This window comes from Megalopta genalis, chromosome 3 (assembly GCF_051020955.1).
Source record: "Megalopta genalis isolate 19385.01 chromosome 3, iyMegGena1_principal, whole genome shotgun sequence".
Lineage (NCBI taxonomy): Eukaryota > Metazoa > Arthropoda > Insecta > Hymenoptera > Halictidae > Megalopta > Megalopta genalis.
The window spans coordinates 3,434,023-3,506,111 of record NC_135015.1 but is presented as its reverse complement, the minus strand read 5'-3'; the positions used below and the strand labels follow the sequence as shown (position 1 = coordinate 3,506,111).

Here is a 72,089-nt window from a genome sequence, read left to right as displayed (position 1 = left end):
TATAACAAATGCATTACAAAGTATCGTAATGTATTACAAAGATCATTATTAACCTTTTGCACTCGAAGCTGTTTAACTTTAACGATACATACATTTCTTTCTAATATTGTCATTTTATGGTTGATAAACAGTATTCAGGCATTGAAAGTTCGAATAACAGCGAATCTAAATCTCTGCTCTATTTTATCCAGAGCAGAAGAACTTCTAAAGAGAACATCTATCTAGATATTTGATTATCCAGACAAGATAATGTTCCGTAAATGTTTCGCGTTTCTGATGATCGTGGAGCATCGAATCCCAAGTAATTCGTTTAGTATAAAAAATATCTTGCGGCCAAAATGGGTGGAGTAAGCGTCTGAATATTTTGTTAGAATGGATTGATTAAAAGGTGACGGTGTAATTTTTTCGCTGGAGATGTAAGCTAATCGGCCGTGCACACCACGAGTGGTTCACCACTTTAAATCGCATTAAACTTGACCGGTGGACGCATCAGCTCCAAAATTGCCAGAAGCGAAATACTTCGGAGAGGAGTCGAGCGAGTTTTCGAGTACCTTGGCTGAGTGAAGCGATTAATAAAGCGATGGTGCAATTTGTTCCATTGAAGACGTGGACCCTGACCCATCTTGAGAGAATTCGTGAGCGACTATACTGCTCGAAACTGAACCGATTCACGGTTTCGATGAAATTGCAGCAATGCGTTTTCACTTATCCATTCTACGTACAACATAAATTACTAACAGATTTTTATGTATTGCTTACTCTCTGTGGGCGTGCAATGTGAGCTTCCAACTTAATTTTGTGACACATGTCACAGGTGTCTTTTTCTTTGCTAAAACAAATTCTCGCAGGAATCAAAGGATTCTGATTGTTCTCTCGTGTTAATATTATATTCATATTTAATTTCTCCTATTTTGTACATAAAATATGAGCTCCAAAATTAATTGTGTGACACACATGCATAGCGAAGAAGTGTCTCTTTTGCGTAAACAAATTTGGATAAGGATTGCTTTGTTCCCTTTTTCATTGAAATTAAGGAGTTCCGATTTTAAATACGACTGAAGATTAACCCATGTTTATAGATAGCAACATGGCTGCAGTTAAGCTAATGCCCCAATTATCTTTTCACTCGGGACACTGTTCCAAAAGGAGCGATGCTTCAAATGCACACCGATTACGCGGACACAATGCGAGGGCTGAGGTTAGTATAGCTTTGGAATTCTTTGTCGAGCTTAGCATCCTCGGAATACATTGTAACCAGCGGAGATGATTTGCTCGTGCACCTAATTTGAAGATGTTCGGATCCATCGTCTCGGATCTCTCTTCAGCGGAACATTTAGATCGCACGAAATTAATAAAGTACCTATGCGTGATGGACGCGTAACACGTCCTGGACAAGCAAAACGTTCACGTGGAACGGAGGCGAACGTCGGGGCTTCTTCTTTACACGTTCGTTCCTTTTTAGTTTATTACACGCACGGCTGAAGCCGGGAAATGAACGAAATCCGTCGCTGCACGCACGGCTACAAAGTGGAGAGCAACATCCTGTGTTAAACGTTCTCCCGCAGCTCCCCCCCTTCCCCCAACCATCAGTTCGGTTGCATGCATGCTTTTTTTACACTGTGGACAGACTAGTTCAATTACTCGGTACGGTACAGGAGTGCCTGTACGTTCTTGCATGCAACCTTTCTTAGTCTTTAATTGTTCGTATTCGGTCCGATTTTCTTGTATATGTGTACCGGTGATAATAGACCAGAAAAATCGGTTCGACCGTTAAATGCATCCGGTGAACATCTTCTATTTTTAAGGTGGGATCATGTATAGGGTGTTTGTTGATACATTAGAAGGTACATTTTAGATACATTTTAAGAGGTGTGATTTGTTGTTTAGAAAGTCCTGTTACACTCTTTGTTTACTTTTACGTTATTTTACTAGAGAAGCCACAGCGATCTATGAAATAATTAGTTATCGTAGGTTCATCCTGAGCCGAAAACTGCATCTTTGAGTAAATAGCAAAACTAGCTATCTATAAAGGGTGAGAGTAAATGTTCACTTGTGATTTTATTCATTTGAATCCTAGCCAAACTTTAGAGTCTGCGCACTAACACCGTCAGCTCTATATAACTATTAGATCATTAAGTATAAAATTAGGTATAAAATATTATGAAATATGTATTTCATACTTAATGGCCTAATACCAAGATTTGTCACGATAATGATACTGCTTTAAATAGAAACTGATTAACTTTGAATCGTGCCTACTACTTTGTCAACGAAGACTTCTATTTCATGAAAAGGGTCTTCTTCTCGATCATCAGTTTATGAAGATTGCTGAATATTTCTCATAAAACAGCTGATATTTTGAACACTTCTGCATCGAACTATGAACGTGAACGTATTTACTTCATTTCTTCTAGCCGATATTATTTGAAACATTTTTTACTCGTAATTCAACCATCACTGAACGTAACCAGAGAACAAGACACTCGAGTAAAACCACTCGATTCCGAAGCTTCGGCATGCTTCGAGGACCTATCACTCGTCACCGCCTACTATTGAACTCTAACTCACCCCCGCTTCAAGCACCGCACCTCCGTCGCCTGGTTTATTTAACATACTTTTTTTCCTCTTGGCGTGTGCCACCGAAAATCTACGATTTCCCGAGTGCATCTGCATCTGGGAGCAGCTGGCTCTCCACCCCCTTCACGGATCCTCTTTCCGTAAAAGAAGCGTGATACACAAACGAGAAAATTTCCATCTGGCAAGGGAAATGGCTGCTTAACGGAAAGCCACGTTGGTGGAACGTGGGTGGGGCGGGCGTCAAGCGTTTCCGAAAAGGGAAGCCAGGTAGTCGGACTAGAAAGAGTTGGTTGACCGGCATTAACGAAAATCTGGAAAGATCGAGGGTGGACGAGGGGGATCGAGGATTCGGGAGGGTGGACAAACGCGCTCGTGGCACCGAGCTCATCGAGCCGAATGGATCGTGTTCCCTCGTAAAAGCGCCCACGCGATGGATTCTGTTTGTTTGGCCGGCTCGTCGCGGCGGACGTGCACGTGGAAAGCCAGCTTTGTTTTCTTACGCGCGCCCCGGGATACCTGAGCGCACAGGTGACCGCGAACACGTCCACCTTTGTTCCTCACGGCCCCTCTCACCGCCACCACCCACGCTTCCTCCCTGCTTTTATCTAAGATTCGCCGGGGTTTCGATTACACATTACACACTTCCGACCCGCTTCTGGGGATGCGAAGCGTGTCTCAAGTTGGGAATCTGAACAGGAAGCGGACTCTCTAATGTAGTCGACCCAAGACTTTCAATGAATTAATTATTCCAGACTAGAACCTTCAAAAAATCGATTTTTTCTCATTTTCTGAATGTACATATGTACATTCGGAAAAATTTCTATCAAAGGAAATTTGTTGGATTCGAGAAATTGATGAAGTTATTCGTAGTTGTGTTTGAACGGTCCAACCGGATCGTTAGCTGTAGAATACGTTAGGACATAAAAAGGGATCAAAACACATCCTGATCCATAGAGATCGACAGAGGAAGAGGAAATTCAGGTTTCTTATTTTAACAAGAGCAAGGTTCTCTTTATAGTCACGGGCTGGCAGATTAGCTGTAAGTATGATTTTTATCGAAATGATATAAAAAAAAAACTTCAAACGTATTTTTCGAGAAACTGTGCTTTTTAAATCGCTTGCCATGTCTCAAAGTCTACTTGACCGATTTCATTCACATTTGGTGTAAACCTTCAGTACATGTGTCGCTATACAGTAAATTCTCCCTAATTGACGCTCAGATTGTGCACAAAAATGGACAATTTGGGAAGAGGAGAAACGATTATTAGAGATTTGCGGCTCGTTTCTATAGTTGTTGACACGGTAACTATAAAAATGAGCTGCAAGGTTCTAATAATCGTATCTCCTCTTCGCAAATTGTTCATTTTTGTGCGCAATCTGAGCTTCAATTAGGGAGAATTTACTGCAGTCTTGTTAGTTGAGGGAACTCTGAATCGCTGGGAACGGAATATTTCTTCGCATAGTTGTCGGAAGAACGTAAATTTTGTGTACGGAGCTGTTCTGGAACCTCGGTATAAAGTGCACAAATCAAGCCACTACTTAATAATCTACGCCAAATCAGGATTAAATATTTTTATAAAAGATGGCAGAACGCGTACACGGATCCATAGCACTGAAAGGGTAATTAAAAATTAAAATTTAACTTTTGTCGTAATGAAACTTGGAGTTTGTTGGAAACTTGAAACGTGGAGTTTGTAGAGATTTTGCAGACTATAGGAGACATTATAGAAATTTAAGACCGTCGATTCAGTAGTTTTCATTTATCCAGAAGCTGCAGGAGGACTACGAACAGGGATAAACAGAATAGTAGTAGAATAATCTTTTTATGAAGTTATCGTAAGCGTCAAGGAACCCAAAGTTTGCCGCGGCTCAGGCCGTCACAGATCCTGCGGAGGACCGCCAGACCGTCCTGGTCAGTAATAATCCGATTGTTATCGGTGGTTGCACATTAAGCGACGCCGCCGCTTTGAAGTCGAAACGATGCCGATCGGTGTACGTTACCAATCCGGCGAACTCGAGCAGAGGACTCGTCTCTTCTTGACCAGGAAGCATTCGCGATGAGAAGAAGAAAAGAACAACCGACGCGGCGTGGCGTATACTTCGGGGGCAAACCGAAGCGCCGTTTCTTTCTTTCGCTTCGTCCGGAGCATATGCTGCCAGCTGCTCGGTCTGCCGGCCAAAGGGTTCGCCTCTCTCAAATTTTCGAATTCCATTCTTGCTCATTTCCATCCGCGATCTTTCTGTTTCTTTCATTCTCTTCGACCGTTGAACATCCCTCGTAACGTTTTGTACACTATCTTTTATACACTTTTATACATTGTGCTGACGCACAGTAATTCGTGTTTAAGAGATGCGTTTCTTGTTTTTGAAGGGATTCGAGTTCCTAGGGACGAGTTTGAGAGCCAAATGAATTTTCAAAAAAGAGAATGATAGAACTTCTGATTATGAAATAGCGACGATTACAGAAACTTGTAATGTGAAAATTGTATGTCCCTCGGCTTGCAAACAAAAATGGACAATTTGGGAGCAGGAGATACGATTATTCGTGCCTCGGGACTCAATTTTACAGTTGCCGATTGTTAACAACTATAAACGCGAGCCATAAGGCTCGAATAATCGTATATTCTCTTCCTAAGTTGTCCATTATTGTTGTCAATTGGAGAGGATTTACTGTGTTTTGATGTCTTTGAAGATAGACTTTTTGATCACCATGGATTAACTGCTCTCGGTTGGAGTATGGCTCAATTACTCCACAGAGCAATCAATATCTATACATTTAGATCTTGTAGGTGGTTGAATAATGGTTATAAGACAAAAGTACCTTTCATGAAACACCGCTAAAATGTGGCCACTTCTTGAGACAGTAGTACATAAAGTACAGAAAAAGGTAAATAAAGCATATAAAAATGGATGTAAAAATACTATCCATATTTTGGAACGTTCCTCTTTATAAATTCAGTCACACAAACACTGTTATCTGACAACCAGCTGTAAAGAGAAAGTTTCTAAACAAGAATACACTGTTCTATATTGTGGACATGAATGTTTTCATTGTCTCAATTTATGGAACACGGGGATATGGTACGAAAACGATGTTCCATATTAGATACACGCTAGTACTTTACTAGTTTACTCGAATTATTTTTTATTTATATCAAATAAATATTTCAAAGTACATTATGTTATCTAGAAATTTCAATCTTCCAAACAGTAGTATAAATATTCAACAATAACACTTTTTAGTTCTAATAAAATCGATGATAATCTTATACCCACTCAAAAACAGTTTCATAATAGATACTTTTACCCTAATGTGCTCTAAATCTTACAAATTCAACATCCAAGGCGATAAAAGCCTGTTTATCTTCGCTCCTTGCAAAGAGCGCTCCCAGTGGGTGTTGTTTAGCTTCTCCTAAAGGAACCACATAGCACTGCGGCACTGGTCTAGGCAGCAATCAGTGCTGGTGCGATGTGCAAACGGTCAAAATCTTACTGAACGGTTCGTAAATTTCGTTCGTTGGTCAATTAGCAGCTCGAGCGACCACGTTATCTGTTGCGGAGCCCAGAACCGTGGAAAATGATCGAGCCGGTAATCGTTTCGAGTTAGAGTCGCGGGTATTAACTACATCCTGACACCGAACCCCTGCGGATCGGTTTCTCTCTAATTTTGGACGATGCGCTGACGTCACCTTGTTCCCCGTGCCTGTTCCGGTCTGGGTGCTCGGGACCGGAAACAACGAACTCGTTGGGGAGCAAGCGGGACCTTCGAACTGAAAATCCCCCACGGATGTATCGATGTTGCCGCGTTTAAACGGGGCCCCTAGGAGGAAGTCGCTGTATTCCCCCGAGGAGACAACGGTCGCCCTTGACGGCGGGGGTGGAGCGAAATCTGAAAGCCGTCTCTGATGTCCCGTTTAACACCTTCCTCTAGCAAAGAATATATGTCCACAAATTACGCGGGCAACAGATGTTCGAAGACGTTCAACAATCTTCGAGATTTCTCGGATATAATTTTTCTGTTTTGTGGAACTACGTGACGATGGCGGCTGGAGAAGGGTCAGAATGTCCACAGAAAATCTGTAAAAACAATCATAAACCTCGGCAATAATCGTTACGCCAGCTGACCATCGTGGTCACGACGTTCACCTGTCCATGGTCCCACACAGAACAGAGGTTCGTGCACGTGCACGATCCACACACCTTCGTCTGCCCGCATGATCCACGCTGCACGGTGTTTTTCAGCTCGCTTTCTGTAACGGTCGAATTTACCCCCATCGCTCTAGAACCGAGATACAAGCAGCAAGGTCCGAGTCCTTGGGCCCAGATCGATCTACGAAATTGTGCGCCCTTTTTTTGGCAGTCTGCTCGAAATTACAACAGCATAGCACCTTGATTACCGACGCGATAACAGCCGACGTACTTTGTAACGAATTGTTCCCGATACCTTGCTCGTCTGGCGGAATATTTTACCACAGTTAATTTCAACGTAAATTTATGGGGACTGCCGCGATGTTGGGAAACACTGTGAGACACGTGTTCCATGCTACAAAGATTTAAAGATCCCTATCTGATCGCGTTATTCAGTATTCTAGTTTGAAAGATCTTTTTGAAGATTGCGGTCAAATTGGATCTCTTCAGTGCAGGTGAATCTCGGGGAATGTTCAGATTTGCAAACAATGAGAGAATGTTCACCAAAAGTATTAACATGTTTTACTTAGCATCGTCACAGGGAATTTGCTAATTTGCTAATTTACTTTCGAATCGAACAAATTACCGGGTCCGAGGCGTAAATAAAAATTCGGTTTTCGTTGGGCACGAATCGAAGAACAATGGCTTGCAGTAGCTGTGGAGAAATGAGATCACGACCTTGGCAGATTTTCCTGACACAGACAAAGCGGCGTAGAAAACCGGAGCCCCTATCGCGAGATGCAAGCTCGGCCGACATTACGAGCTCGCGCAAGAACAGGATTCGCGCGCTAAAAACGAAAATTGCGCGGTTCGTTCGAAGAACCGCACAGTGGCGTCTCGCCGGAACAAAGCAATCTTGCGATCATTGTTGCAAAAATACCGGTAGCTGGCTGGGACGTCGGGGAAAAAGAAGAAGAATCGCAATGACGCGATGGTCAATTTTCAGCGCGAAACTCGTTCCTACGTCGACCCACCTCCCTCTTTTTCTGTCTGGTCCACCTGCTCCTGGACGATCGTTTCTTCTGCTTTTTTTCTCTCTTTCTCTTTTTCTTCCTTTCTCTCTCTCTCTTCTTCTCTCCCGCTTCCTCTCTCGTTCTCTACACCATGGCCGCTGAACGCCGGGCGTCCCGCGAAAACACGTACCAGCCGCGTATCCACGACAATCGAATCAACCCCTCGGCCTTTCGAAGTCAGTAATTCTGAATGATTGGGACGCTTTAGCATCTGTAACCTGACGAGTTCTTTCTTTCCAAGTGCAACCTTTTTTTCCCTTCTGCACCCTCTCGGGGAACCGCGACAGTAGACTCGTGATGCAAACGACGCTAAATAAACAGTTCCTCGTTGTACAATAATACGTACAGATCTCTTCTTGTATCCGCTGCAAGAAACAGAAGTTTAGTAGAGACGTAGTTACCCTTCTGATAAGTTCGACAAGTTAACCTTTTTTTTTTATTTTTATTTAGGTCTATAAGTCCTTAAGACAGATTCATCGAGAATACTACTTTGTTCCTCTCACATACATTTTCATTGTTGCCTTGTTTCTTCTAATTGGTGTGCATGATATTTAGCTTTCGTAAAAATGTACAATCTATTTAATACTGTAATCAAGTTTCATGAAAAAATTAAAATCTTGCCTGGTTTAATTCTAGGCAATTTTAATGAGAAGCAACAAACGCTTTCCAATACCGTATGCACATTTCTCTGTCAATCTATTCACCTTCCTACATCTCAATCATTTCCTCATCAATAATAAAATTAACAAGCTACGCAGTAAATGTACAAGACAAGAACACAAATACGAGCGCTCTATCTCATGAATAATAGAAAATCGCAATATCGCAAGGGCAAGATTCAGCGGGTACCGACTATTAAAACTTAATCCAGGATCATATCACATCTGAATGCATCAAGCTGCAATCAATCTTCAGAAAAAAAATGCACAATGGCAGTTTAAGGAAGTCATTCCGAAACGTTACAGGAGCGTACAAGTCGCTTCAAAAGAGTTATTCGTCTCGCAAAGAACGAAACGTATCAAACGAAGTTTCCCCTCTGAAAGAAGAAAAATCTGCCACTTCATTTTCTTTTGTCATCGTGCTAAACAAATGTTTGTCGCAGGAATACCAATATGAACATGTCCCGCGAAAGTAGTGCTGTCTTTTGTTTCATGGTCGCCACTCTGGCGTCACGCGGTTTCCCTAACGACGCGGTCATTAGGGAATGAAAGAAACTTTCGAAGGGGGGCTGAAACGTTGTCGGGGAACCAAACTGATTCATTGCACAAGAAATTATTCCATTAACCTTGGGGCCCTGCATTTCGAATGCGTTTGAAATGCATTTGAATTGGACGTTTCAAGTAACTATTGAAAGAATAAAACTATTGAGAAAATAGTAAAACATGGAGACCGAGTGAATGTTAGACTTACGGAGAACTAAAAATGATTAATCAACGTTGTTTTATGTACATCATAAAATCGTAAGATTTTTAGCGATCTATGATCAATGTAGACAATATGAGTTCACAATGATAAAATAAATATATTTGGGAAACAGTGGACCATTAAAAAAAAAGATGGTTGCATAATTTATAGATTACATATACGTATGTACGTCACGTTGCACAGCAATGTTAAGAAAAGAATTCTTACATACGAGCCGTTTATTTTGAAAGTGGCATAAGTCACTTTACCGTAATGAAAAGTGGTGATTTTTTAATGTTTATACGAAATTATTTATACTGAGAAAAATATCAGTATCCTGAGATAACAAATACAAGTAAATCTTCTCGAAAGTTAGCATTCATATTTTTAAACGTGTTAAGACGCAAACCCTTAAATATATCGACTTAAAAACAAAGTGACTTATGCCACTTTCAAAATAAACGGCTCATATGTAAAAATTGCTTGAATAATTCGCCATAGCTGTAACTCAGCAATCTGAACGACCGTAAATCACAAAATTTGGAGCCCACCGTTTCGGAAACGTCACCCGCGGGGTCAAGGAGACGAGAAAGGCCCCGCGAACAGAGGTCAACGTGTCCCGAATTTCGCCGAGCGTTTTGGAGCAGCTTGTAAAATCGAAAGTGATCGCGGGAACGATCGGTTTCCGAAGCGGCCGTACAAAGTGAGGGCAGGATAGAGAAACGAGAAAGAGAGAACGGCCGCGAGAGGAAGGGCCCAGGGAGCATGTCTTCGCGGCGAGGAAGAAGAGTGCGCGATCGTGATCGCTCTATACGCGGTGCTACTTAGAAAAAAATAAAAGGTAGGCTTTATGGCGCGAGCCTCTTCTTCCCTACCCTGACCAAAATCGCTTAGCATAATCCGTTGGACTGTGGATCGAGGCAGAGGGACCGAGAAAAGACGAAGAGAAAATCAAGTCGCGCGGGCTAGAAAGAGCCAGGCTGCACGAGTGGAAGCGAGACGAGGCTTGAGCCAGAGTGCGCGCCATTTTTACTGCGCATTCATGGCGGCGCACCAATCAGATTTGAATTCTGGAGCCCGGTGGTAGGGTCGCGGCGGACCTCGTGGCTTCGGCGAGGCCGCGGCGACGGAAACGAAGCCTCGCTGCCTCGAGCATCCAGCTAGAAGGAGTCTGGCCGTCGAGCGGTGAAGACCAGAGAGTCTCCGGTTCGTCTAGTGGGATTACTGGTGACTACGTGACCGATTCCCGAGGAATCTTGACAGAAAACTTGCCGGCAATTAATCGAAACTTCGAGGGACTTGCTCGCCGAGAATCGACGGACCAGGAGCAATAAAGAAATCGGAGCAGCTCGGCCTCCAGGAAAAACAATTCCGTGAAGAGAGTTCGCAGACGCGACTTCGCGATTTCGCGACGGCTTTCCATTGTTCCACGTTGCACGCTCGCGATCCGTCGATACAGCGAAACTGATTCGAGATGCTGGTTGCATCGATCTGCCGCGAGGTTCACTTCACGGTGTTGTCCAGCAAAAGTATGACCACGCGAGTTCCACGCTGTCTCTTTGGCAAGCCTAACTCCCGGGAAACCGTGGAGATGCTCCAGGAAGCCCTGGACCTCGAACGGAGCAGATTCGCCAAGCGATGGGGCGTCGATCCCTGTTCCGAGGACAAGGAGAACAGCTATCAGAGGCAAAAATTCCCCGAGAAGCAGCCCTTGTCCAAGAAACGATGCAATCCGTACACCAGGCAAACGAATATACACGGTGAGTACTATACACGCGTTTACGATCCGTCGCGTTCCCGCGGTGCACGCCGGCAAAGCATACCAGAACGTCCGTAAGAACTCGTGGCTTCTCGTCAATCATTAATCTGCGGAAATCTTCTCGAGTTTCTGAGTCGTAAATTTTTATCGGCGGTTTATCTCGTTTTATCGAGCGATAGTCGTGGAGTCAGAGAAAATAGTACGCACCAAAATTTTTCTTGTATAGAGCATTTTGGGCGAGAGTACGGGCGAGGTTGTGTCGCGCGAGTAAATTTGATAAGCGCGGCGTCGAGGAGGGACGGCATCGCTGGTTTTTGGCGGGAAACCCAACAGACTACCTCGGAGAAAGGGAAGGTGAGAGGCGCAGGCGCAGCCAGGCCGGTCGCGTGGCTCCGACCTGTTTTCATAGTCTAGCCTCGCTTCTCCGCGCCTCTTCCGCCTTCCCCTTTCGCTCCTCACCGATCCCCCTTTCGACCTCATCTTCGTTCCCGGCTGCCGGTCTTACGCGACCGTCTAGAAACTTTCGGTCAGGTCCACCCTGGCTAGAGCCGACCACTATCGCTTTCCAAAATTACAATCCCAATACGGTAGTTGACCCACACGGTCCTCGGACGCTTCTCTCTTCCCTCTCCGCCGCCTCACCCCCCTCTCCATCATCCTTCGACAATTTGATTGCCACGTGATCGCGTTATTGATCGACGCGAGCTCGCCAATTTAGGCGTTTTTCGCCGGGGTTCGACTGTCCTGTGGCCTTCGGCGATGCTGAGATCGGATGAACGTTGGATGTATCATTAGGGTGGGACTGGGGGTGGGGGTGGAGGTGGAGGTGAGATTGGGCTTTGGACCAGGTTTGAAAGAGATTTTGGAAAAGACTGCCTTTTGGACCTGTTTTAGGAGGGACATTGCCCAAGACTATCTTTTCGATCAGTTCTCGATTGCATTTTTCAAAGGACTACTCTTTCCATCTGTTGCGGATTACATTTTTAAAAAGGCTGATCTCTTGGTCAATTTTGAGACAGATTTCTTCAAGGGCTACCATTTGGATCAATTTTAGAATAGGTTTTTCCAAAGGTTACCCGCTAGGTAAGTTTTGACATGTACTTTTTGAAAGACTATCCTTGAGGTCAGCTCTGAGTTGAATTTTTCTAAACTGTTCCCTTTAGGTCAATTCGGAGTTAAATTTTTCAAAATTGTACCCTTTAGATCGATTCTAGGTTGAATTTTTCAAAATTGTATCTTTTAGATCAATTCGAAGCTAGAGAATTTTAGTTAGCAACAATGCACCGTTAGAGGCAGACGAGAGTTGTTCGGAAGACTGTCTTTTGGATCAGTATGGAGCTAAAAAATTTTCATTGGCATTTGCAAAAGAGGTATGCAAAGGGTAATAATTTTTAATTGATCAAGAATAGAACTAATGACTGCATCTTTCATTCATGAAGTCTTTGAAAGAACGCAAATGTGTATTTCGGCGCTTGCGTCAGACATTGTGCTGTAGGGAGACGAGATGGCTAGCGAGTCGGTGAGGAGGGAAAATGCTTTTGCTCAATTTACTGGATACTAAATTTGTAAGCATGAAATTATTTACCGGATGCTTCAGCATTTCCAGTAAACGTGCATCCAATTTCACGACTAACTACACGTTGCGCGAACGATCGACCGCTATCTCTCTCGCACTTGTCCAAATCAAAGATTAGGATTGAGGTCTGAAACGTAGGAAGCCTGGCTAACCCTATGGTTACGAATCGGGAAAGAACGCGTCTATCTATACATATAGGAACCTGGGCCCACTGTAAATACCGCGGTGAATGCGCAATGGAAGGGCCTGGAAAGTATCCTCCGGGATGAATCACGACAGGATGACTCACGCGTGCTCTCGGACGGAATACCTGAAGGGTCCCCTGACTCATCGAAGTGCCCACTTTTCAAGCAGTAAGACGAAGTTGCGATCGCATTCCTTAAATTCCGACTGACCCGTTTCGTTTGCGTACCCGTGAAACCCGACGGTCCCATACCGCACAATGGATATCATAGACTGTTGACCAAGTGTAGTTGTGTGCGACCGTCCGCGAAACTGCAATTTGAGGCATGTCTTCTCATTCGTTAGCAGAGTCTCGTCAAGGTAGCAACGAGGTTCAATTTCATTCGTCTACTTCCCCCGCTATATCTGTAACTTCCGTTGTCTCGTCACGGTCAATTCACTTTAGTTTGCGAAATAGGAAACGTAGATTTGAAAAAAAAGTTGCCTCAATGCACTGCACCTGTAATCACGACTCTTTAACAGATAAGAGAAAGAGGCAACGAAAGCAATGACAAATCATCGTATCCGCAGAGGAGGTAGTGTATTTTGGAGCTATTCTAGCATCGATAACACTAAATTCACTATTTTAACAGCGCACACAACTTTACCCAGTACTCCCTTCGGCAGTTTCGCTCGGTCGGTGCAATCGGAGCAGGAATTCCCACGTAGCAGATTTTCTTGCGTAAAAAGCAGTTCCTCTAAACAGCGGCATTTCTTCTTCTTCGAGTTATTCCACCGTGAAATAACGGCGGAACGAAAAAAGACAGTTCACGTACGGAGTACTGGATCTTTGGGCTATTAGTCTAAGGGCGCGAGAAAATCGCCGGCGAATCCTGGTCTAGCGCCTCGCAGCTGCAAAAACCGAGCCGTTTACACAACTATTCGTTCTGCGATTTACTCTGATAACAAGCTCGCCGATGATTCCTCGGCCCCGAAGAAGCCCGTGAAGAGCCAACAGAGCGAGACATCCCAACGAGCCCTTTTCCACGGACACACCTGTTCACCCCCGCCACAGAACTGCCATTAGCTTTCAACTGTCTTTTTCCCACGATTAAATCGGACTTCGCGAACACACGCGATACTGGTCACGGGACCTTCCGAAGGCCGTGTGCCACCTGTCGCGATAGCCGGCTTCTTACTCTTCATTTACATTTACACCTAGCCCCGCGACACCTTCTAACCCTATTGCACTGTCGGTTCTTCCGATTGAACGCATGTCGCCGACCGCAAGCTCGTTCGAGCGTACCTGTTAGTATGTTCCTCGGTGGCAGCCCGCATGTTCTGTCAGAAGAAAGCGCGGACATTTCCATAAGACCTATGGCAATAATGGCATAAGTAATGGTCTTCCTTGATGCAATTTCTATCTAGAAAATCCGTTCTTGTATTCGGTCTTTCAATGGTTCTGGTCTTCTGTAGTCGTTGAATAGCTTCTTCTATTTTTGGATTTGCGGAAGTCTCGAGTTCGACGATAATTTCAAGAGTTCATTATCACTGTCTGCGACTTTCGAGGTTGCCGGCGGTGTTTTTTTGCGATACCGCGTTATCTGGCGGAGCGGAACTTCTTTGCGGCTAGATGATAATGGTCCTTTCTCGTTTTGTACTGCATCGAATCTTGCACCGTATGGTGGCATTATCGTATCAACAGTTCTGGCCTGATAAAAGAGATCGACGACATTGAACGTCCAATTTCGAGATTATTGAGAGTTTCGGAAATGATCATTTTATCAATAGATCGTCTGTACAAATTCTTGCTACTACTGCAGTCAAAATAGAGAAGAATTTGCTTGTATGGAGTTCGGTAAAAATGGTAAGAATGTCCCATTAATTTTCGTCGATACGATTTCATGTAACAGCTTCGCTTACAATTGAAAACTAACATTCAACAACTGCATCAATTGACTACCGAGTTACCAATCAAGGCACCCTATTGCACCAAAACCCTAATCACCAGATCCTCGCAGCAGGACGATTGATGGCATGCAATTTAAACGAACCTAGCAAGTCATCCCGTCTTCATCTCGCCAAGACTGCGCTCTCGGGCGAGAAAGACGCGGGAAAGGAACAAAAATAGAAAAATCCGATCGTTTCAATCCGCTCGAGGAGCCTCGAAGAATCCTGCATCCTCCTTCGGAAGCTCACGCGTTCGAAATAGAACAGCGAGGGGACCATTTTAGGTTCCTCGCGTGTGTACCCGAAAGAATCGAAAAGAAACTGACCTCCTTTCAAGGAGCTGGTTGGGTGAAAATCCCCGGGTTTGATTGAAAAACGCTCGAGGGGGGGAGGGTCTTTGGGGTTCACGATGCTGTTCGGACAAAAGCGATCTCTCCATCTTTGTGCCTGGATCTCTCCGGATCGAAGCATATGGATAGGTAGACACGTCTACCACTTCACCAGGCGCTACGCGGTGTCTAGGATAGTTTCTTGCGCGGTTCTAGGCGGGATAACAGATGTTAACAGACGGACTCCTTCGCGAGAACCTGCGAAAAAACCAGAGGACTCGTTAAGAAAGCATGGTTTCGCGCGCCATATGGCGAACTAGCGCGAAAAGGATCCTGAGAGAGGGATCAACGTGTCCTCGACATATGGCCGTTCCGCTTCGTCGTCCCACGGATTTGTTTAAAGTTCAGACGCACTTGTTCTTCATCCAGATCCCGGGATTTCTAAGTTCCAAGATGATTATTTTATGCAAAGGTTTGTTTTCTTTATTGGATCGTGATGTTCTAGGGGCTTTGTAATTCGTCTTTGAAAATTTCACCACCTTTAGAATCGAATTTTAGGCAAAGTCTTTTGGTGTACAATAGCGTCTAAGACACCAGATTTGTCCTAAATGAAATACTAGGTATTTTGGTCCGTATCTAGGTGTAAAGCACAGTGTAGGAAGGAGAGGTAAACCGACTTCATAGCTACTCCTGTGATCTTGAAGGTTTAATTTTGATACAGTCACTACAATAACACTACCATAGTAGTAGTATCACACTTGTACAAATATAATTTAAAAAGGTAATGTATCGGTGAGCACCGATATGTTATAGCACCTCTCCTTCTTACACCGGGATTTAAAGGCCGTTATTATACAATATTATTACTATATATATATTAGATTTATTATATTACACTACAAGGTAATCCATTGCGTTTCTTTGACTATAATTTTTGTTACAAGGAGCTAGTGAAATCAATTTAATGGTTTTCAATATCTTCAACTGTCCACCAAGATAGCGATTCCTCTTCGAAAAAGCTGGTCCCTTTAAAATCGTTAAATTAAAGCCAGAAATATAATATAAATACCAATGTTCATACAAATTCTATCGATGAGATATGCTATCGAACAGAAATGACTATTTTATGTGTTAAGGCAAACGCGCACTCATCCAGCGATTTCAATTAAAATTCTTTTGTCACGTATTCGTAAGCACAAATTTTAAAATAACTATAGAAGAACTTGACGAGAGAAACTGCATACAGTGGAATCGATAAAATCAATACGAAGTTGATGTTAAAAATTGGTTGGTGCAGTTGATAATTCAACTCCTAACCGGATTAAAAAAGTCGTTATTAATATACGTTAATATAATTATTTAAAAATTCATGTAATCCTCTACTAACTCATCAAGTTTGCTATGTTGCAACGTAAATCTACTTGTACCTACTAATTTGGAAATGTGCAACATTTATTGAAACAATAACTGGCAGTAATTGGCATTCCGGTTAAGGGTTAAGGAAGGTTTCTCGCATTTGATACTTTTCTCTCGTTGATAAGGCGCTTTTCATTGTGAATCTCTGATATTTCATATTTGGGGATAGCAACTTTCGATCTTGCGCAAAAATCAGACAATGTAAACAAGAACTTGTCAGCGTGCTACCACTAACGCGGGATCGCACCTGCCTGGCGGGTAGATCGAGTAAAAAGGAAAGCAGCAAGGGCGCTTATGGGTGGCTACCTGATCGAAAATAGGGTGTCCACAAGATGTTTTGTTCGTCAGGCTGCTTTGTTGTGGAAATTTCATGTTTCGCGCTTCCCCATACAGGTTAAAACCGCGTGTCGCAATCAGCCGAGCGCGCTCTCTCAATGGAAACTATAAGACTGCGCGAACAATGATCACACAACGGTTTTCCCCCGCATCTTCTCCTTTATTTCATGTTTTTCTTTTTGCTCCTTTCCCACAACTAAGCAGAAGTGAGTCTACCGATGCCGAATCGCGCGCGGGGGAATCCAACTTTCGAATTCGCGATTCGACGAAGGCGCGGTCGTTGCGGTTTCAATTCTAATTGACTACCGAATGTGCATACTAATCTAAAACTTGGCCTGTTTCTCGTTGCAGATTACTGGCAAGCCCGTAAGGCGTGCGAGGTGAATAAGAAGCCGCTTGCATCATCGCTGGACGCGGCGAAACAGCAGAACGAGGCGTCGAAAACGGCGAAGACGACGATCGTTAAATCATCGAAAAAATAATCGATGCAGAACTGACGAAGCCAGTCAAGAGAGAAAGAGAGAGGGAGAAAGTTCTCTCGCTGCCAATCGACTACTGTATATTTATTTGGTCGCCCTTCTTCCGTGATAGTCGTCGCCGAGACGGCGAGCAACGAACGTCCTACATAGCGTTAGTCGCGAATTGTTGAATGTATTATTATTCCTGTAAATACTTGCGTCCCGTGATTTATGGAGGTTTGGACGGGCTTACTGATCGCGTCTCTCCAAAGGAGAGGAACGAGGACGGAAAACTGGGAACGTGTCGACTTCGACGAGACAGAAAATCCTTTCGTCGCAGTCGAAACTTCAAGGCTGCCGGTTAAAGAGCTCGAACGTACAACGTCCTTCGGAAACAGTGAGCCCGAGTCGAAAAGCCTGATTCGGTTGGTTCCTCCAACAAATGCAGCGCCTCCAAAGAGTTATCCAATACGACGACGAAAGTCCGAGATGTGTCTCCTTTGGTCTTTGCGTCGAGACGCTGGAGAAAGTCCTATTATACTGTGAAAGTAAATCTACCGAACTTAGGATTACGGAAAATCTCTAGTCATCTAGTTGTTTAAGCGAAATAAAAATCGTTCTTTTATACGCAGTGTTTATCTTTTAATCGTGCCCCCTCCTTCGTTTAGCGATAGTCAACGTAGATAAGTCATGATTAATATAGTCCAAGACATTTTTTGAATGCACTTGTCAGCTTGGAGTGAGTGGAATTGGTTGTACAGCTATTCGGACCCACTGATTCAGCTCTCTTATTGTTATTATTATTATTATTATTATTATTATTATTATTAGGAAGAACCATTTCTAACGTTAAAAGTATATATAGCTGTTTAGTATTTATAATTATTGAAATCATACATATGTGTAGCTCTTTTGTCGGAAATTTTCAAATAGAATTATTTGTTTAAACACATGTCACAATAGAAACTTTGTAAAATTTTAGTGGGGTAACTCTGAGAATTATTGTGGTACATTATACAAGTCAGTTAGTTTGATACTTTCAGAAAACTGAGATAACTCATTTTTTAAAGAATAAAACTGAAGATTATTATAATTACGAATTGACTGAAGAAATTTATAATAAACAATTTCTTGAACCAGAAACAAAAATTAGAGACACACTGGATTCCGAGACCTCAATTATTGCTCATGTAGAAATACTTAAAAAAATGCACATACTATATAAGTACAGTATGTAACTACGGCCTGTTTTTTGAAGAAGACAACTGTGACGTGCCAATAGCGACAGTAACTGTTCAGGTTTCTGCTACAACGCACATGTTGCGAATGCTGAGTAACAGGAGCCGATATGTCAACTATGTATTACTAACCGTTATCTGACAATGAGTTCTATTTTTCGAAGAGCATATAGAAAGTCGAACATTAGCAAATGAAACAAGTATTATTATCATTCAGATAAATATTTAAGTTAAAGATAAATCAGTTTACTTTTTAGTTCGATAAGAATTGCAATTTATTTTGAGAGGTCGCTTGGTAAATTGATAATGGCAGAGGTTCAAAGTAAATTAGATTGCTAGAATGAGGTAAATCGTCAGGCAGATAATGGTTTAGACAGTTGACCCTGCTAATTCTGCAACAGGGTCTAAATCTGTCGGTCGTTCAGGAAGGCTTGACGAGAATTAGCCAGCTGAGGAATATGGACGCTATTTTGTAACGAACATTTTGTAATATCCACCTGGACGGAGCCATGGTGGCCTGCGGCACACGTGTGGGGTAAACTATACGGTGGGCGATAGAACCATGACTGCAACGACCGTTACTAACCCACTTTATAACTTCCTGCACTAACGCTGGAAGAAGTCCTACCATCCACTTTTAATTCGCAGTTTCTTCTCGCACTTTCAAATTCCTCGTTATTGTTGAGGAAACGTCGCACATTGAGGTATGTGACTTGAAGAAGCGAAATAAAATCATTTTTTGAAATTACTATCATAATGAAAGACTCGTTCACTCATATAATAGTTAAGCGTATGGGCTACGATTGACTATGGTCATTTTGATTATTTGTTCATTTTGGCTGCGACTTCGGCTTCAAAATGGCCTATCTCCAAATCAACCTAAACTGGTATCATCGTTCATGTTAGTTTGGTTTCTTTTTGAATTAAGTGATAAATTTAATATATTTACTATGCACTAAACTTATGTTAGATCACACTTTTCTATCTCTCATATTTTATCAGTTGTACCTAATAGAATATATTTAATATTTATATATTATTCTTTAATTATGAATTTAACGGAATTCAGGGTTCATTTTAAAAAGAGACTTTCTTCTGAAAAAAATTGACTGCTAATAGCTGCTAACCGGGAAGTTGGAGACATTTTTGTCGGTGAAGCATCAGGTTACGATAGCAGTCGGTGATCTCGCTTCGATAGCTCGTCATCCAAATAATGTAACTAAAATACATTCTATCTTCAAATATTATAAAAGTGCAAACTGTTTACGACGAACGCATTAAAAACTTTAATTCTGTATTTCTTTCCCTTGTGATAAGGAATAGAATCCTATGATTTCCACAGTCCACAATGCATCAATGCATGGTAAAGTAATAATTTTAAATGCTATTTATACTAATTGGACAGCTAAGTGAGGAAGCTGCAGAGACACAAAACAAAGAATTTTCTTCTTAATCATGCATGAGAATATTCCAGACAAAAATGTAACTCAGATGTTTTAAGCAGTTTGAATAAAATATAATATTACTTTAACATATCGTAATATATAACTGCTAATTAAAATAATTGAATATTATTTCGATTCCTTAATTACAAATAGGTTGCTACTCACTCTGGAACCAATAATGACGAATATGAGGAAAAAAATAAATAAAAGAGCAAATCCATACTTAGAAGAAACGATCCCATTATTCCTTCCGGATCAATTTTTGAAAGAGGAAGAAGAGGGTGAAACTGAATCGGAAGAATCCGAATAAAAAGATGGTTTCAATTCCTATGTTTAAAATCATGTTTTTTCTTTATATATAATTGTTTATTAAAGAAATTGTGCAACTGTCTTTTTTATTATTACATATCTACATATAATAAATTATAGTATTCGATGAAAATATTGGATACAAATACATGACTTTCGGTATAAATGTTTTTTTCCGCCTTGTATACTCCACTGTACGTCAGTTAGCTAATTCACCCCTCATTACTAGACTGCGGATCTTCGCAAAATAAAAATTATCAGCACTAATTTCAAAACACAGGAACCTTATGCAACTCGTTTCCCTTTCAGATAATTTTAGCGAATTGGAATTAATGCATTAACATTCCTAGTTTCTTTTAATCTGTTCACTATTTTATGTTTCATCTACTGATTTTTGTCATAAATACATAATATTCGCTCTCTGAACATTATCTTGACTTAATTTGTGCGTCTGTATCAAATCATCGCATTAACATGAAAAATCAATAAATATCAGTAATATTATCTGCATATTTTGAACATTTCGGATTTCAAAGTATTTTAGTCAAATTTTTGTAACATTTTGTAGAAAAATCTCCAAATGTCAACGCAAAAAAATATCACAACCATACATAGGAAAACACTACACAAAACACTGCACCCAAGACATGCAAATTAAAAAAGTCCTGCTTCAAAAGGTATGACTGGGTGACTATGAAGATATGTACTGGGTATAGATAGATAAAGGACCGTCAAAAGATCAGATTGACCAAGTAGATTTTTACGAGCACACCCTGTACAGACGCGTGTCTGAGCGTTTACTTATCAGCGGCGCGATGCGAGCATGGGGGTGGCAGAGCACGGTACATATACGGTTAATTGTAATGCGTGATGCACCGCAGGGTCTTCAGCCATGGGGGAGCCGTCCGAAGGGAAGCAGCTGGTTCATGGTTTTAATGGTTGTCATCCTAGCTGGTCATTTCGATAATGGTAACCAATACCACCACCCTGCGAAACTCTTTCAACCGCATTAAATCGAATATTCGAACCGAGCAGGCCACTCCAACGATTCCATAACCGGTGCCGCAGAAAATTTAATAAAACCGCATTTCCCGTAATTCGAACAATCGAACGCTTCAGCCATGCATTAAATACAATAGTCCGAAAATAGACTGCAGTTTTGCTTAAAATTAATTTACATAGTCAAAATAACAGCCTTTGCGTGCAAAATTACATCATCCATTTATTATATTATTCTGCACAATTTTACAAATAAGATAATTCTAAATTTTATGAGATTGCCTTTTTTTTCAGTCAGTATTATACTGTATCTTTATTGATCACAGTTTTAAAATCAACAATTACTTCACGCCTGAATTTTAATTAACAGTATTTTTTCCAATTTTCTGTAATCGTACTGCATAAGTTTTTGCAATTACACTGTATATGATTTTCTTCACATTTGGTTTAAATGTAACACTTTTATGAAAATATTGAATTTAATAAAGAATATCAAAGTACAAATATGTATATTCTTCTTAACTAGTTAGATGTTTCTGGCGAGTATACTCCTCATGAAGAAACGGCAACATTTTCCGTTATGACGAATATACTTGTCAAAAACAGCCAACTTATTAATAGCTACCAAAATTTACAGTTCTTGTGTCCACCTGGAACTGACGATTCGCGCGTCCATGACGACGTCGGCGATCGATATCACGGAGGATGTGCACAGTATAATTGGAAACCTAAAACAGGACGTGACCTCATCCCGCGTTATTGTATCCAGGATCGTTAAGGACCTCGTCGTTACGATATCCAATTACTCGGCGAGGAGCGAAACAAAAGGAGCGAGCCTCCTCTCGAGAGGCATCGTGAGCGCTCCCCGGCGACCCTAGATCGAACGGTCGCGGAACACGGGATCGCTGGATCGCTGGATCGAAAACCAGGTGCGCGACCCAGCCCGCCAAGGCGCTTAATGAGCGTTTATCAGCGGAACACATGTAGTACAAGCCCTGGCGCTGGCCTAATTGATTGAATTAGCCATGAAACCAGAGTGCGTTCGAAGCTACACACCTGACCCCGGCGAACTTCCGACCGATCGATGTTGATGGATTGCCGATCCAGAACCCGATCGATCAAACTTCCTTGTTCCGCGAACAAACCCGGGCCGCCCGATCGATCAACTTTTTTATCGATCCGCAACGGTTTCATTAGCGATCATTTGAGGCGGGACCGTTCCACTTGTGTTCCTTTTTCCTTTCGTCGTTTCCATGCGCAGCGTGAAGCGGTTTTTGCAGCTCTTTGCGGTTCTTTGATTCTTCGGTTCCTCGTTTTTTGAACCTGCGAATGTCGGGAACCTGGGCGTCGAAGAAATTATCGTCGGGGACACATTTTTTGAAAGGGTACAGAGTTCAATTCACAGTTGATTCACAATCTCTTGATCAAAACCCGGCTGAGCTAAATGCGACTTATGCGTGCACTCATAAATAGATTGCGGATCTTTGCGCGAATTCTCATTGTTTCGATTATTTTCATTACTGATGACATACAGTGGCCCACAGAAGTGTTCGTACACCTTTTAAAACATAACTTTTTTAAAACTGGACTAAGTGACTTGAATTTTTTTTAGATGATAGAGGGACTAGTACACTAGATAATGACCAAAATGTTTTTTTTTATTTTGTTATTATTTGGAATGACAAAGATAGACAGAAAACTCTCGCTTTTTAACTTTTTCATCTGAGCCTGTAACGAAAATTTGAAACATGCCTCTCGTAGATCTCGCTAACTTATATGCATATTGAAAATTTTCTCGAAATCGGTTGACGTTGTCACGAGTTACAACAAATTAAAAGACGGCGAAAATCGCAGTTTTGGCACAATTTTGATCAAAAACTGTAAGAAGTTTGCAGTTTTTAAAACCTTTCAACACCTGTAACTCGACTCTTGGTTAACTAATTTCGATGCAAATTTTCAGCACGCATATAAGTTACCCAGATCAACGAGAGGCATTTTTTTAATTTTCGTTACAAGGTCAGATAAAAAAGTTAAAAAACGAGAGTTTTTTAATTTTTTTCTGTCATTCCAAATAATAGCAAAATTTTAAAAAGACATTTTGGTCATTGTCTAGCATACTAGTCCCTCTATTATTTAAAAAAAAAATCAAGTCATTAATCAAGTGTATACAATATACACAATATACACAATATACACTGCTATAATTAATCTTATTAACACTAAAGTAAATGTTCTTCGTTAACTAAAACATTCCTTGTAATAAAGCTGCATAGAAACATTATTCATTCTTGTGTAGATATGATTAATCTTGTATTCCACATATTCGTCCAGTCCATAAATGCATAAAGATACAATCTGCTTATAAATATAAGACAGAGTGATAAGACAAAACGTCTGCCCCCTATCGTTTTGAAATCCAGTAAATATTAAGTTTAGGACGCTTAAAGTATTAAAAAGTTTAAGTTTGATATCTATGTAAGAAAGAATGCTATAAATATTACTCTTTCTGTTCGAGAAATATTTCTTTTTACGATACTGTTAAATAATACATAATACCTGTAAAAATAAAATATAAAAAATTTATAAAACATTGTTACAACAAAAATACGTGTTTAAAATTGTGTAACATTTCTTAAACCTCGCTTAAGCATGCTATGGTTAACGAGTGATTATGCTTGTCCTGAATGATAGTTCATCAAATGGTCAACAATGGCCACGAAGACGTTCTATTTCAAATGAGTACCGTGTGAAGGTTAATCTGAATGTCAAAGGACTGTAGAAGGACAATCTCGGGCCAGTTATATCGAAGTGAAGGAGGTTAATTTTGAAAGCAACCGAAATGTAACGTGTCTGAAAAATCCAGTAGCGTCGCTATTAGAATATTTAAACAATCGAACGGTCCGGTTGGTGAAAATTCAATGGACGAGCGCGCCCCGACCGGACGAGGAGAAAAAGCAACGTAACCGGAGCGGCGATAAATTACGATCTCTCTGGCGGATCGAAGAATGGTAAATGAGGGGGGGGGGTAATGTCCGATCGGGTTGCTCCAAATGATGTCCACAATGGGCTAACGAACTCGCCGAGTGGCATTTCGGTTTCCAACCGGTAGCACGCGCCTGTTCCTTGGTTCGTTTCGCCCGGTATTAGCTAATACCCTGTAAACACGGGACAAGGGGAGGGGACTAACCGACTGCTGTAATTAAAGGATATTCATATCGAGTGGTCCGTTCGGAACCCTTGGCAGGGACCTGCGAAAAACTGGTCCGGATGACCGTTTCCTCGAGTGCCATCTATCACCTTTTTTACCCGCTCTCATTACCTCACTGCGTGTCCATCGTGAAAATCGTAACAATACTAAATTTTACATTGTGCAAAAGAAAGTGAAGTTCTTAGGGGATAGATTGAATCAGAATATTTTAAACTCTGTAGTTCTTAAAGATCTCAGGTTCTACAGCAACGAACTCATCTATGTTTGGTATAATTGATGCGAAAAGTGTTGAAGATAGTAAAATAATTGGTACTAGGTCTTCCATTTTAAAATTAAAGAAATTATGAGTAAGCTTTTATAAGAAACTGATTGAACATGTTTACTCGATCATATATACTAGATCATATTTTGTAATACAAATCATTTAATATCTGAACAAAATCAGAGCAGAGCAGTCAATAGATTTTTATTCAATGCTTTACTTTTATCACTTTTGCAGACTAGAAGATGCTTCGTATGAAAATTAAACTAGATATGTCAGCATTAGACTGTGAATTTTTATGCAGAATATAATTTGTCTTCATCAATTGCAAGATACAGGAACTACATAGACCTCTTTACTTAATGATTATAATAAGTAGAAAATAATACAGCTGTACTTTTGCACTACTCATTTTTATCGTAAATGCATAATGTAGTTATTATGCAGTCTAGTTATTATTTTTTAATAATATAACTGTTTCCCCGCATTTCTCAAAATATATGTCATTGATGCATAAAAATCCACAATCTGCTAATCTCTAGGCTGTTAGATCTCTAGATCTACATCATCTACATCATCTCACCATTTTTATGATAGATTTTGTAAAAATCAGTACAAGACAACAAATCCCTTTTTTATCAAAGGAGTCCTTTGCAGTTTAGACGAATATAATATAACAATGCTATTACTACAATGTACATATTCTCTTAAAAAGTGCAGATACCATAACTACATAAAGATCCTGAAAACATCGATCTAGCATACAAATCCCTTTTGCCGATAGTTCTAAAGTTGCACTTCTGCGAAGTCCATCATGTGATTTTGCAAACGGTATCTCGTATAGAATATAAGTATTCTTGCCATGATAAGAAAAGATCTCTGCGTTCGTTGCTAAGGGTAGCGTCATGGATATGATTCTCAGCTGCCCAAAAAAGAATACGATAGCAGGATCGGACCACTTTTTCCGGATCCTTGACTCAACGTGCAACCTCGCTGTTTCGGGATGGTTTCAATGGGCCAGCCAGGAAACGATCGGAAAGGGGTTAAAATCACCATTCTTCGGAGTCGTGTGAAGAGCAACGGAACCGTTTGTGGCGTCTCCGAGGCAGCATGCGAGGACGCTTGTCCTCCTCTCGTTCACAAATCCATGCAACCCTCGTGTGTCGCAACCGGACCTAAAATTAGCTCTTTTTAAGGGACACGAACTGCCGATCGACTGGGCCGGATATGGACGCGGGAAGGTGCACGTGTCGTAGCTCGAGGGGAAGTTGAAATTGCGCTCGGGAAAAAGGCGAAGAAGAACTCGTCGATGAAAACGATCGGAATGCGTGTCGAAGACGCGTTGGTACCGTAAATCTGCAAAGCAAACGAGCCAGATGCTGCGACCACTGCGATAGATTGCGAGAAGAATAGATCCTCCGGTCGAATAGTAATTTCATGAAATTTATCATCAGTCGTCGTTGTAGATCCCTCTAAAACTATTTATCAAGCAGCTCGGACAAATGAATGAACAATTGGCATGAGAACTTCACAATCCCTAGAAAAGTCTCTGATCATTTGGCTGCATTTCTATACAAAATGACGTTTGACGTTTACCTGTACTATGAAACGGCTCTTTGCTTTATTTTCTAAGTTCACAAGGGTACTTTCATTGATGAACAGTGTTCTGTTGATTGCTATAGTAACGTTCTAAAATCATAAAAGAATCGGACAATCATTCTATTGAAGGCAAAGAACTTATTTCTACTCCCTTCTTCCAAGTTCTTCAGTTATCAAACCTGGTAATAAGGTCAACCTGAGACGAATTAAACCTGTACTAAATAAGCACGAATAAAATCTAGCTACACCAGACCATAAGAACTAAAGACGAACCAAACATTCGGCACATCCAAAGCTCTGTCCAAGAATTAGCATCATGATCCGCAGTCTAGTCACAACTGATGACTCCCGCGAGTTCACATTGTACACCTGGTTTACAAGAAAGGCTTCAAGGGCTAATATTGAACGTTTTAAAAATTTGTGCTCGAGATAAACACAGCCGTCGATGAAGACAGAAAAAAGAGAGGTAAGAAAGAACGATAGGGGGCCAATGACGCAAGATGAGGAAGAGTGAACGAGGAGTGGGAGCAGAGCGAAATGGTCCCGATGAAATTTCACCCGGGGCCGCTTTCCCCCGCCCACGAAGCTTCGATTCTCTGGTGATGAGTTATAGTCTGCTAGAGGCGCGAGTAGGTTTGCAAAGCGTGCTGGTCCGGGAGCAGATGTCCCACGGGCTGACTGTTTCTCCTTCGGTTCCTCTGGTCAGTGGACCAAGACCTCACCGCAAAAACTGACCGGTAGTATTGAACCAAGGGTTATGTCCACCGACGGAACCATGATGGCTCCTCATCATCTCTGCTCCCGCCCCTCTTACGCAGAGAGCCCCAGTGTGAGAATTCGATCGGCAACCGCAGAGACTTCGAAATCCGCTGGTTCTCATGGCGTGGAAGCGATCCTGCGAGACGGTACGATCTGGGTTAACCGTATCCTGTTCGCAATGCGTGCAAGCAGCCCGGGAAAGACAGTGGAAGGCGAAACAAGGGAGCAACCGAAAGGAATAGACACGTTGCCGCGGTTGACGCCTCGCCAGGAGGCAAGGGGCCCGCGTGGGGGGAGGATCGCTGGCAGGATGCCTCGCCTAGATCCTGTCTGGAGGGCCGGAGAGAGGTCCTGCGAACCGTGAAATCACTTCCAGTCTGAATATAAAGAGCGAAAAACAGAGTGTCCGTTTCTGTTTCGCTCGTTCCGTACCACCGCCTCCGGGAGCTGACTTGGAAGCCGTTGCCGGGCGCCTAAGGGCCCTCTTCCCTCCGAGCAGCGGGGTCTCGAGTGCTCGCGGCCTCCAGAGGTCTTCATTCCACGTCCACATCGTATTTGCACAACAAACCGCCCTGCAATGATGATCGGGATCAAAGGATCGCTAAAAGATCGGCGCATCTTGCGTTCAAAATTATCGCTTGGAAACCTGTCATAAGAGAGCTCATCTCGAAGGATGGAACAGTGAAGTCTCCAAGGTCTCCATTGCATGTCCACACCGCATTTGCATAGCATACTTTTTAATTCTCTGTCTACTGTGCCAGAGTCATGGCGAGCAAGAATGTGGAGGACCGCAAATATGTACTAATAGAATATCGGTATGAATTAGAAATGACACCAGCACAGAAGACCGTGCTTCAATAGTTCGAGGGTTAATGCCGCCCAAAATCAATGGATCGCTAATAAATCTGTACTTGTTGAGTTCAAAATTGGCGATATTCTCACTTGAACGTAACTTTTTGAAAGAAAATTGGAGAGCTACCTATAAAAGTCATGTCATCTTGAAGAGTGGAACCTCTATTTTCGCTTCCTTAGGTTGCCTTCATTTTAGAAGATAATTTTTTACTAGGAAGTATAGAGAAAAGTAAAGATGTAGTGTTTTAATCAAGTTTGAAATTCGAAGCGAAGATGAAAAATGTTCGTTGATGATCCGACCACCATCAATTTTCAGACCATTATCATTTTCAATTTTCAAATCAAACCAGAGAATTTAGTATACGATTTTTGATTCTCATGCTGTTGTAATTTGCATGCGAACTGTACAAATCAACTGGTTGATTTCGTCTTTTTATCTTTTTAAGATAAAAAATTGATTCACTGTTATATAATACTTCTACGAAGAATTGTACATTTCAGGTATGATACAGATTCGAAGAATACAGAAAAACAATTAAAAATAGTAGCATCTTTATTTCATATTTAAAATAAGGAATTTTCAGTTGTCTACGAAAATGTCTATGAAAATGAGAATTTGCATAGAGCTCTTCAGTCTAATTATGTGAATGAATTGTTTCTCCTTACGGTGTTCATAAAAGCGTACACTAATGAAGTTTGGTTCACATAGGTAGACCACAGTTAAAAAATACGAACGTATCGTTGGAAATTGCACTACAACACAATGTTTTTACGCCTATTGTATAAAGGGATATAGTAATTAATATAAAAATACCAAAAAAGGTAAAAAGTTGTTAATTAAAAATGAGCAACGTTAATAAATTTTACTCCAACAAAGTGATAATAAAATTAGTTACATAAGCGTAATACACAGTCTGGGTCATATATAAGACACGAAACTGCTTCGCAAACTGCTCTGGCAAACGTACTTGACCCGACAAATAGAGGTCTGTAGGCATCGCGTGCGCCAGCGAATAAAATTGCGATCGCATCGTCAGAAGCGAGTATCATCCGTATCAGAAGCGAATGCCATCTGTATCAAGACCAAGTGTACCCGAATATCAGACTTGTCTCAAGTTCGAGCAAGTATTGTACTGCATGCAGGAATTTTATAACGCGACTTTTATAAGGGGCGCCTAGAAAGTGGTGTTGCAGACCGATTAATACTTAAGATTGCCAAGTCTGTCCGCGACGCGGAGTCCATTAAACCACGCGGAACCATGCAGCACTTCTCCGTTCATCTTACGATTGCTCGAACGAAAGTGCATCCACTCTCAGATAAGTGGTAGCGGAACGACCCGATCGCCGCGAGATCCGGTCGTTTTAAATTTATCGCGAAACGGTGAGTTCTCCTTGTACGGCCCCTGCTAATGTACCCTACCGAGCTCTTAGCACGCGATACGCATTATGAGCTCGATGCGCTAAACGGTTCTGGTCTGTACCTCCCGAAATTTCAATTAAAAGACACAGTCGTTGTTTCTGTTTTATTGTAACGGGATGGATGGAGCATCTTTTTCTCTCTACGACTGATTTCGCAACTGAAACTAACATAGTTCCGAAAAGCTTTTTCATGTTGGTCACTTATGGTTCACATTTCGAAGTGTTGAAATAATATCCGTAAAAAATTCTCTATTGCATTCTCACACACATTTTCCATTTAAATTTATGGTTGCTACATTACATACCTTGGCGAATACCGTCAATTTTGAAATACATCAATCCTTTTTCTTTAAAGTGAGGTAAAGTTTTTACATTGTCCGTGGAACTAAGCAGTAAAGTTAAAATTGCCACAGGTATAGACAGAATATGGATCTTGTTGTAAAGCAAAGACACATTCTTCCTTTAATATTTCAATAAATTCAAAATAATATATCGATGTTCTTCGAACACACCTATTCACGTTAGTCACGAATGCACAAAATCGGCGGTCTAATCATAAATTTTTTAAAATTTCATGGGGCCTTTTATTAGTTTCTGCCGAGGCATAGAAAAATCATTAAATTTTCTTTAATCTAAATTCTAGAACGTACAATAGGTGACCATCAGCAAAATTATTTTCTCAGTATCGTCCGTTCCTTTATCGCCTATAGTTTTCAAGACACATTGAGAACCCGTTGCTCTTGCGTGTTTCCAAACAAACCGGAGCAGTCTCCCCACAGACTCGCCGATGTCACTGGCGCAGCGGAAGAAGCTGCATCCTCCACTCTACATGCAGTCGCATCGACATACTCCCTTTTTTCCGGAAATAGACTTCCTCTGAAACGAGTACGTGTATATGGATACCATATGTGTAAATCGGCGGAGCACGCGCGAGCTTGAGGAATACAGGGCCACGTACAGGCTCATTCATTTATAAATAGACGCACGTGGATGATTAAGCGAGTGGAATGCAGTTCGATGCACAAGAGCCTCGAAAAACCGTGGAAGCCGCGTCTGCGGCGGCGGCATCGCGGCGTTTCGCGAAAGCTTCAGTTTGCGTGGCGGAGCCGTGCGGATCGGTGCCGAGTGCCGAATATTCGCGAATCCAGCGAACAAAGGAACGCTGAGGTGATCCGTCGACATGCTGGCTGCGAGGCACAGGTGAGAGACGATAACGGTAACGCTAAACGAGCCTAAGTAGAACGAGACCCCATTCCTCGCCTGTCCTTATCGCTGCCGAGCTTTTAGCCCCTCCCGGCACGAGCGGCGAAGACTGACTCGTTCATCACGAGTGAGAGAGTTTCTCCTTGGAGCGATTCGCACAGATCGCCATTGTCCCTGTTGTGCAATTTCATCCAATCTATTTACTGTTCTTCTTGGAAGGACAGCTTAACCCGAAGTTTTAGTACCTGAGGGTGGTTTTACGAGATAGGCTCGAATTGTATCTTCGGGCAAGCGTTTTTAGAAAGTGGTACATGCTTTGTTTCAGACGCTAATCTAGTGTCTAAGTAGCTAATCTTTATACAAAATGAACAGTTTCTGCGTCAATTAATTATTTTAATTATGTACTTAGAAATAATATGAGCATGTTCCCACATTTTTTCTAATGCTTCCACTGTTTTCTGTGGTACATGCTTATTCTATATATCCATTCTATACATATATCCATAAAACCCGAAGTTTAATTAATGTACATGAGACTATGCGCGCGTTCCTGGAGAATTTAGAAAAACCAAAAGATGAACACTTTGTTTGGAGAGAAGGAAGTACATGGGTTTTTTTTAGCTGTAATAAACTTCGTTAGCTCTACTAGCTTCAGAAATCTCCGATCAAACTTATCAAATAGAAATAATAGAGGAAATTAGTTTTGGAAAAAATTGCCTTGGTTGAACCACTACATTTTCTTGAGATAGACGACCAGTTGCTATGTCATTAATGATATCAATGAATTATAAATAATATACTTCTGGCTTGGTGTGACTACGTATCTTGAGAAGAAGTACGTATATTTATAATACTAATTATTATATATTTGCAATACTAAGTATATTCACAGTACTATTAGCGCAATTAATTTACCACGCGTTGTGATTTAAGTTCCACGAGTATAGCACAAGTATAGCATACCTGAACATCCTTTTGCTCCTAAAGAGACATTTTTCTAGAATGATTACAAAAAAAACAACCTCAAAAATCCGGCAGTCAGGAATCTTCCTTCCATTAACATTTCAAAACCATCAGTCACACACAGTTGCCATCCATCCATTCCAATCAGAGACACCACTGGTTTTTACGATCCAATGTGCGAGCTAATTCAATAAAATTGCTGTCACAACTCCCCAAGAGATTCAAAGTAGTCGCTACTAATTGCTGGCTCTGAATCGTTGACTCTTCAAATAATTCCTCGAATCGTGGATCTTAAGAAGAATAAACGTATCGATGGCGTTAATTGGGATCGAGGAGCTTGCGTATGCACATACCTTTTCGAAACGAGAGCCAGTATAAACTCGGCGTCTGGTTCTCGTTCGCGATAAGACGCATCATCCCCCGTGCATCATGGGGTCCCTATGGTGTGCTGCGGTCGTTCCTGCGTCCGGTAACTCACCGCCGCGTCGTCGCCGTGGTCGTTGCCGGAGAGAGCGTACTGGGACTAGCGTTACATACGGGATTTAACAGTGTAACGTTACATCGTCGGGTCTGGCCTTTCCTGCGCTGCTCGGGTTCACCGGGCCGGTCTTGGATTTCTCCGCGTACGAAACAGGAGGTTATTGTGCGAGGGTTTTAAATTCCGGGCAGGTTGAATGCACCCACAGCGACCGGAGACACCTTTCCCTTTATTCCACCGATCGTCGTGAAAACAGTATCCAGTGGGCTTTGTCACTGTCCCTGAAACAATGCGGACGAGGACTAGACGAGCTTGCGTATCGAGTTTCCCGGCCGCTGACGAGATACCACTTTCCGCGCAAGAAACTCGAGAAAATTCACATCCCTTAACACTTTATCGACCGCTAGCCTATTTATCGGCTTTTCGATTGCCAATGTTTATCGATCGCTAGCCTATCAATCGGCTTTTCGATTGCCAATGCTTATCGACCGATAGCCTATTAATCGACTTTTAGCTATCGACGGTTTTCGCTTCTTTACTGTTTTGTTAGTAGCTGACCTCCTGTATGCTGACCTCCCCATATCCTTATGAATTATAATTATAATAATTATTATTATTTATTATTATTTTTAAAGGAATAAGCACAACACAATGAATAGCGAAAATTTAGCCGGTACTGGGAGCAAATGCGCGCGCGACTAAGCCAGTCCTTACTGAGTGGCAGCCTCAACCACGACCGGACGATAAAGTGTTAATAATGGTCTGTTAGGTCGGAAACGATTTGCGCGGAACGTGATTTCATCTTCCTATGTGCTGACCATGTAAATTTTTCGCTGAAGGATCGAATTCCAGATCGTGGAGGACCAAGAGTGTGAAAGATTTTGCATCTTTATGCAATTACAGGTTCTTGTCAACTGTTTTGTAAGCATTTGAAACGAGACTTCGTTCACACTGTTTTGGGTTTTGCTACGTTTCAAAGAAGATAAAAAGATTTTAAGTTTTACTATAAAGCTTGGGACGCTGCGTTGTGGCAGACTCAATATTTCAATGCGTGTTGGGGTAATGCGCATGGGGATGAATAGAATGATGAATCAGTGGATGCAGAACTCGAAGTGTAGAGTAAAACGATACTTGGTCAATCTAATCAACAAGTGATACTATCTCTTCATTGTCATTCTGGTTCCACTGACGTCTATTTCCATCGATATTCTATTTTGGTCGATTATTGAGATATACAATATATTATTATATATGATACCTCAAATAAAAAATACAAAAGGATGTTTTGCATCTTACTCTTAGCTTGTGACTAAAATAATAAAAACATGGAAAATGAAACTTTTACTATAAAATAAACATACGATGTTAGGGTGCCCCATCATACCAGTTGCGGGTTAAAGAAAGAAACTTCAGTATCTCCACCGTTTTTGAATCAATGCGATTACATTTTATCTTGCATGAAGATCTGCAGTCTACAGTCTTTATGGCATCGTATTATCCTGCCTGCACCTTGATTTACTGAAAGTAAATTTTCGTGCAATTACCGAGATTGCACCGTACTTCACGTTACACAAATCTCGATGCTTGCACATTCGTTCAGCCCCATTTTGAGCATCTGTCAATGTTCTATCGTACTTATGGCGTCGTTTTCGCCGAAATTCCTGCGTGGCCATAATCTCGGTTAGAGTAACAAAGTGGAGAACGGATTCAGACCGCGCGACAGAATAAAAAATAACGACGGAAGAAGCGGTCGTCGGTCGACAGGCAACTCGGAAATAAATATTTGCGAATCCGAGGGCGTCCGGGGAAAAAGTTCGAGAATACATTCGCGCGTCTCCGACGTGGTCGTAAAATCCATCGAAACCACGCGACCAGCATGGCCCCCTCACTCTCTCTCTTTCTCTCCCTCGAGTATCGGTATTTTTCAAACGAAAGAAACGATGCTGAGAGTGTCGTACGCGACCGATACGTGGGCAGAGGCAGCGTCACTGACCTAACGCAAACCGACCAACGTTGTACGCGGAACAAGATATAAATGCTAGATAGAAATCCGCAGCTGTGTCCGCGACCTACGTGTATCTATTCTCGGAATCGACGGGAAAACCTGTAGAGATTCGCGACGAGGTGTGGGTGGTTTAACCCAGTTCAAGGCGAGCCTTCGCTGGTTCCTTCGTTCCACCAAAATTTATAGTCGAAGCGGGAAAATCTGAATCGTGACTGAACTAATTTCAGAGACGAACGTATCGAATGCACACAGACAATTTCTTTCTGGCCTAGCTTCTCTTTCGGAAAATTCTTTAACCCTGTTATGATACTCCATTGATTGAACTGTGCAGTTGAAACAGTAACAGCAACAGATAGGCACATTACGATAGTGGTTTATTTTATTTTATTTGGTTAATCTTTTCATTATTTTATTTTGTTTATTTTTCGATACAAAAGTGTAATATGTAAAAAAATAAATATAAAATTAGTTATGCCCGAAAACAAACCGGAGGCACAGCAGTTGGCGATACCACAGTAACCGTTTTCACTACCCTAGTCACAATTTTCTTACAGCTCCTACAAAATGTAAAATATCAAACTAACTTTGATATGTTAATGTCATGCAATTTATGTGCGTATTACTTGCTGAATAAGAAAGTCTTTATCTTCCACTATAACCTAATTAAGTATAGTACGATGTTAAAACCGAGACAGCAGTGGTGAAGAAATGGAAATAAACGCAGCCGGGTTACCCGATCACATGTTTTCCCAGTAATAATTAAAAATTGTATGACGACCTCTCCTCTTTCTCCTCTCTCTCTCTCTCTCTCTCTCTCTCTCTCTCTTCCCCTCTTCTAGTTATTTCTAAAAGATGTGGCTAATATCAACAACGTATTGCTTCATTGCCGAGGTATCGAGTAGCTTTTATCGAGTAGCAGATTTTATCGAGTAGCTCACGATTCAATTAAACCGCTACAGTAAACAGTAATCGACCGGCGAAGATCGTCATGGGAAAGGGTAAATCGCTTTGCTCGCACCTGTTACGCTAAGCGAATCAGCAGCACGAACGTTAATCGGGTTCGAAACGCGAGCGAACGGACAGCGAGCGTTATCGAATAATAGCCGGGGCAATTAATGGTAAGCTCGTTATTTTTGTAAATGACCGGCTTCGGGTCTATCGGCCGGCTCCGATCGGTGAGGCCAATTATCACCGCCGCGTCTCGGGCGTCGGCTCGTTAGCGGAAGAGTTTTCGCAACCGCGTTGAAAACTCATGGGAAAATCGGCACCGTGTGTTCCGTAAACAAGAATTGTTAGGGGAGTTCGTTAACCGGCCGCGGCAACCCCGCATTCCGAGTATAATAACAACGAGAAATCATCATAGTGGATCGCGCACACGTGGGTACGAGCGCGCCAGGATTCCAGCGTAGCCGAGGCGGCGTCAACGATCGTAATCGACTTAATTAATTTTGAATTCCACCGGCAACGAGTATAACCGATGCGTATACCTATGTATCGCACGCGTTCACCGCAGGATAATTGTGTTTGTTCCACGTACCACGTATGCCGCCAATCTCACCGCTTATGTATCAACGTTTTTATTTCACTCGGAGATAGTGCAATCTAGCAATTAGCTCTACAGGTTGTTTCGAAAATGGTGGTAGAACGCAATGGAAAGAGTGATTCCTCATGGAAAATAATTCAAAGGAAAACTTGTATATCTTCGTACAGACGAAACAGTTATTCGCGAACTACAGATCATAGATCAAATTCATTTTAACTAAACAAGAAAGAAAAATAAAGTTGATCTTCAGCCATAAGCGATCCTATAGATATTGTCCCAAAAATGGTGACGAAACTAAAAAAGAAAACAAAAACAAAAACAATTCTTCGCAAATAATGGTTCAGAAGGATATTTATCCGCGAATAATGAAATATTATACTTTGCAAGAGTGAAACAAGTGGAACTTCATCAAACTTCTATAAATTCCGAATGTTGTCCAATGAATCTCAGATCCACCATAAGGACTCAAAAGTACTGGATTTACTTCGATCCGGTTTTTTCTGTTCGCAGCGTCTTCTTTGAGACTTTCTTGCCCGCAGTCTTTGCGGCACGGTTTCTATAAATGTCTCCGTAGCGGAGACAGATCGGCCGCACGTGAGACACACGGCTTTCCGCATATGAGCTTTTTCCGCTGTTGGAAACACATTCGAAACAGGGAGCATTCCGAAATGGCAGATCTCTTGGTAACGATCGCAGAGGTTGCTCGTACAGCACACGTTTGCAGAAGGGAGTGATTTCAAGGGTGCGACCACGTCTGGGCCCTAATGCAAGGGGTCCGTATTTATTTCCCTTCTACGCGGAGGACAGGATACAGTGGGACAATTTAGGCCCTAAATTGTAGGGGTCCTGGATATTTCTACCTCGCGCAAATGACCGAGAAAATGAGCAAACGTGTTCCGATCGATTAGGACACCAAGCTGAAGCGAGATCTCGCGTGATCGTTGAAATTAACGTATTTATTCCCTTCTACGCTGAGAACGGGATACGTTGGGACAGTTCAGGGGTCTTGGATATTTGTTGTAGGGTAAACTGCCCTGTAGACGGATGGTTACGTGATTTAATAATGTCGTTGCAATGTTTCGTTAATACAAGTGGTTTCTGCCACGAAAAAAGAGTGTTTTGCAGTTAGAATGTATAAGGAATGAAACACATTAAATATTAAGAAAGAAAATTAGATTAACGATACAGAATATATAAAAAGTTCTATAAGTATGTTGTGTGTCGAGAAGATGAACGATATAGCCAATAAATAGACGACTTCTCACCGATAGACGGACAGAATAAGGAAAAATAGAGATACCATCTTTGATGTTAACAAATTTTAATATAAAAGTAAAATGAATTATATATCTATCAATTATATGTAAATATTAAGTTATTAGTTGTTTTTTAGGTTACGTCAATCTTGAGAGGTTGTATCCTGGTCTGTACATCCACTGAATTGAGATTAAAAATTAATGCCAATAAATGAACAGTTATTTTCCAGATTTTATAACTTTCTCTTGTATTTCTTACACACTTAGCTACGGAAACATTGTCATTTAACAACCAAATTATATATTATATACCTTTTGATGTGGAACCAGGCTTCTTTTAAATAAAAACGACGTGTGCGTTGAGCAGTGAAGATTAGATTAGATGCTTAATAAATAACCGAAAAATTAACTCATGCCAATCCGAGACCATATCAAAATCTCTTAGCGTAACAAAGAAGAAGTTTTTTTCTATAAAATAAAATAAAAATAATATCGATTAAAAACCCAGATTTTGTATAATTATCTATAATATATAAATAATATAAATTTGTCTGTTTACTGGGCAGTACACGTTACCTTAACGCGGATGTGACTGTCCGGAGAAATGGACGAACGTATTTCGATCGATTGGAGTGCCAAACTGAAGCAAGATCGTATGATCGTTGAAATTAAGCTTTCCGTGCTGCAACGTTCGCAGAGAAGAACGTTACTCGGCGAATACCCTCTCAGATATAGAAACAAATCGGGATCGGGTTTCCTACGTGCATACATATGTATGTATAATTCAGGAACCACTTTCTTCGACGCGCTTCCTCGTAGGACGGACCGTGACCGTAGGTGATTCCTTTTCGCGGGAATATATTTCAAGGTCCGTGGATTCATGCAGGAAACGACAGTTGGCACGAAAGATTTTAGCATATGTCGGGATTCGCGGCGGCAAACACGTGCATGCGCGACGGTACCGTGAATGAATATGCATTCCATTCATAGGGACCGCCGCGGGCCCCGAGCCGCTGACCAGTCGCAAAGGGCCATCGGAAAACGGAAGCAGAGACAACCTGACGAATTTCTTTGGGCCCCTGTCGAGGTGTCGCGAACTCCTACAATCTTATTTTAACGGTAAAACTGCCTGGGATGAAACTTTTCTATCCCAGATTTTTGATTTTACAATTGCTAGTGGCTATTAATATGTTATTACAAGCAGGCTTATTCAAATGCACTCAGTCTCACATGCCCATTTCTCTTGCTCTGTTATTTATGTGTAAATGAATAGGTAAAATATGAAGCAATTAAAGCAATTTTGGTAAGATTTCAGAATATTCTTACGTTCTTCTCAATTTACCGAAATCAACAAAAGAAGAAATACATTTTTATTCAATTTCTTTTCCTTGGAATTGATTGAGAAAATTATGATTTTATATAAACTTCTGCAGTCTAATTATAAGTATGAGTCATGATTAGCTTGCGGATCTTCTTGCAAAATAAAATGTTTATGCATCAGTCGCAAGAAAAGGAGCTGCATTAATAATTGCAATTGTTTATTAATAACTAATAATTGCCTCTATTAAAACAACGGCCGTAGTAGTATATCCTAGCACATGTATTTAACTTTACATTTTAAAGTAAATTTGAAAAAGCAGTGTACACTTTTCTAGGACTGTGAATTTTTATGTATTTATGCATAAAGTTCGCATATATTTGATTCATAAATATTCAAAGTACCGAGAAATCGTTTAAATAACACTAATAATTTCGACAAACGTACTTCGATCATTTTCAAGAGAATTTTCAATGTCTTAGACTGTCCAATATCTCTGACGGAAATAATTCACACAGGTGTTTCAAGGCTAATCAATATTTAATTATTGTAATCAACGAGAACCGATTAACCTCGGAATAATACCGAGTAAATTTGCAGTGCGCATCCAACGATCGATAAGCGATTTTCGATTCGGTGTTTGATCAAGTGGCTGCGGAACCTCGACGGGCGTCGTATCAATTTTCTTCGGAACTGTTACAACAATACCCGGATCCGATATCTACCGCGTCTCGATTCGATCGACGATAAATATGCGATACGGCGACGAACGGTGCTAAGAAAGCTATGCAAGTTTCATGACTGCGATAACGAACCGAGGCAAGGACGTGTTCAAGGTAATAGCAATTGCTCGATATCGGGCAGCCCCGTTGGCTTTCCCGTCGCTCTGCGAAATCCAGTTTCGAAACGGCGAATGCCTTGAGTCGATAGTGGTGCAGCTATGTGTGTGCTCGTGTGCACCGGGACAAGCGTCGTCGAAAGGAAATCGTTCGATCCTCTGCACCGTTTGGCATCGATTCGAACAGAAGTCCCGGTGGTAAAAGTAACATCGCAGGATTACGGTCGCGGTTCCTTTTGGTTAGTAACGGTTCGGTGCTCTAGCGTTAATATTAATCAGGCGAGCTCGTCGACTGACACGTTCATGCCGGTCACACACACTAAACGTTCGAGCTCGTACGCTACGAACTTTGCTTACTGTCTGCGAACTTCAACCTGGATGCTTTCCAAATGCTCCTCTCCTACCCGGTGATCTTTTCAACTCCGATCGATCTACGGGATAGTGGAGCGACCAGGGGCAGTTCATAGAAATCAAAATCGTGGAAAGGGGAATGCGAATGATAGACACTGCGTGGAACTGTGAATTAATCTTACGACAGCAAGAGAAATTCTTCGTGACAGATGCCAACTTGGCGAGTGATACGAGCGGAATAATTACAACTAGGTAGCAACCAGACGCGTTCTTATTATTTCACTGCCTTGAGGCACCTTCCAAAAGGATAATTAAATTGTTTACAGTTCATTCAATCATTACTAGACTGCGGATCTTTATGCAAAATAACTACATGGACATTTATTTCTATTCTTAATGATTTTTAATCGGTGAACAGTAATGCAATGATATTTTCAAGGTGTTCAAATGTTTTTGCTAATTGACATTCGATCCACTCACGTTTATTATGAATACATAAAATCCGCAGTCTAATCATTACACTGCGTGTATAAAATAAAATTTTTCGTACGAAGGCAGACTAAATTCCCGCTAAGGATTTTAACAAATTTAACACTTTTACTGCCACGTCGGCTATACGTGGGTGACAATTTTTTCATCACGCTAGAAGCACATATTTTACTACGGTCTAACGAAAAAATGAAAGTTTGTTAGAATCTATAAGACGCAAGAGGTTTACAGAAATAACTGATGTAATAAATCTTGTCTCCTCGATTCTCATGACATGAAATAAATTGTTCTGTTTTTGCACGGCTTTTATTAGCTGCGGTGTGGCAATCAACGCGTTAAAGGTCCACGCATTAAATCCATTAATTAATTGGTGCATCAACAGTCTGCAACTTTATTACTTTTGAATAAATCACCATGAAGATTAGCAGACAGGTTACCAAACGCGCTAAAAAATTCACGAAGAGAAGCATCAGTCGATCAGCTACAGGGACCATATAAATTCCGGAAACGCAGAAAAAGCGGTACAGCATGTGCCCACCCTTTCAAACGTTTTTTCTCTGTCGAAGAACATCGAAACCGGAGAGTAGGGGTCGACCGACAAATTTCGAATATCAGCTGTCGTCGAGGAAACCTGAGTGATCGATGCGATCGGCCGCGAACTAGCTGCCCGAGGCCTCTTGGAGATTGTAGCGTTGATTGTGCGTGGAGATCTTCGAGGTAGAATTCTCGACAAATCGAGAATTATGCGCGATTTGGTTGGTTCGTTTCCGCGGAAGTTACGCTGTGGAACGATGCGTGAAAGAGGTCGTAGACGGGCATGGGCAAGAATTGCCCTGTAAAGCATTGGACTGGTTCCGATGCAACTAAGAGCAATAAGCCACACCACCGAGAGCAATTTATACGAAAGACAAGATAAATATTCTTCTGTCGTTGATACTATCAAGCTTGAAAGATCTAAGGGAGCCGTAAGCAGTGCACTGTGCAGCAGTGCTCTGGTTTAGTAGAAGTCAAAAACAACGGAATCATGCCCCTCCAAAGGAATTTAAACCAAACTAAAAAAGATAAATAATCCTTTGATGCTGATAATCAAATATAAGTGATTTGACTGCGGATTTTATGGATTTATAATAAAAATGGTCTGGCGACATTTAAAACAATAAAAGTATGAAATGAATTTAAGGACTGTTCTATTATTCTTAACTCACTGAGATTATTTAAGGAAGAAAAATATTCCTATTTGACTCACGTTTGTTGCAATTGTTGAAAATAATTTTTATTTTGCATAAAGAACAGCCGTCTAACGATAATAATATAAAGGAACGCGTGATTCAGAGTACTCACGGACGAAGATTGCCCTATGGAACAGTACCTTAGCTTCTCCACTATTGAGGACAAGGAATTCACGAACCTTTCGAGCCCTCAAAATTCCGAAAATATGGAAAATCCAAGTAGACATTTCTCAGCCGCCAGTGAAATCAAACTTGTAGGAATTAAATCAACTAAAGTCAAAGATTGCTCGATTGAGCAGTGCTCCATCTTCGCTGCAATCAAAAGCAATAAAACCAAGCCCTTTGCAATACACAATAGCAGCAATGATTTCTATCTCTAATCTGGACATAAACTCCGAAGGAAAAGAAAATGAGAAGGTAGAGAGGAACTCGTCTAAGAGCAATCCCAGCTGCTGGTTTTTTCCAAGCCTCGAAGAATCCTCCAGAGAATACGCGTATTCGTATGTGAGAATTCCCTGCCGTTCTATTTCCCGCCATTATGTCGGCCACGCTCTCACGGAAACGTTGCAGTTTTTCTCCCCGACGACGCGAAGGAACGACGTTTCCTCAGGTATCAGCCGATCCATTCGCTCGATACGTTCTACCCGGCAAATATGTATCGATCGATCAGTTTATCGTTCCAGAAAGTTGATTCGATACGCTGCCATGACGACATCGATCAATCGATCTATCGATACCTCGGTAACAGATCCATATTGATTCAATGAAATTATCGTATTTCCCTTCGGTGTCCACGAGGATACTCGAACATTGATTCGTTTGAAGGACTCTTGCGTCAAATACAGACACGACCGATGCAATTATACGAGTGCATTGTCGGTGCAGTGAATTTCTATGAAGGTTGCTCGACTGAATAATATGTCAGTTGTTGCTCTTTCAAAAACGTCTGAGGCTCTGGTGGAAAGTTCTATTTCCTCTGCTCTAATTTTAGAAGATCGTCTCAAATATAAAAAACTGGACTTTGTTCCGCAGCATTGTGAAGAAAAATCTTCTCGACCAAGCGCAATCCTTTGCAATTAGATCTTGGCGCAATTAGTCTCTTCGAAGTCAAGCGTATCGTCAAGAAGTCTTCGCTCTGAGGCTACCAGGTCATTAAAGGGATAGAGTGCAATGCTGCGCCCGTCACGCGAACACAATAATTCTTGCGTTACAGCGATTGTCGTAGGGATGCTCCCAGAAGAAACGGTGGGGATAATTGGTGGCGGCAGAACCAAAACCGAGACCGCAACGGGTGGACCTCAGGGGATCGGCGACTTCCTTGAACTGAATCGGTTTCCGGGAGAGGATGGGACGCTTCCTTGGGCGATTGAGTATCGTTAACACGGACAATGATAACCGCGGGTTCCGGGATGCGCGACGAAAAAATGAATCAGTCGGATGATCATTGGCCGCGCATGCGTCCGCTCTGTACACTGTTGCTCGTGACTAATAGTCTGCAAAGCGAATCTAGGCTAGTCTACTGCACCTGGGATGCAAGTAACTATGACGCCTTTCGCAGCCAGTCGCAGTTTAGGCGTTGCACCGTTTACAACTCCGCGGACGGTCGCGATTCTATTCGCCAATTCGTACTATTACGTTTGCTCGTCCGTTTTCGAGTGGACACGGCTCGGTTTCAGTTATCGCATCGTTTCAAGGCCGACGGTACACGACGGTGAATCCGATCTAAAATTAGATTATGCTCGAGAGCGACCGGGACAAAGAGGATCATCGAAAATCGAGGTTAGTGTACGCATTACGCAACGACATTTCGAATTTGATTCCCTGACCTAGGCGGCGCGTGCATCCGAGCCGATGCTGTTATCGCGACGCAACCGGTGCACGTGGGAGCTCGTGTTTTTGGGTCGGACATCGATCAGCTTGCAATTCCCTCGAGTTTTCAGACTTCAGGCGAGATCATTTCCTCTCCCAAATTTCAAGCAACTTTCACGATATCGATCGCTTTTGAAACTTATCTGCTGCGACGCTGATACCGACGCGCTTTCAAAATCAAAAAACAAGGATGAATCCGCTAGTAATCAGATAGTCTTATTCGAGACAAGTGCTTTTTTTCTGGGTCGATCGTGGGAAGGTAAGGTGCATACATTTTATTCTCTGTTCCTTCTATTTCCATTCTTCTTTACTCGCTTCATTTTGATCAGAGATTTGAGGACTTTACGACCCGGCGTCATGCAGTTCTTACTGTCTAGACTTTCGGATATAAGCTGAAGGTTTTTTTTTTCCACCACGCACGGCTTATACCTGAAAGCCTCGTTTTATTTTTTTTCATGTTCTTTTCGTGAAATCTAATTAGACTGGTCTACACACACAAGGTTTAATGTGCGATCTTAATAATATTTCTTACGTTGAATTCAAACAGACAGTCCGTTTTTTTAGTTGCTTGCAGTTTAATATTCAATAATTACTATAATCCTATATATTTACAAGGTATAAAACATTATTTTCTGGAATATTTGGCTTTTGGAATATATTCCGTTTGAGTGTCCAGTAGTAAACAGCCAGCATATTAACATTCTATTTGCCAACAAATATTAAACATTTTGAAATGTTTGACAACAAATTTGAAACATTACTGTATCATTTGAAAAAGCGAGTTTCAGTGATTCAAATCGGAATTACACAAAAACTATACGTGATAAAAAAGAAACAGATCCCTGATTCGAATTCGGCGAGAAAAAATATGTAAAAATCGGTGCAAATATTCTCTATAACAGAAATCGTGTTCACCACTGTTATTATTGTTTCGTTAAGCTGTGTGACGCGATTTTATTCGCACATTGCGATCACTACAGACCAATTCGATGCATTTAAAATCGAGCCACCGAACGTACATTTACATTCATTCAAACATCAAATTCTGAAGCTACGTTGTAGCATATACTGTACACTGCATCGTGAACGAAATATTTTTGCAAAGTTAATATATTGTCACAAAATTCAAGCGGAGATTGCGAACGCCAGTGACGAAATGCGATTGTACAAGTATCTTTGCAAATTACCCAATCTTCGAACTATGAAAAATGCAGATTCCGGTTGAATGATCGCAGTCACAGTGACAGACAGGTACGAACAGAGGGACCGGCGCATCGGGCACGTGAAATATCGATATCCGTGCGAATGCGCAATGAAAGAGCATCTCTCATTGCAATATGCGCGCGCACTGGAGTAGCCCCTCGTGGCTTAGTGGTAGTCCACACCCCCAACGAAAACGATGGGATTATCGATCGCGTTGCTATTCGAGCCACTAACTTTTCGCTGTCTGACAGCGTTGACTCGGTTCCTACCGAACCAGAAGGGAAGATCGTTTTGCAGAATGACATTGGAGTGACCAGTGTTTCACAATCAGGTGTTTGTGCATCGTGACAAGAGATAATCGACGAATCAGCTTCCCAACCAGTGGAAAAATGAAAGTTACACCGAACATGTGAGTGAGTCCTGACTTTTGTGAATAAAATGTCCTCGTCTCGGCGATCGTAGCGTCCGAGAAACGAGGCCCTGTTCAAAAGTGTGCGGAAAGGTTAGCTGCTCCTTTTTGCGCGTAACGAATTTCGAGAGGAAATGTTTAGCGCAGTCGTAACTGCCCCGATGTTGTTATTGCCGGAGCAGCAGATTGGAAAAACGATGACACGATATCAGAAGGGAGTGTAACCTTAAACGGCGGATGTGGGGCTCGAGCAGGTGCACGCTCCTCTGCACGGATTCTTTGTTTCGCAAGGTGGCTCGGGTCTGCACATCCTGATTACGCTCGGAATTGCTTTTCGGATTCGCCTGTGACCCCGGTTTCACGCCCGAACGCGTCGAACGTCGTCGAAAATCGGTGATTCCGCAAACTGGCTAGACCCCAGGACCCTTTAAAGACCAAATCTGCCGAGGCCAAACGCGGCAACAATTAATTTCTGTATGCACCGTGTAGTAATCACTCCGCAACGGTGGAGCAACGTTAGGTCCGTGTCCTAGAAGCGAAAGTTCAGTTACAAAACCAGTTTCCGATCGGGTAAAGGAGCAACATAGCCAAGCAACCTAGAGTCGCCTGCTTTCGCACGGTGAAAACATAAACTGGCCTTGCTGGCGCAAGAGCTTTCGGAGTTTTCGAAGGCCGTAACGTGAATAACAAATTTCTTATTATCGAGAAGTAAATAGAATCGATCTCATTATTCAACGATTAATCAGGGAAAAATGCTGTAAGTCGAGAAGCTCAAGATTTTTTTCTATGTATTAGATTGGTGCATATGAAATATCAGATTTTTATTACGCGTAAACATTTGTCTCCTTGTTTACTTTACGTCGTTGTTTACGGTAAAACCTCTATTACAGCCTTATTGTGTATTGCCAGCCTTATGTTTTGCTAAAATAAATTTTCAAAGTACTGAATTTTTCTTATTTATTTTGAGTTTCGTATGAGTATGAATTCTGCCAATATTACTCCATGATATCGCTAGACCGCATACGTCACAAAAAATAGTTTCAAAATTAAATGAATTAAAGTATGAAATTTCACAACATCCACACTACTCACCCAATCTGTCGCACACAACTACAACTCTACAACTCTCTTTACGTAATAAACACACACTTCGCCAACGAAGATAGTATTAAAATCTCCATAGCCTAGTTTATCCAATGAAAAGACCAGAACTTCTTTGAAAATAACATTTATAGAATAAAACTCGTTGAGAAAAGCGTATGGAAGCAATTGGGTCATATTTTGATTAAGTAAATAGCTTACAAGATAGCTTATGAAGTTTTTACTATTCGTTTAATAATCTGTTGTTTCATATGCACCATCTTAATACATATAATAAGAAGCACGGCAGGCACTGAATCGTTAATCGAGGACTCGCGTGAAAGTTCATCTCATCTATATGTAGAATAATAACTATTATCTGGTATGCGGTGGTACGTTCATACAGGAAGTGAAATGCATTCCGATACATCCGTTGAACGGCACATTGGTCGAGAGAGCTACGGGTTTCTCTACTCCCCTCTCTCTCTTTCTCTCGGCTATATGTGCCTCTCTTTCCGTCGCTGTGTCTCGTTCTTCTGCCAATACACGTGCATAGAACGGCGCGACGGTGCATCGCTCGATGCATATCGCATTGTTTACAAACCACAACCAATCGCTGTGTATATTAAATCGTGCGTGGCTCGCTGGTGATTAACAGTTGTAGCTGGACTGCGGATGTTCACGTAATCTTCTACCTTCGCGGAAAAGTTCTGAGAAAATGTAACCAAATGCGTGGAATGAAGACGTGCAACAAACAGAATAGTTCGTAGACAATTTTTTTCAAAAAGTGTAGTCATATGCGATTTTTATAGATGAATTTTGGGAACGTGAAATTATAATCCGTGTGCATAAAATAGGTTTAGCTGACCCAAAATTAAGCAACAAATTCATATTCTTTTGTTATTCGACGATTACTTAAACCGATACTTTTTTATATCCTCAAATGTATACCTAGTAAATATTAATAGTCTTTGCAGAAGGGAAATAATGTATATTCTATTTTTTTAATTTATTTTTTAAATTTATTTTTTAAATAGTTTATACATAGATTGTAGAAGTCTGAGACATGATTAAAACAATAAATTGTAACAATCAAACGGATTGAATTTCATTGAATGTATTTCCTAGAAATACATGATACTTTGTCAATTTGATTCTTTACTTATTGGCAACACTATATTTTCGTATCAGAATCAAGTGTAGTCTTTCATAGAATTTTAAGAACGTGGATTTAAATACAAGCTATTGTGAACAAATTTCAAGAAACTGCAACTACATTTCTACAAGTAAACAACTGTTCTCTGCATGTTGGCATTTTTTGAAACCACTTGGTAGTCAAAACTGCGCAAAGATCCGCAGTCCAGTCCGTATAATTTTAGCCTCTCCCTCGAGAGAAAACGCTCCCATGAAATAATTTTGTTGCCACAGTAATTTGGTTGGAAATGACAATTAATTGAATTCATTAGGGCCCGACTCACCATGGAGTATCCGAACATGGACGAGCAAGGGGGTCGCAGACTCCGTAGCGTGCGCAGGAGACTTTTCCAGGACGATGAAGAGGAAAATGAAGGAGATTCGAGTCTAAACTCTGGTGTCGAGGACAATCTTGTGAATTGCTTCTTCGAGGAGGCACGAAAGAATCGGGAGAACGTGAGTGGTTAACACTTTCGCTGTCCGTTAGTTTGCTTGTCTTATAAATCCCAATTAAAAATAGGTCTATATTATAAAATTCTAAAACATACAATTTAACATATAGAGATTGTAACTAAATGTTTTAAACTCCAATGAATCTTATGTCATAAACTGACGTAATTTTGTAGCAATCAGCTGTAGCCTTTACGTCATCGAGTGTGTTAACGTAACCCACCTTGAGTAAGGGCACGCAATCGGTTTAGCGTTCTCCTTTTCCTTTGCACGTTATCGCGTTGCCTGTTTCGTGAGTCATTCATGGATGATGATACGATTATTTTTCTATATTAAGAACCCGATTTTTATTGAAGTATATCAAATGACTCAAACTATGACTTACGACGTGTAGAAAAATGTAAAAAATTCATTTTTGAAGTTCTGTTTTCCTTTCTCCTTGAACATTGTCTCGTTGCTTACTAAAAGAATCGCATATAGATAAAGTAATCATTTTTGAAGATTAAGAAATTAATTTTTGATCCGATGTGTCGAGTGATTCAAAGATTAGGATTCACGAGTTGCTGATAAATTAACCCATTCACTGCCGACTATGAAATATCTCGCAGTATGCGCTAGAAGTTGAGATTGATTGCAATTGGTCACGGAATAACTTTATAGCCATTTAAGTTAGGAATTATTAGAAAGGACGAACGAAAATTTTATATAATAACACTATCGATAGCTGACATTTCGAGAATATATATATAGTCTCTGACTATATCCGGTTTAGTAAAAATTTTTCCATTTTGATGTTTTACTTGAACCATTTTACCTGTATGCATGTTGGATATAATCGGCTTATCTTTCCATTTGTTAATCATAACGGATCCCGACCTAAGCCATTTATATATAGATTCCGCTCGTTTCAGTTTCTTCTTAACCAAATCTTTTGGATTATCCTTTCGATCAAATCTCAATGTACCGCATACATATGTTGACTTACTCGTAAGATCACGAGTTCAACTGAATTATAATAATTATCCATATAAAGTTCATGACCCCGTTTCAGAAAACCATCCATCAGAACCAAAACAACATTTGAAGCATGATCTTGTCCATTTATGTTATCATATTTCCTCGCATAAATTACTCGACACTATTCCTCCAGATTCGCAAAGTTCATAAAGTTTGATGCCGTACTTACGCAGTTTGTTGTTTATACATACATCGCCAAAGAACCATTGCTTCACCAACACACGATTATCTCTCCGGTTTATAAATGCGATTCATAGTTAGGTTGAAGTGTCGGGATATGGGATTAATCTTATATAATCGGTCATCAATTTGCTCTTTATTATTGCCGAAATGTAGAAATCTTAATATTAGCTGAAAACGATTTCTAGGCATTCCCTTTCTCCAAAAGTCGAAAAATTGTAGAGTTCATTTTTCTTCCAATAATGTTCCATATATGGTAAACTGACTGTACCGGTGTGCATAATCAAACCAAAGGAAACTCGTAATTCCTTTCAGCGTTGGTATCCTTCCAGTCTCGTAGTCGGAAGGATCGTAATAATGGAGACTTTTCTATTTTTTGAACAGCATAACGATTTGTTTCTTGAACAATCTTATTTAAAAAATCTTCTCTTAAAGACAGATCGAAGAAATCCCCTGGCGATTTAACATCATCTGGAATTATCAAACCAGGATTTCCTCTAAACTCAAACTGTGGCGGATCCCCTCTATCAGTTGTCAATTTATCGGCATCGTCTTGATATGTGACGCTTGTTTGATGTCTCATCGAAGGACGATGACACTGCTCACTCGATGAAGTCAAATGGAATCTTCGAAATCGTCTTGCTAGAGAAGATGCTATATCATCTTCATTTTTAAATGTCGACTCCGCCTCCCACTCATCTCTTCCTATTAAAAAAGTATCGCTGTCATATTCAGAGAACTCCTCCTTTTTTGCAGAAACTTCTTCTTTAAAAAATATTGTTTCAACCCCATGATCCATTTTTCTGGGATAAGGAAATAAATTGATATTATTCATTTACATAATGATCTGAAAGAAAAACTTTTAATTTATAATAATAATTTACTATAATATTTATCCATTTACTTCACTACACTTCATATTATTTTTTAGGTGTACAAATGAGTAATCCAATTTTTCTCGCGTGGTTAGAAAATTGACAATAATGCCAAGTGATTTTCCTGCCCTATTGTGGTCATATAGTGTTGACTGGTTGATATTGGAAACGGTATTCTGTTTGACGGAAGTCTACGCATAATCTCAAAAAATAATCGGATCATTCGAGTCAATAATGAAAATAGATAAAGTGCATATCCGACACTGTATTCTTTACGAATCAATATTCCGTTTTCTCGTGATGAAAAGAAGATACAATATGATAATCGTAAACACCAGAAGTCATGGGTAAATCCTGGTGAATCGTCAACATCGGTCGCAAAACCTCAACGCTTCGGAAAAACGATCTTTTTTGTGTTTGGTGTGATCTCAAAGGAGTAATTTCGTATGAGTTATTGAAGCTGAGTGAAACTGTTACTGCAGATTGTTATCAACGCCAGATGAAATTAGAAGACAATCACTGTAAAATCAAACAAAACGAAAAGAAATCTTCTTTGTACATGAAAAATCTAATTAAAAAAAAATACACTACAAGATATCTCGTAAACGGCACTCAGCAGAACAATTTTATTCAGTGATGCCAGCAAATGTTTTTTCAGTTTCAGATTACTGTAAATGCCATTTTATTACCATATCTGCAACTAAATATAGAAATAAATAATAAATAAAGATTTTGCAAAATTCCATGTTTTTTTTTAAATAAAAACTTGGTGTCCAGGACAAAACGCTTTAAATTTGCCTGGCAGTGAATGGGTTAAATGTGCATCCCGAATGGGATGCAATTTAAAATAAATGCAATCCCGACATGTTTAGTTATTTTTTATTTAACGAATTGCTTCGGGGTTTTCGGGGATACTATGCTAATACGTAACGTGTTATTTACGTTGTGTGCAGGCCAAGGAAAGGTGGAACTTCGATTTCGAGAAGGAAGAACCGCTGCCCGGAAGGTACGTATGGGTGAAGCTCGACGAACATGGAAACGAGATCGGGAATCCGTTGGAGACGCGGAATCGGGTGGAGAATCTGCAGATCATGCCGGACGAGGACGTTCAGGACGACGACTTCACGATGCAGGAGCAACCGGAAGACAAAGAGGACGAGAAAATGACAGACAGCACATGAACGGAGTAACGGGACATGTCGCCGATTCGTTCGAGGATTCTCCGCTCAAGAATCGTGCGTTTACATTTCTACATTATCAAAAATTTGGCGAAGTTGGACGAGTTAATCTCCAGAAGAAACGAAGAGATGTTGACCGAATAGTATGCCTACCACCTAGTCAAAAACCGGGCACGTTCTAGTGCCCGCGACATGAACCAAAGTTAAATTTAATTTAAACAATTGGATCTGTCGCGGAGGACAGACAAATCGAAAATCGTCGCGTCGTGATATTTGTTACTGTATTATTTATACATGCGGTTTACACTAATCTTATTATTTAATACAGTATTTATTGAAGTGGAGTGCAATACACGTGATCGAATGAGTGATATTACACGAGACGTTTACAACCTAGATGGCTTTTTTATAATCAAGCGATAAGATAATATATTTCTGTAAATATGAACAGAGTCTTCGAAGTTCTTTAAAAAACCCCTTCTCCGTTTCTTGACGACACGAAGCAGCTGTAACACGATATTAACGGGGAAGGATTGTTCACGGCGCGGGGCATATGGTAGTCGAGTTATGCGCGACCCAATTTTCTAAAGAGCCGAACGAGATGACACATCTGTTTAACGCATCCTCCAAGGAGACGCAAATATTTCCCTTCTCGGAAGATGGCTCGCGCCGTGACTAAACGCTAACCACTCTAATTGAACAATTGTTCGTTCGCGGCCTCGGAATCATGCAAATTTCTCGTCGACGAGAAACGAGATAGTTCTCCTGGTGAAAATGATTCGCGACTCTCGAGCCAGGCTGCACAAGTGCATTCACACCCGAGAAAGAAGGGGGACCCCGATTCCACGAGTATCAGGATTTCTTAAAAATTAATCTGGACGTCTCGTGAGAAGGTAAAACCGGTGCACCTGGCATCGTCTCTTAAGAATCGGTTTTTTCTTCGCGCCATGGAAGCTGGCCACGACGACGCCGGCGTACCCATTGCCAGAAATTGCACTTCCGTTCCGCGAATTCCCACGGAAGTGGGCACAATCCCGACGACGACAAAAGATGTGTTCGCGTAGAACGCGCGCCACCTTCATTGTTCTGGCCCGCCAGCGAACAATGCCCCCAAGCAAGGAATTTCATGAACCACGGATCGTTAATCAACGACCTCGTGGCCAGTACAATCCCAACGATTAATCGACACTATCTATCGCGTTTGATAAAACAATTCACCGCAGATATCGCATCCGAATCTATTGCATCGCTAATTTCGTGTTTGATAAACTTTCTCTTCCGTGAATCCTACTGGCGTGATATCTACTGGTTTCGATGACCTGCAAGGGATCGTATCGAAGTGATACGTGTCGATTTTTTATGAACATTCCAAATTAAATAATTAACGAAGTATCACGAACATTTTCTACTTATTTAATTATTCGCATCCAAGCAAAAATCAAAATTCTATTTTATCCGTATTTTGCAGTTGGGTGTACACTTTTCACACACAAATATTCCAGACAATGGATTAACATTTGAATCGGTAAAGTAAACAAAATGTGTAACTTTTTAATATATGTTTTAAACAAGTTAAGATATTGAAAATCGGGTTGCGCAGCTAAATTCCGTATTAAAAAATACAGAACTTTGCAATTTTCACCATCCTTCTAACTCTAATAGATTCTGAGATATTCGATCAAATATAGTTCCGACCCCCAGCTTTAGGGGCTGTTCTCGCCCCTTCAATGCGAACGAGAATCTATACAAAAAATATGCGTTGAATAGTTTTCTAAGAACTACCTTTTCTCAAAGTTTCATCAAAATCAGCGTGTACCACTTCGTTGCGTTCCCCTGTTAAGAATTGGTTCTCCTTAATCTCGTTGAATCCATACAATTTATTTTATCGACGACCATTAAGTCGACCAACAACTCCAGTTCATTTATCGGTCATTAAAAGAGTTCAAGTACACTGTCATATTATTTCCGATTTATCAAAGTGATTAAAAGAAGAGACGCATTCTAGTTTATTGTATTTTGCATAAAAATCCCCAGTCCACCTTCTGAGCGGAGCTTTTGAAAAACAAAAGCATTATCTGTGCCCGGTCCACCATCTTGGTCTCGATAAAGATGATTTATCATGTCCTCTATGGCGGCGTGCACGCGACAAGATAACGTGTTACGGTAAACCCGGTTTTGATAGCGAAATTCTCCTACTGATGGAACAGGTGTCCCCTCGGCTGGTAAACAGACGATGCAGATGCTGCCACGCGACTTCCGGCTGTGATCGTCGTCGTCGTCTATTCGGGACATATAAACACGGGGCTTCCTTCGAGAAATAATCTAGGACGGGAGATACAAGTCGGGAGACGCTACGCCGGTAGAAAGGAGGGCAGGAACGGTGTTTATTTTCCATCCTTCGTCCACGTCGCGTCGGAGCCATGAGAGAACACCTGTGCAACGAAATACCTTGCTAAACGGGTACCCCACCTAACCACAGATGAAAGAGAGAAGACGGCAGTCTCAGCGAAACGCAAAAAGGATTGTTTTACGCGACTCATTCGCTCGTTCTCCCCTCATTGAGATGCATCCGGTGCCACCCTCACCACTTCCTGGATGTTGCGTGGGATTTTCATTCCCGGCGACACGCTTTGCAGTCCTCTCATGAGAATTTGACCCTACGATGATCATCTTTTACGCCCCATTCAGCTGCATCTCTATTTTTACCTTTCCCTTTTCTACCGTCCAACACAATGGCAGAAATATTTCTTGAGAGGACAGAAACAAAAAATCAAATGGAATGCTTGGAACGTGTTTGTCTAAACGTTTAGGAAAAGATTAGAGCGGTGGTGCATGTTTTAGTAATACGTAGTTTGGCACATTTCTCGTACGAGCGTTTTAGTTGAATCTACGAGATTTGAACGTTTGAAATTTCCCGCGCGACCGCGGCGGCGCTATTTGGTCGGCCATGCTGCATCGAGCGGACATGCACCAACCAAAACGGCGAACGCTAGCTACGATTGGCCGAGGCGACCGTCGTGTACGGTCTGCTCGCCGCGACATAACACCGTTTCTCCTTCGTCCGCATAAGATACAAACGATTCGGGCCACGAAAACAGCGGGCAAGTAAATTGACAATTATCAATGAAAAGTGTCGATTCGCCTCGTTAATCCCGTATCTTTCCTAGCCGCGTTTCAACGGACATCTGTTGTTCGACGAGCCTCATTTGTATTGCTGATCCAACCCAAAGGTTTAAGCATTCGCACAATTCCCACGAAAATTGTAATCGTACACGCGTACACCCTACACGCGATACACCTATCACCGGATTATGTAAATAAGAAGAATAGATCTGTGTAGTAATCCAGATAAAGTTTTGTCAAATAAATGATACTGCGATAGCGGGAAACAAATCAGAAATTCGGACCTTCAATGGTTCAGGTACTACTTAAAACGAGTTGTACTATTTGGTATATTCAAAGTTGCTCTCGAAAATTTTATTTCTTACTTAATAACAATCCCTAGAAAGCCAAAAACTATCGTGTGTTGTAGCACATTGTATAATAAACATTTTATTAACCTTTATAAGCGATATTTTCTTTTGCATAATTTTTATTTTGTTTTTCCCTGCGTACTTAACTTCTGTTGAATTAAAAGATTTTAGCGATCAATAAATGAATCAAATGAAATGAAATGGAATAAATTATTAAATCCTTATACATTACTTGAATCAATAAAAATTTTGAATGTCGTAGCAATACGTGCTACATCGTCTTTTTCGGTTATGAAATGATTTCGAGTTCGATTAAAAATTCGATTTCGAGGTGAAAGGGTTAAATTCCGGCGAGGATGAGATTTCAAGGAAAAATGCTCCTTTCCTCGATGCCATAATTCCTACTGCAATGTTTCAACTAAAGTGGCTTTTGTCGGTCAAAATAAAATATCAACGATAATCTGAACAGTATGCAAATAAATTCACTGTGCGCAACGTATTGCCACACAAACATGGAAATCCGCCGAATAAACGCACGTACGAGTGTCCGCGATAAGATTACAACCGCTGTTTTGAAAGCTGGACTTGTTTATTTTTCGCCTCTCTGTCAACTCGCCGAATGTTTTCGCTTTTTTGTCGATCAAATTGCATCCACCATTAAGCAGCGTTTGAAGAAATACCAAGCCACCGATCAAACGTTCGGAATATTGTCAAAAATTCGAAATAAGGAGGAGATTGTATTCAATCTATTCCTTCTTACTTAATCGGGATTATATTATTATTACCACAATTATTCGTGATACTGAAAGAGGGAATGGGCAAAATCAAGACCTATCGGTTTCCATTAGCTTTTCAAAGGGGTAACCCCGCGGCAGAAAAATAAAGTTGGAGGGTATTTACCAGGGAGCTTGGGATACCGGGACACGTCCAATGGCTACAATCAGCATTCTGCTCGTTTATGTTGCCGCGGAGAAGGGGCCAATAACTGTACAAGCTCTTCGTCGTGCGTATTTTCGAACAGGCGAATCGCTGCGCTCAGGTCGAAGGGACTATACTCTCCGAATGGCGGTTACATTCGTTTCTTCGTCGAACGGCGCGGCGTCTGGTCGTCGGGGAGGGAAGCGAGGGCGACACCGAATTAGCCGAGGATCGTCGAGGATAACCGAAAATAGCCGAGGCACTCGAGAGGCTTGGTTCTCTGCAACGAGAGGCGCTCGCTTCAGTCGCTAGAGAGCGCTTTTCATGTGTGGGACGTGCCTTCGCGCAACTCTTCCAGTTACATAGCACGCACGCACCTCGACGAGCGTCAACATAACTGCGCAATCGTGTTCGACCTTCCGCCGAACTTGGAACCACGCGCGTGTCTTGACAGTCGTGTGTTTGGCGGGAACGGTGGTACACGATCATCTTTGGATTTTACGTGGCGTTCGAGTCGAACCAGTGGTGCCACGGTGTGCCAGCCGTACAGCATATTGATGGTTGCGGGCCGTGTGCAATATTAACGTTTTCCGTGGGATTTTCTTGTGCCGGATAACGAGGACCGACCGTGTTATCGTCTGTGTGCTTTATCTCGGCCGGTCGGGACAATTACGGAGTCGGCACGCTGGGTTACGTGACCGATTTCAAATTTGAATAACACCGTCGTAATCTTCGCGGGAACACGTCGAAACACACTCCTCCTCGTCGTTGGGAGGCTCACGCGCAAGTGCGCGCGACGTTGCCGGCTTGTGTTCTACCCGCGGGCTATGCGGTGGATTTCTGAGAGAAACCAAGAGGAAAGTGTTGATTCGACTTCATGATTGTCCACTGGATGCTGTTCCGAGTTTACAAAACATCGAACGGTACCGGCATATTCGTGGAAATATGAGATAGTGTTGCTGTTTTGATATATCGTCTTTCTCGCTTTCTCAGCCGTGGTATATACGCAATACAGTGTTCACCGTGTTGCCAGACTTTCTTGTCGTCTTGTTCGTCACAGTTCTCGCCTTGGTCGTTTCAAAACTGATCGTTGCGCGGGTGTGCGACTGTCAACAGTCGCGGAGTGTGTCGAGCAAGGAGTCAACGATCAGCGTAGTCGCGAGGCGAAGCTGTGGCACGGCCATTATTCGAAATTCGGTGGATCGCGCCACGGCGGCGTTGCCACATCTCTCTCGGGAGTACAGTCGGTGTTCCCGTGCAGGATTCCTGGAAGAATCTCCGTAAATGGGACACGTGTGAACGCTTTGAAATAGATGCATAAACTACGGTAGTCGGTAACCTTGTGCAGTGAGAACGAGAGAGAGAGAGAGAGAGAAAGAGAGACTCGCAAACAAAAGTGGTGCTAGCAAGTAGAGATCGCGTTCCAAAAACATTGAGGCACGAACGACTCGCGTTGGATAGAGAGGCGTCGTTACTGCGAAAAGAAGAGAGAAAAGGAAGGAGTATATTCGTTGGTATATAACTACGTAAAGGGAACGGCGACGTTGCCGGCACGACAGAAGAACGAAATATGAGCGCACGAGTATTGAATCCGGCGATGATGACGGAAATGAGTAGGAATCTGGGTGGAGGACGAACGGCGCCGAGCAGAGCAGCCCTCGCCCGCGTTCGAAGGGATCTATTCGGACCCGTCGATCACGCTGCAGCCCGTGCGCTCGCCGAGCGGGAGCTTCGCGCTCAATCCATGCTCGACGCCGAGAGATGGGGATTCGACTTTCACTTGGAGATACCGCGGGCGAATTCGAGGTACGAGTGGGAGCTGGTAACATCGCAGGACGTGGTCCCAGAGCCCTACGCCCTGCGTGGCATGCCCTACTTAAGGAAACATGCGCCCGGTACACCTCGAAAAGCGAACGATTCCTCGCCGACGGTAAAATTCCATCGTAAAGAGTCCCCGGCAACCACTCCGATCCTTCAAAAGGCGGAAAGAACGCCACCTCAAGAACCAAGGGTACCGCAAATCGGCGAGGTCACCATGAACGAAATATTCGACCTAGAGGCGGAGAAGAAGGTGTACATCGTCGAACCCACTACCCCCATTTTATCCACGACGAGGAAACAGTCCTCCATAACCGGTAAGCGATAAACGTTTTCCCGTTTCTTATTTCATTTTTTGTTTTGCCGTTCTTTATCTCGTAATTGCCATTGTACGTTGGAAATGGAACTGGTCGCGCGAACACGTGTGCAATGCGCCTATAATCGGTGATACAAATATTCACATGTCTGAACCGTTTAACTTATAAGTGAGCTTTCATAATGGACTTAGGGAATAAAATTTAATTATTTGGTGTTTTTAACCCACGTTTATGATTAGGACTAATTTCTTTTTACTATTCTTTCTCGGCTTTCGACAAATGGGAATAAATTCTAAAATACTTATCGAAGTTTCTGCTTTAATATATTAACGTTGATTCAGTCAAACGTTCCAGGAATTAATTGAATAAAACGGATAAATATTCCACGAACTTGAACAGTGATATTTTGCTCTCGACATAAACGACCTAGGTAGTCAACGGATAGTTCATATTCGTTTTTACCGAATTGGTAAGTGAACGTTAAACATGTGAGGGAGTAGCTACATCAATCGTGTTAAGTAACGGCCAGCATAAATTTGAATACTGGTTCACTTAAATGTTAAGTACTCTGCTGAACTAACTTTAATCTGCGAACAGGAGTTTCATTTTGACCCATTTATTTGAAAACTTATTTACGTTGAGACTAATAAAATAATCGATTTATCTTAGGGATGTATACATTCGAAAATATATATCTAGGAAAATTGAAATAAAAGTATGCGAATATGTTCAGCCACGAATAATCATATATGCAATCCTCCGGAAAATGTTACGGGGGTTAATTTCTTCTTTACGTTCCAGTATCCAATAAGTCTTTCTACAGATTTTATAAATGTTTCATGGCTTAAATAATTCTGAAACAAAATATAGCTGGACAGTTAACGAAAATAGCCTAACAAGAAATGAAATACTTTTTAAACATCATGAGCCAATGACTTCTCATTGAATAGAAAATCCGTTGCACAATAGTTATCGATAAGAGTAATGAAACAGTTAGAATCGCTAGATAAAATTTGAACTTTGAATTAATCCGATCACATTTGCAAAGATAGTGGGAAGGACCAATCACAGAAGGCGTCAGTATACTTGCGAAAAAGCGGTTGACTCCCTGTCCCCTTTCACCGTGTATTTTTAATGGAACCGACTGTTTCTTCATTGAATGAACCGCTTGTTTTGATTGGACGGTTAGCCTCGAGGTTGATAAGCTTAATTATTTATTAACGCGAGTTAACTGTACGCTGCACCCGGGACTGTTTTTGATGATATTTTGTAACTAGAGGGGGATGGGGTTCTCCTGTTCATTTGAAAATACGACGACGCGTAAGTTGCGTGAATTGATCATCGAACTGAGAACCACTGCGTTCAAATTCGGAAACCAAAGCCGGTGCACCGATTTAGGCGCGAAATTTACAATTGTAAGCACACACATTGTGCTTGCAAAGTGCACACTACTCGATGCTTAGAGATTTTTAATATATTTACCTTGAAAATTAAATAATCTTTAGCTCGAATCTCTCGTAAACATAAAAAAAAAACTACGAAATAGAAGCGTTAATAAGCCGCAGCGAATTAAAAGCGCTCCAGCTTCCCACGCTTCGTTTCCCTTCTCTTGTTTCAAGTTTACCGCCGAGATAATCGTCTATTACACGCGAACTGCATATTATTCGCGTGTTCTTTGTCTTTTATGTTTTCGTGAAAAAAAATGATATCGAGATATCAGTCTCTTCAAATAATCGCAATGTTTGTTTCGATGTATCGCGGTGTTTGTTTCTCCAGAGCACTTTTTGTAGAGCGCAACGAGCGTTGTTTTTTTCGCATTCGGTGCCGTAAAACACGGTTTTAATCTCTCTTGGTCGGCATTACAACAGAAAACGATTGCATAATTAGCCAGCAGAAGAGAGAGAGAGAGAGAGATTTCCTGAATTATTCCGTTCGATTAAACGATTATCGCAGTTAATTGACTGACTGGGAATTACTTATACGAGATGTTCGTATAGCCTAGGTCAATCTAATTCGACGACCGGCAGGCAAGGTCTACGCGATTTACGTAATTACGTAAACACCTGATAAAAACACTGGGAACTGCACAAGTCGGCGTTCACGATTTCGCGTGGTCAATCCTCGTTCTATCTCGGTTCTCGGCGAATTCGGATCAATCGCCGGGCGAATGTCCTCCGAGCAATAAAAGGAATATTTCCGCAGACATAGATAAAAACTATCGTACGCTCATAGACGCCGATAAGCTTCACAAATAAAGTTCAACGTATTTTTAGCCGGGATAAGTATCATCGTATATCGCATCGGTGATAATAATATACCATGCGTAAATATATGTGACATAACGATAAATATTATGCACAATTCGCCTAATGATCGTCTCGAGCTCGCGAGCTATGTATAGTCGCTGGAGGATCTTATTGAGACTGTTATGAAACTTTTAAAAGGCGGACTTGTAGTCTGCAGATAATTAACGCTTTGATTACCGATGATGACTTCATGGTTGTTCGAAAATCAAGGGTAAATAATAGAGAATGTTCTAATAAATTGTCCAATAGTTTATCACACTGTTAATTTGTTTTTCTGTTTCCTTTTGTGATAATCAAGCTAACTTCTGAGCTTTTCTCAATGGAATTGTTTCAATCAAGAAAAATTAAGCAAACAGGTTAAATTTCGTCGGCTCATTTTTGCTGTGTATGCATGAGGTCTGGTTATTGCATATACATTGGGTAGAATAGTTCATCTCTATGAAAATATCAAATCTATCTGAAGAAAAATACCAAATCACGTTGGGATCAGAGTCCTAGCGAAGAGTCCCGGTAGTTAAAGTGTCAGCAGAAGAAGCAGGTTCTGTTTACCCTCGCCAACTCTTTTGTGCCGAGTATAGCCACGCGCAAGAAGAGGTCTTCCGCGCATCGCCATTTTGTTCGGATGGTACCTCGCCGTCTACTTCCCCTTTTTTCGCCTATTTATTAGTCGGTCCCTGCACACCACCCACGCGACGCCACTATTTCTGGCCGTGACTCGTCATGTGTCCCGCACGCCGTGCATCTACGTGGACCGTAAACATATTTTGCGCCGTAGAAGCACGCGACGCTCTTTTGTTTATCCGTCACATTGTATCCACCGCTGCGATACACTTTTTCTGGTTGAAATCCGTTAAGATCTTGTATATTTTCGGTATCCATCGCGTCCCGTGGGGTGCAATTGATTTCGTGCAGGGCGAAATTACAAAAGACTCGTTAAATTGGCGGAGAACGAACGTTAACACTTGGTTGCTCGATGGAGAATATGATAAACTCTGGTGGACATATGGGGTTCGTTTTAAATTGGAAGTCGTTATTCTAATTTGACTTTTCGAAAGCTCTAGTTGTTCGACACAGTTGGGTAGAGCTCGAAGGGGATGTTTTTGATGATTTTGTATGATGGCTAGGTGCTGAATCCATGGTATCATTTATTTTCAATATTTCGGGAAGTGTTGTTAATTGCAGAACTTTCTGACACGGGTACTACAGTCTAATGATTGAAAAGTTAGTCCCTATAAGATAAACTTGATAAAAGACGATACTTTCAGGTTCATATGAAAAGTCCTTGTTTCTAAATCCATCAAAGACTCTACTAGATTAGATAGTTAGATTAGATAGTAGATCTACTCTCTAAGATTGGTTTCTGAGTACCTAGTAGTAGTAGTAATCCTTATGTGGACCCCACAAATGTAATAAACAATTCAATTAACAGATGGATTTCATTTGAATTCTGCGTACAGTACTTCTAAATTTTCATGTAGTTACGTTAATACGGATGAAATAATTATCAGTAGACTGTATAAATATATATATATATATATATATATATATATATATATATATATATATAATTCTAACAATCATCTTCAGTTTATTCAAATTATTAGAGTAGCAAACGAATTTCCATTTACCACCTCTTACAATTACCGCAGACAATTTTGGATTTTCCATTTGACCAAAGTGTTCTTCAGAAAAAATTGTCACATTAATTAATTTTTAGTTGATTATGTTAAGAACAGATATAACGACTCTCATTAAATTGCGCACGATTAATAAGCTTCTCCGTCGATTTTACAGATCAACTTTGAGTCGCGTGCGCAACGTGACAGGAACCGTTATTATTTCACGATAGTATCGCGGCTTGATAAACCAGGATCAATACGACGCGTTTCGATCTCCCGATCCACCCCTCGGTTTGCACCCTTTGCTCGCCGGTTTCGAGTATACGGGAGGAACGAGACTCGTAACGTACCTTTCACCGAGTGCTATGGGGGCGACTGATTTTCGTAACGTACGTTATTAATGAGCCACGCGGTCAGCTGTGCGTCCATATGGGGTTGTTCCGCACCCCCGTTCTACCGATTCCCCCTTCGGTCATCGGCTTTTGTTCACGCGTGCGACCTTACCGTGAGCCTCTGCGCCTCCTGCTCGCATGGGGGTATCAGCTGTGCTCATACTCGTGCATCCCCCGAAACAACCACGGTGGATGGGACCCCGGGGTTCTCGATCGGTATTTAAAATCGGGATTGCTCACCGGTACCGTACTCTGACCCGCATGTGCGTGCAAGAACCAGGTATTTAAATTGCACGCGACTATTCCGCGAACAAGTTCAGTACCTTGGCCGTTGCGGAGCCCGTTGATCGACCAAAGGGTAGTACGGGACGCTAAAGGGACACGAGAGTCTACACAGTCATCGGTGAATCATGTAGGTAGATTCGGCCCATAGATATCAATCGAATACATTAGTCGAATATTTCGTTTGAGAGGATGTCTGAGAATTTTATAATTGGGTGGCCATCTTTGATTTGTCTCCTACTGGTGGAAGAACGGAAACAACCAAAATATTTGTATCCGATTGTGAAACAGTTTGAAATAGTACCAGTATGTCCCATTTTCTTCTTCGTTTTCTCTGATTAAAGTCTCGAGAAAATTGAAGGGTGCTCAGCGGCCATATTTGATTTGACCTCTACTGTAGAACTGCTACTGAAATAGGAGAAATAATTGTAATAAAATATCTTGATTGGAAACAGAAAGTTGAAGCAGATATCAGCGTCTTGATTGGTACCAGTAATGTATACTTTGTTTTTCGTTTTTTTTGTTTAACGACTCGAGAATATCAGAGAGCACTAGGCGACCATCTTCGATTAATTCTACTACTCCCGAAAGCCAGTAATCGAGTAATCGAAAATCATTAACGAGTTCGATTTCTCGAAAATTTTTGTTTGAGACAAAAATTAGAGCAGATATCAGGGTCGCGATTAGTGATGGCAATTCCTATTTTCTTTCTCGTTTTGTTTGATTAACGACTCGAGGAGATTAGAGAAGGGGTCACGACCGTTGACGCACAGCTGTCCCAGCAATCGCCATAATTCGTGTCGCGTGCCGTGGCAATCGAAAGCTTAGAAACAGCAGAGGGCTAGGTCGGGAAATCGAGAGACAGATGCGCCGAAAACTATGCATTTTTCCCGTGGAAAATTCGCCAAATGTTCGTAGAGGGAGGATATGTCAAGGGGGTTCTCCGCGATGGTGTAGAATTGAATGCAACGTGAGTCATGATTCACGAGTATCAGCCGGCGTAGGCCGTGTTTTTGTGCAAGCTTCCTCTATCGTGACTCATTAAAAGATCCGCAAACAACGTCTCGCATATTAAACCGGAGAAAATTATAGCGAGCCTCCGGGGAGCACGTTTCAATTATCCACAGAGCTTAGCGGGGCTCCATTTCGTATCTGCCACCGATAAAATACAATTCGCATCTGCCATGGTGAGTCAAGTTCTCTCGAGGTTATCGACGAAGATGCACGAAGTCGAATTTTATAATACTGCATGCGTCGGCGACGTTGACTCTTTTTTTACTCAGTGGCTTTATGTACCACCAGAATCCGTGATGATCAACAAGTTCGTAAACTATAGATTTCAATAATATTTAAACAATATTTTAATAACATTTGCATAAAGAGTTACTTCAGTTTCTACCATTAGGTACCATTTACTAACTATCTCATCTATCAACCTCCAATTATTAATCTACCATTTATTAAGCTTCAGAAAGCTGATGCTTTGGAAAATTATATGGTTGACAATGTATTGAGTTATCTAGACATATCTAGATAAATTTTTGAAATATCTTTTCGACTGTATAATATGTACATAATAAATATATATATAATTTAGATAAGTAATAAGAGGCTGAGATTAGCTAGATGATACTTTTGAAAATCTGGGTCAAAATGGATCTCCCGCATCGTCATTTAAAGCAGCATTAATTCAAAAATATTCTATCTTATAAAGTGTTCCCTCTATTCCAAATCAAATATGGTATAGAGAAGAATTGCTATGAATTTTAAAAAGTTGTCAATACTTTTTGCGGATTTGTCTCGCATGGTTTTTATTTTGAAGATTGTAGAACCATTTGCATATCATTGTTTCCTAACAGTTTCTATAGGAATAAAGTGATTTTAAGTATCGCTATAGAAAATATAATAAAGAAGAATTTCTATTAATTTAAAAAGACTGCAATATCAATAAAATTCTAATTGAAAATTCCACCATTGAAAGCAGAACAAAGCAAGATGTCCTTTATTTTAAAAACAAAAACAGAACTTATCTCAAATACAGCATTCGATACAGCGGTTCCCAAAACGCTTAGCAAATCCGCTCGTAAATTATTAACGTCGGACGTAATTTCTAAACATGTTTGGTTATTGTATGGTTTCAGACTTCATGAAGAGTCGTAAACGTAGCCTAAACGGTAGCGCGAAGAGCATGATAGAGCCGCCGGAGAAAATGGCCCGCAACGCGGGTCAGATACGCAGCTAAGGAGTCTTCCGAGCTTCCTCCTTCAGCCTCGCTGTCCTTCTTCCATCTGTTCCATCGCGCGAGAGAGGCCACGGGAACACGGAGCAAGCTGAGAAGCAACCGCAACCGATCACTGCCAAGGAGGAACCGAGAGAAAGGCAGAGGGCGAGCTCTGGCAGGAGGCGCGAGGTCCGTTGGCTGTGCCATTCACATATAGATTTATCGGCCATGAATATGTGGACGGAAAACGGTGGCCAGTGAAGAAAAAAGTCGCTCCGTTTTTCGTCGCAGCGTACACATTATACATACAAGCGCGCACACGCATACACGCACATGCGCACACCACACGATGACATATACACACAGATTATATTTTTCGTAGCCATGCCGCGGAAATGAAAAAAATAGTAACAACTGTGGTGAAAAGCGTCGATGGTTGTTGCTATTTTCTTTTTCCTTTTCTCTACTTTTTTTTATTTTATATATGTACATGTAATTCATCGTGTCTTTTGCAGTAGGTTTAGGCACCAAGTAATGATGCGCATAATAAATATATATATATATATATATATATATATATATTTGTCCAGGAGAAAGAAGAAGAGTGGAAGAGAGTGTGTGTGTGTAAGTAACGATTTAATGAAATTAATGTAATATATTTGTTCGTTCGAGTCCAATGAGTGAAACAATGCTGGGATGAATGACGACGATGATGATATAGGATAAACGAACGCTTTCTCCGTCAGAGACAGAGTGTAAGCAGAGAACAAATTATATAAATATTTTTAGGATACGGTACACGTAGATTCTAAGCCTTCTAGCCGCTAAGTGGAAAGTGCATTTCAAAGCATAGATACGGAGAAGGTCGGTGTTCGGGCTTGGTCCACCGGGCACCGGAAACCGAGGGTCCCAATTTGACTCGTGGGTCTTCAGCGACGAGTACTCCTTGCTAAGGACCCGCGGACCACATACAAAAAGCCATGACTGGTTTCGCGGTGGTGTCGACAGACCGAGTCCTCGAGACGATCGCGAAATCACAAGACAATAGTATTCTTTCTTCGCTAAGAATTAAAACAAAGCGACCAATTTGACTAGAAATTTGACACGTTCGAAGACTAAGGGACATCGTTTCCGGGGCACACAGGTGACCACTCCCGAAAGCTCGACGGGGAGAGAGAGATATGATTTAGATACGTAGCTGGTTACCCATGTTTAAGCATTGATCTCCTGTACGACTTTAAGAAAGTACAGCCGATGCCAAATCACCCCGCGATTTAATTACTTTTCTTAATTCTTTTTGCGTCCCGTCGTAGGGGGGACCTTCGTATTCGGCTCCCTCTCCTCTCTTACCCCACATTTTTCACTCCTTGTAAATAGTGCACCGACGCTTCGCGAGGATGCCGTTATTTTATCGTGTGCGAAAACCATGAATTATACAAAAACGAATTTTTGTAGTTTCACGTTGATCAACGAGATCCTCGCGTCGCTCTTCCATCGAACTGCATTTCCTGTCCTGCGATGCATCTCCCTCCTTTTAGCGTTTTACGATCAACACATCGGTGGCAACGTTTAGGAGCACCGTTCGAGGCTCTCCACAAAAGTCTGTTCGTCCCGTTCGCGAAGGTATTAATTAGAGGACGAAAGATACTGGGTTCGCAAAATAGGTAAGGGGAACGTTACAGGTGCCAACTTTTGGCGTGTCCCTTCCAAGTACAAATCGTAGAAAACCTTTGAACGGTCTCGACTAAACGAATTTTCGAGAGGGCAAAAGCAAGAGAGACAGAGAGAAAGTGGAACGATGCAGCTCACTATTTTTATTTGGGAGAAACTAAAAACTACCTTCTGCCAATCTTTTCCAGGTGGCAATTTATGTAAATTTAATTGTATATTTTTGAATTGTATATTTATTTTATAATTATTGTTTTAATGATCATATAAAGGTAGAAGTCGAGCCCTTCCACTCTCTCTCTTTCCTTCTCTCTCTCTCTCTCTCTCTCTCTCTACCTCGTACCTTGCTCCTCGGTACAGACTTCTGTCAGTCTTTTCTACCCCCCCGTTTTGAGATTATAATTCGAAAATACGACTGGTGGTTACAATGCTATTTTTGTCCCGTTTCGTTGCGGGTAGAACAATCGATTCGTTTAGAGGAATTCCGAATGGTCGTTGCTCTTTTTCGTTCGTCTTGGTGCTTGGAAGTTCAATTGCGCTGTTCGTCTTGATTCGCGAGTCGCGATTTTAGGAGGCGGTAATTAATCGGTTGTCCTGTAGTTCGATCACGTCGCGAATACTGTATGTGCTCGTCGCTTTACAACAATTGACTAAATTTGTTCGGCACGCGCTGCAACGCGATGCACCGTGGTGTGAATCGCGCTGTGCGTTAATTGGCCCCGCAGTCGGCGCATAATACGCCGCACGACGCTTTCATAACGGCGCCAGTTTTAATTCGAATATCCTGGACGCAGCTTCGGGGTAACTAGATTGCGGATAATTGTGTGATATGAAAGTTTGTTGCATCGGTCTTGAGATTTATCTTTCCTTGCGATTTTCTTGTGCATTGTTCGGAGCATTTATGTTCTGAGAATTAAATTGGATCACAGTTAACATTCACAATTCCGGGAAATACTAGTTCTTAATTCATGTGCAATGTATGCAATTAAATTATATACATCAGCAAAAGGATATTAAAATTATATTAAATTATATTAAAATTATAAAGTATTAAAATATTAAATAAATTATAGAATATTAAAATTATAGAATAATATTAAAATATAATTGAAAAGCAGAGGGAACTAGATTATGTTGTTGAAATTGACCTGTTGATTTACGATTGAAATTCTCTGAGCCATTGGAAAATCTCCTGTAGACATGTAAAAATGTTATTGCAGCAATGGGTAATGCGTTAACAATTTTAATAAGTCGAAAACAATGTGACAGTGTTCTTAAATTTAACTGACGTTTTTATCACATTTTCATCGTAAATAAAATCCGCAATCTAGCCAGACCGTATCAAAATTTATCGAGCAGTCACGCGAAAGAACATAAACACACCGACATATACTCGGCTTTTAATCATTTTGCGCATCGTTTTTTTTTTCCTGAGGAAATCGACGACGAACGGCAGACTGCTCGAATTTCAATACTTTCTTCCTCTGTTTGAAAAAAGCAGAGGTGAAAAAGAAAAGTTGAACGAATCTCGTCAAGCCTGCAATGCACATACGCGTACACACTTACACAAACACGCACACATGGAAGCAAGCAAGGAGTCTGCCGTCGGAAACGAAACGAAGCCTTACAAACAAAACAAAAAAAATAGTAAAAAGAGAATAAAAAATCGTATGTCTATGTAACCCTGTGATGTATTAGTATGATCTCAGTAAACATAACTTAGTGCGTACTTCTTATTTGTAATAAGTAGATATATATATATATGAGCGTTCCGAAACGTGATGTAAAATCCCAGTGCTAAAAGAGTGTGTATGAAAGGAGGCTACATACGGCCTGGGTGTCTGTTCGTGTGAATACAGTTAGTGACGTTTGTTTGTGCGGATGAATGTTAGTGAGCAAGAGCAATCGTTTAAACGGCAGATTAGAAGTACCCAGTGCCTCACTTCAAGTTGGTATTCGCGTAAGAATTCTATGTGTAACGACCGATATATTATTATATAAACCATAATCATAAGAGAGTCTAAAAGAACTAACCTACATAAGTGAATACCTATGTTTATTAAAAAAAAATGGAATTATCTATAAGACACCTGTGTCTGTTCTTTGCCTTGTGCGTCCAACATCCGACAGCTAGATCTCGGTAATTTAATTAATCGACTTAAAAAGCTATTAAGAGGAAAGCATAGTAGAGATTGAGGATAAAGATCATTAAAATATAGCAGAAGCTTTCTATTTTATATTAAAAATTCTGTTCTGAGAAGTTTACTTATTATAGTTTGGGGATAAGACTTCCTCCAGCCTTCTCCATTTTCCAAAATAACGGAGGAAGTCAAAGATCATGAATAAAAATGATGAAAACAACGCTTTTAATTTTTTATCAAAATCGGTTTTGAAAAAATGTAAAAGTGATTTTGGTCATTGGTAGAGATGATCATTTACGGTAAAAATGAGTAGATACGATTTAAAACAGTGTGAAGAGATTAAAAGAAACTAACAGAATGATGATGCATTAATTTGAATATATTCAAATTATTAATGAAACAAAAAAGATAATAGTAAAGATCCACAGTTTAGTGTTAGTTAACAATTCTTAAAAAGTTTTAAGAAATCAGTAGATTAATAATTGGCACGGTTAACAACATTGTCTATTAGTCAAGGTTTACCTGTATCTCCTACGTACACTATTCTTCACTTGCAGAATTTGCATTATCATAATCTCTTCCTCCAAATATATTGTCCATTGTGTCCATTAACATTCAACTATCTTGCACATTAATTATCCTGCTACCATCACTACTATATTGTTTCCTTTATTCCAGCAGATCACGCCCCACGAAACTCCCTCACAGAACACAACTCCTAGAAATCCCTCATGATCGAATAAGAGAAGCATACAGAATTTGTTCCCTGGAAAAAGACCGAGACAGGTGCAGGTGTGCACAGAAGCTGCGCGCACCGTGAGAGTAACTCGAGAGTGTATACTCGGTCCAGGAGAAGACGAAGAAGGAGCAGGTGTTCTCAGAGAGTATTTACCTTCGGTAAGTTACATTTCGATTTTACTTTGCCCCGCTCCCCTTTCTTTCTTCGCGGTTGTTGCGGTCTGCTGGATGAAAACGGTCCTTCCCTGGGGGATAAAAACGGTCCGGTGGCTTCAAAAGAGGAGACTTCAATGCCCCGCGACCGTAGGGAGGGAAAGAGGGTGAATCAATTTGGTAAATTTGTGTCGATGTTTCGAGCCGCTCGATCGATACGAGCGACGCGGGGCCTTGGATATACACGAAAACGCACACAGAGTCGTCGATCGACAGCCACGAATTTGCAAGTAGTCTCACGCCATGAATACAAAGTGCATGCAGGTACCGCTTGCATTTTTTTAATTGGTCGGTTAATTCGCGACGAATATCTTAGCGACATTTTAACTCTCGACCGGCCATCGTGCATTCGACGTACTCCTTTTTGTTAATTTTGTCTCGGGTTAACCCACACGCTGCAATATGCGTTCTGGAGATTCGACTCTTCAGATTTCGGTTACATTTTTTTTACCGAGTAAATGTTTTTTGCTGCTTAAAATCAGGTAGATTTGCAATGTGGAAGCATACGTTTCTTCGATAGTGATGCAGTAGAACGATACTATTTCTTTTACTATCAATCGTATCGTGTGATAATACGAAATGACACAAGTCATCATAACAAAATATTATACAAAGGCTAAAAATTCGGAAACAAAAATGAGGACGTCGAGTTACTGTAATCACGGTGTTGGAAACCTCAGGGGATATTTGTTTGTACAACTTTTGAGTCAACATAAAATTGTCCAAATATCGACACGGTCGCTGTCATCGCTCTCTCGCTGCATATTTTCATTGTTAAAATGTTTCATTTAAAGCAGTATACATTGTTTACAAAATATTAAAATCATCTAACGAAAGTTAGGGACTATCTGATTATTGTCTGCACTGTGACCTTATAAAATACCACTTTGATGTAAAGAAACACGTTAAGAACATATATACGATACAGTAAATTATCCTTCATCTTGTGAATAAAAATGGATAATTTGAGAAGAGGCGATACGATTATTCGAGCCTTGCACTTCGTTTTTATAGTTGCCGATTGTCCACAATTTTAAAAACGAGGCGCAAGGCTCAAATGATCGTATTTCCTCTTCCTAAATTGTCCATTTTTGTTTACAAGCTGAAGGACAATTGGGGAGAATTTATTGCATTTTGTAAAACATGAAAAGGAGCTTCTTAATATTAATTGTTGTTAAAATATCAGCGCAAGGGTTATCTAAATGAGGGATCGTGGTTCGAAAGCAAAAGTATCGCGTGATCATGATCAACTGAAAGAACACAAGGCCGCATTCAGTTTTATTTCGACTGATCAATTCTTCGCGATGCGAAATCGAGGTCAGAGAATTATGCAAGAATTGCAGTCGTAAATCGGACTGATTAAGCAGCCCAGAGTAATTGAGGGGGGAGGCTGGTCGTGTTACATCTTTCGTTTTTTCTTGTGTTTGTTCGACCTCGATAACGATCGCGTTAGAGATACAGCTCTCGCGGTGGCTCCATGAAAATGGTAATAAAAAAAGGAATCTCGTTTCCATTCAGGAAGCCACGTGGCCCCTGGCTCTCGAGAGTTCCTCTCTCGTTTCGAAGTGCGGTGCACGTGTCTCCCTGCAATATGGGGCCCTTTTCAGCGTTTATCGGTGTGCACGGTCGATCTCGGGCCCGAGAGAAATGCGGATAAAACCTCTTCTGTATTCCGTGGTACGGCCCGCTTTTGTACAATGCCGTGGATAAATTTTCTTTACGACCGCGGACATGTTGATAACATCCGCGGTCGTGAAACGCGCTTTGAAAATATTCGTGACGAAAGTAGTTATTCAGTTTTCGACGAGAGGTTCTGCGATAAATGTTTATTGTTAGATTTAATAGACTTTTTAAGCTTTTTATTATGTAGCTTCATTTCTGTGTACAAGCAACTGCATACGTAGCCTTCGTTTAATTTAATATCATTATTGTAGGAACTGCAGAGTATTGCACTTATTAGACATTTAATTTTGCCAAACAACGAAAATGTTTTACATCAACTGAAGTTACAAGTAGTAAAATTTTTATTTCATTTTGACCTGGGTAAATTAGATGAGTAAATTTATTTTATACTGATTTTCATCGAAATGACTTCAAGGCTGTCAAGTTGTTTGTGCATCTATGCTTATTTTACAAGCAGAATTATAAAGCTCTTAATTCTGTTTTTGTTCGTATATTTAATCAGTGCATTTGGATCTCGAAAAATGCATATATTATTTTAAAAAAGATCGATTGAAAAATGAAGTTTTATTTAATCAATATAAAAGTGAAGAGTTCAGTTGTATGACAACAATTACATTTTCAAAATTCTTACGTTTAGCGGATCCTAATCAAATTAGGAAGATGTAATAGATTAGCGTACAAATTAATTTTCAAAATTGAGCAAATAATTCCGTCATCAACATATGAGTGACATGGCAATCAAAGTGTTAATATACAATATCAACACAGCAATCGGCCATCTCTTTCTGAAACTAAAAATCGGAGTACCATAAAATGTTTAATAAAACCTAACAAGGTGTTTATTACATTTTTCATGCAACAAGCTCCACAAAAGAGTAAATAAATGTTTGTTCGATTCCAGTTTCGCTCAGTCCATAAAATCCTGCACCCGCCTAAAAAATGCCGCTCCATAAACACCGATGTGAAATAAAAAATATTGCTTAACAATATTTTTCGTGCAGTTTGTCGACTGGATCTGCGATAACACGAGATGGTTAAGCGCCGTCTCAAAGAGGGATTTCATAAACATTTCGCTCGACCCGAAGAGCATTAATTAAGAACAAGAAGAATGAAAGAGACTCGATTGTTGAGGTCTAAGCGGTCGTTTTGAAACGTGCTGGCAGCTCGTTCGTTCGGCCAGGCTCCTTTTTTCCGTAACTCGTGTCCTCGTTGTGCCTCGGCGTATAAACACGCACGTTCACTATAGTTATGCTTCTATGCAATCTCTGTTGCTAGGCGCACCTCGGCCCACCGACAGTATTTTTAGACGATACGCTCACATTTCGACGCTTATTCTTGAATGAGAGTGCCCTGCCCTGCAACCTCGACCAATACGATCACAGGAATTCCTCGCATGCCTAGATCGATTTTTATACGAAAAAAAACAAGGAAGAATCACAACGTGGAATATTAATGAGGCGCCCAGAACAATCAAACAGACGCGACAAGTCCTCCTCGGCAATCCCGACTCGCAATCCTGGGGTTCCAAAATGTTTTCTTAATCACTTATTACATACCACAATTATTTCTCTACAAATGAACATTCTCTGAAACAAAAAATTCTCATTATATTAAACGACAATTAAATCAGAAAATTATGAAATACGATCGGAAATTATAAAATACAGTTTGAAATCATTTGTCATAATCGATTCAGGAAGTCGTGAACAACATTGTTCTTATAAATTATGACGGAACGATAATGATTATCTGTTTGTAATTGAAAACGATACGAAAACCGGAAGTGACCTCGCGATTCTGAAACTAGATTATTGCCGTGGGAATCCTTCTATTCGAAAAAGAAGGACTACGTATTTTGCTAAAACTGTTTAGTATTTTTCTTTAATACTTGTTCTCTTTGATGAATTTTCTCTA

At 41.0% G+C, this 72,089-nt stretch overlaps 3 protein-coding genes and 1 long non-coding RNA gene across 8 annotated transcripts; 3 read left to right on the top strand and 1 right to left on the bottom strand.

The window, feature by feature from the left end:
- The first annotated feature begins 10,323 nt into the window (after nt 1-10,323).
- Nucleotides 10,324-17,795, top strand: LOC117226966 (uncharacterized). Its single transcript, XM_033481781.2, has 2 exons — nt 10,324-10,942; nt 17,062-17,795. Exons 1-2 carry the CDS (start codon nt 10,657-10,659, stop codon nt 17,190-17,192), a joined length of 417 nt encoding a protein of 138 aa, XP_033337672.1. The 5' UTR covers nt 10,324-10,656; the 3' UTR covers nt 17,193-17,795.
- A 12,550-nt stretch (nt 17,796-30,345) lies between these two features.
- Nucleotides 30,346-50,834, top strand: LOC117226694 (uncharacterized). 4 transcript variants are annotated; one of them, XM_033481318.2, is made up of 3 exons: nt 30,346-30,458; nt 46,959-47,142; nt 50,162-50,834. In XM_033481318.2, exons 1-3 carry the CDS (start codon nt 30,439-30,441, stop codon nt 50,387-50,389), a joined length of 432 nt encoding a protein of 143 aa, XP_033337209.1. In that variant the 5' UTR covers nt 30,346-30,438; the 3' UTR covers nt 50,390-50,834. The 4 variants fall into 4 exon arrangements, with proteins under 4 accessions (XP_033337209.1, XP_033337183.1, XP_033337189.1 ...); XM_033481292.2 differs by lacking the exon at nt 30,346-30,458 and adding an exon at nt 38,950-39,101; XM_033481298.2 differs by lacking the exon at nt 30,346-30,458 and adding an exon at nt 42,461-42,710.
- LOC143258944 (uncharacterized) lies at nt 30,449-44,080 on the bottom strand. 2 transcript variants are annotated; one of them, XR_013032878.1, is made up of 3 exons: nt 43,988-44,080; nt 31,778-32,204; nt 30,449-31,714 (listed from the first exon to the last, which is right to left on the bottom strand). It is a non-coding gene; the product is annotated as an uncharacterized LOC143258944 (long non-coding RNA). The 2 variants fall into 2 exon arrangements; XR_013032879.1 differs by having other exon boundaries at nt 31,778-32,183; nt 43,988-44,045.
- A 4,234-nt stretch (nt 50,835-55,068) lies between the features above and the next one.
- On the top strand, nt 55,069-67,487 carry dap (cyclin-dependent kinase inhibitor dacapo). Its single transcript, XM_033481278.2, has 2 exons — nt 55,069-56,912; nt 63,653-67,487. The coding sequence occupies exons 1-2, from the start codon at nt 56,348-56,350 to the stop codon at nt 63,751-63,753; spliced, it is 666 nt and encodes a 221-aa protein (XP_033337169.1). The 5' UTR covers nt 55,069-56,347; the 3' UTR covers nt 63,754-67,487.
- The last annotated feature ends 4,602 nt before the right edge of the window (nt 67,488-72,089 follow it).

Bases quoted from the DNA above. Each gene is read 5' to 3' on its own strand.
- LOC117226694 (XM_033481292.2), top strand. From the start codon at position 38,965: ATGTGTGTGCTCGTGTGCACCGGGACAAGCGTCGTCGAAAGGAAATCG. The intron at 39,102-46,958 runs GTTAGTAACGGT...TGAATTCATTAG, and splicing joins TACGGTCGCGGTTCCTTTTG to GGCCCGACTCACCATGGAGT. The intron at 47,143-50,161 runs GTGAGTGGTTAA...CGTTGTGTGCAG, and splicing joins CACGAAAGAATCGGGAGAAC to GCCAAGGAAAGGTGGAACTT.
- dap (XM_033481278.2), top strand. From the start codon at position 56,348: ATGAGCGCACGAGTATTGAATCCGGCGATGATGACGGAAATGAGTAGG. The intron at 56,913-63,652 runs GTAAGCGATAAA...GTATGGTTTCAG, and splicing joins GAAACAGTCCTCCATAACCG to ACTTCATGAAGAGTCGTAAA.
- LOC117226966 (XM_033481781.2), top strand. From the start codon at position 10,657: ATGCTGGTTGCATCGATCTGCCGCGAGGTTCACTTCACGGTGTTGTCC. The intron at 10,943-17,061 runs GTGAGTACTATA...TTCTCGTTGCAG, and splicing joins CAGGCAAACGAATATACACG to ATTACTGGCAAGCCCGTAAG.